The sequence below is a fragment of the Ambystoma mexicanum genome, chromosome 6q (assembly GCF_040938575.1).
Source record: "Ambystoma mexicanum isolate Mex_15411 chromosome 6q, UKY_AmexF1_1, whole genome shotgun sequence".
Lineage (NCBI taxonomy): Eukaryota > Metazoa > Chordata > Amphibia > Caudata > Ambystomatidae > Ambystoma > Ambystoma mexicanum.
In genome coordinates, this window is record NC_090937.1 from 1356097633 (window position 1) to 1356169721 (window position 72089).

The window sequence follows — 72089 nt, forward strand, 5'->3', positions numbered from 1 at the left end:
TCTCCAACCCTTCTTTAATTTTAATAAAAGTTTATACCCACCATTGCAATGTCTCTATATCTTATATATATATCTACAGTCTTACTCCCGAATCATGACAGCACGTATTGTTTAATTCATCAAGATACTGTTGTGTGTGCAAGCATTGTCAGCCCAATGGACTTTAAGACAATCCAGCTGCAAGCAAGCAGAGTATAGGACATTCATTATATAGTGTGTCAAATTTGCTGTTTTAAACAATAGTGTGGCAATACCACACAATGGAACATAGCTGTATAGGTGTTGTTGGGCCACAGCTTTGCTGAGGGCCTGGTTAACTTCAACGTTAAGTGAGAAACTTTGAGGAAAAAACTTGAAGTTACACCTGGACATTATATGTTATGAGGTTGGATGTGAGGTGTGTAAATGTACTAATATGTATGGTAATGTGTGACATGCATACAGCAAGACAGCATATATGTTGGGAAACATTTTGGAGTGAAAACTTTTCAGGAATGTAATTTGTAGTTTTTATTCTGTCTGCCATGAGTAAGTGTATATATATATATAAGTTAGAGATACTATAGGAGGGATATGTATGGGTATTTTAAGTATGGGGAAGGCATACAGTAGTGGCCTGCAATCAGCAGAGAGCACAATGTTAAGACAATTAAATAGAACATCTTCATCTCCTACATGAAAAGAAACATGCAGGGATGTCATACTGAGTACTGGTCTGCTGTGAGAAAGCCAGTTTACTCCTTGACTCTCTTAATTTCCAGTATTGTGTTGGGTTAGTCTATGAAGCTGGTGAATTCTTTAACCAGGTATGAGGGTGCCTTGCTGGTAATTGCTTTTTAAGTAATCTGAGTGGTACAGGGTGGCTTGAAGGTAATGTTGGCTTGATTGCGAAGCCTCTGTGATTTCTTGAAAATTGCGTGATGGGATCCTTTGTTCCTTTGACAACATGGTCTTCAGCCTTTCATTGTGATCAATCAGTGACAAAGCTAGAATGGGGGTTGGATGTGTCCTGCCATCTCTAGCAAATAAGGAAATCTTATTTACTGGTTTCCCTTCAATAGTCATTTGGTCCCTCTGGCACCCAAAACCTGCATCTGTCACTGGGCCAATAGGTTATTCTGTAACAAAGTACCCTATGAGAGACAACAAACCTGACATGTAAGTCAAACTTTTTTTTGTGAAGCAGATATAAGTTACGTGCTGCTTCATTATGAGCTTAAATGATTTTGTCAGTCATTCAGTGAATTTACTGCTGAATTACCACCTAAACTGGTTACTGTCACTGGGACCCGTGTGCTTGCCACGGGATTACAAGTGGTGGTAGGGTGGTATAATTCCCTGTTTCTGGAGATCGTAGCACACCATGGGGATTTTGGTGGATTTACCTTGAGCTGTAATTCAGCCTCTGTAAAGCTACAAGTGGAGGTGAATCTCCCACCTTTCCTCCAAACTTGGATTTAAGCAGTGCAGTCAAAATGATGATAATTCCATTACCACCCAAAAAATTTGCAGTAACGGAACCGTACTTCCAAACTCACAATGCTCACAATGGGGCCTCTGAGTATTTCCATTGCAGCAATGTAGCCTAGATGTATCTGTGATCATAATATCCATTTACAAGATATGTTTAGAAAAAGGAGCAAATTACATCAGTCCTGCCTATACGAAGGACAAGATCTTTCTGATCAGTCTATGGAAAAATAAGTTGCAGTTAGTAAACTGATGCAAATGGGCCTAGCTTATGTGACCACTGTCCCACCCACCCATGAATCACTGCTTGATGCCTTCTTGTTTTGCCATTTTATTTCTATTTAAGCAGCCATCCAGCATTTACTGTCTTGCAGTTGCTCAGCTGGCAACGTAGTTTTAGCAAAGTAAAAATACTCATCATGCTGGCATTACCCTACATACCAGTATAAATGCCATGCCACCGTAAAACAAAACGTATGGAGTGACAATTCAGCTTTAAAAAACATGAAAAAAGGAAAACTCGATTTAGAAAGACCAGTCAGAGACCACTCCGAGCAGTCTTTCTAAAACATACTGTCCTGCCGGGGGCACGGGCAGACAAGGGGAGTTGCAGGAGCAATGTGAGTGGCTTTTCCTTTGTTCATGTGTGTGAGAGTGTGTCACTGTATGGGAGAGGAGGGGGAATGTGTTAGGCTGGGAGGGGGGTGCTGGGTGATGAAAATGGGCAGATTCAAACATAGAACCAACAAAACACTACTAGGTTGGCTGTAGCATAGTAGGCCAGTGTCGCTACCTAATAACACTCATCATGTTTGCTTTACCCTTGATGCCTAGTAAAAAATACCATGCTGTTGATAAGAAAGGATAGCTAGACTGGATACACCAAAGTATGCAAGTTTAGCTCATGGCTCTTACCATGCTTGCTTTTTCATTGAGGTCCTGTAGCAAATGCCAGCCAAAGTAAGGAAGTTGATCTAGACTGGCTGCACCCAAGTATGCTAGTCTAGCTATGTATTAGCACCATCATGTTTGCTTTACCCTTGATGCCTAGCATAATAAACATGCAGCAATAAGAAAGTATAGCTATGCTGGCTGCACCCAAGTAGGCCAGTCTAGCTACGTGATAGCCCTCATCATGTCTGCTTTAAAATTGTTGTCTAGTGCAAAATACCATGTCACAGTGGAAAAAAGTAGCTAGACTGGCTGCACACAAGAATGCAATTCTAGCTATACAGTAGCACAATTCTCGCTATGCAGTAGCAATATCCTGAACATCCATGAAGACCTGCTCTCCAACCTCGATTCCAACACCCCCTGTGTCTCCATCTTACTTGATCTCTCTTCTGCCTTTGCGCGGTCAACCATGCCATCCTGCTCAACCGTCTCCATGATAACCTTGCTATCACCGATCAAGCCCTGGCTTGGCTGCCCTCTTTCCTCTCCGATCGACCCTCCCAGGTCCAACTTAGGTCCGTCCTCTCCTCTATCTTTATCTCTACCTTTGGTGTTCCCCAGGGGTCTAACCTCTCTCCCCGGGTGTTCAACCAATACCTGGCACTTCTTGCCCACCACATTGTCACTCTCTGGCACAACTTTCAGTGCTATGCAGATGACACTCAACTCATTTCCAGGCTCCCCTCAGCCACTTCTTCTCCTTCTCTCATCTCTGACTGTCTATCAGCTATCCAGAAGTGGTGTGCCACCAATGATCTCTGCCTTAATGCCAGTAAGACCGAGATTCTCCTCATCGGCACACCTGCTCCCTCTTTTCCTGTCACTTTCTGGCCGGCCTCTCTTGGCCCTCTTCCTGCTCCCACCTGTGAGGCTAAAAACATCGGGGTCATCTTGGACTCCACACTCTCCTTCTCTCCTCACATCTCTGATGTCTCTAAAAAGTCACACTACCAGCTGCATCTCCTCAGAGGTATTCTTCCTTTCCCCTCCTTCTCCCAGAAGCTCACTGTCTCCAGAGCTCAGGTTCGCGCTAGGCTGGACTACTGCAACAGCCTCTTTCTAAATCTGCCTGCTTTTACTCGCCGCCTTCTGCAACTCATCCAGAACAGGACTGTGAGACTTGTCCTTGGCCTCAAGCCCAGGGATCGTATCTCTCCAGGACTGAAATCTCTGCACTGGGTCTGAGTGCCTGCAAGGATTAAGTTCAAAACCCTCTGCATTGTCCACAAAGCCTTCTGGGGCCTGAGTCCTTCAACTCTCTATTCCTAAACATTTTCCTTCTCGAGCTCTTCACTCATCTGCCTCAAAATCCCTCAGGGTCAGTCGCTTCTCCAGGCACCAAGTTGGTGGAAGATCTCTTTCTTCGGCTAGGGCCTCCCTCTGGAACAGCCTCCCTGCCTTCCTGAAACTTGAGGAGAACCATCTCCAGTTCCAGAAGCACCTCAAAACCGTCCTCTTTGCTTCTGCTTTATCTCTTCCTCTCCCCTGCTGAACTCCTGGCTGAAACTGAAACTGCACTGGTCACCTGGCTACCCTCTGATCTCAGGCCCAGGTCCCCTCCCCACCAGTTGCACCCTTGCACTGCCTCCCTGGAATCCCCCACACTTGAAGAATGTCTCTGTATCGCTACAACCCCCTAACAGCACTTGACACCTGATGTCTGCACTTACCCTGGAACTTGCCACCACCTGGCCGCACTTTACTCATTGCTTTTATTTATTCTATTTGTTTTTACTGTCGGCCCCATGTACTGCACTGCCCACCCCGCCATGCCCCCTGCACTTTTTCCCATTCCCCCTGTACTTGCACGATCTCAATGTCACCTGGCCCAGTAAGAACGTTGTCTCTGTCTTCCCTCTGTTCCCCCTCCCTTGCCTCATCACACCTTGAAACACTTGTGTATAGGCACGTTATAAATGCCATATCACATAATATCATATTCATGTTTACTTAAAACTTGATGCCCAGTAAGTCCTTATAATATTTTCTTTATGTTGATCCCTAGTAAATTAGTGCCATGCCGCTGTAAGAAAGTAGCTAGTCTGGCTGCACCCAAGTATGCAAGTCTAGCTACGCAATAGCAACATTCATGTTTACTTAACACTTGATGCCTAGTATAAATAACATACATGCCACGCTCACTCCCCCACCTTACATGCAGGCAAATACCTATGCTCTCTCAACACACAACTCCTTGCATCCATCTCATTATGAGTATGTCGGTCTGGTAACAACAGTGCCAGTAAGCTACCTGCACCGTTGTTACCGGTCACAAGTTCTGTGTGCGGGTGCCGTCCCTCCCAGCAGGTCTGACCTGCCGGGCGGAATGGCACCCGCTCACACACTTTGACGGACGCACCGGCACCGCTATCAACAGCGCCAGTGCTTCTGTCCTCCCCATTCCCATTGAGTCCTATGGGACTAAGAGTCCTTACCGGGACCGCCGGGGCTGTAATGCCCTGGTAATTCCCCATTGCCAGGCGCCAGAAGAAAAACAACTCCGGCAGGAGCAGTGCCGTTTTTACCAACACAGCTACCACCAGGGTCGTAATGAGGCCAAAACATAAAAACTAAAATACACCCATTCACAGGAAAACACATGCACACCACACGCTCAGACAACACTTCTAGCAAACTCATTACACAACATACTCTGTCCCCACCCCCACACCTCACTTAACTGTTGTAGGCTCTGTCACTGATCAATTCTTCCACACCCGTGATGGGTTTCATGGAACTAGTGCAAAAACATACTCCCTTTACTATTTTTGGGATTCATCATCTTAATTTGCAGTTTTCTTTAAGGGAAATTGGACCAGCACATATGACGCAGCTGCACTTTCAATGACCCCAGAGATGGTAATAAGGATTCATTCTGCTTCCTGTGGTGGAGAGGGCAGATAATGACGTTGAGTCCATGTGAAGTCCTTGCTTTGCTCGTGCCTACCTAGCTCGGGTTGGTGGGCTGTAACCACCCCTGTCCACTCTAGAAAACCGTGTGTGTTTTTTCTATACTATCCAGCAAATATCTTAAAGGGTGTGATGTCATGCTGTCCCATAACTAGATCTTCTGAACTGGTGCATTTTTAAATATTGGGCACAGTTTGGGCCACACGTGCTTTCATTTCAGGACCTATCCTCTATGTACAGCAGCCACTGCAGACTCTCAATGAGAGAAACACAGCGCTGCTGTGCATCTCTGGCCACTATGATATGATATGATAGGCTATTTATAACGCGCTTAATAACCAGAGGTTTCTAAGCACGGACCTGGGGATCGAACCTGTGGCGCTCCATGTCGTCTTGCTTACCGCCACGTGGTGCTTGGGTTTACAGGTGGGGTAATGGCATGGGGATGTTTGCAGATTAACTTCGAGCAGTAACAATGTAGCTATGACCCAGGCCCCGGGCCGCATGAAATGCGGGAAGATAGAGGGTCTGGGAGTTTAGGCGCGGGATGGGGGGAAAACGGCGCAAAAGCGTAGGGAGGGGTGTCCGAATGGCGCCACAAGAAACAAAAGCCCAGGAAGGGCAGGAAACAGCACCTGGGAAGGTGCGAAATATAACAGCAAGGGGTCAGGGGGTAACCCGGCCGCCCCCAGGAAGGAGCAAAAGGCCGGGGGGGGTATAAGTACGCCTGGGAAAAGGAGAGGCGGCACAAACCAGGTAAGAGCTCACCTCTCTCGGGTAGGCTCTTGGTACCTGGAGAAGGGAAAGGAAAAACGTTGCCACCCAACCCACCCTACAAGAGAAACGGAAGAAGTGGGGGTGCAGGCAGGAGCCAGGATGCCGAGTACTCTGTCGGTACACGGTCCAAGAAACGTCGTAGGCGGCATGTGCCCAGGAACGAAGGCTCAGGGATAACATGGACTCAGAAGGAGCCTTGAGCTGCTTCGGATCTGGACACAATATGCCCAAAAGCATAGGGCTGTGTAATGATTTTTGTTATGTTGGATTTTCTGTAAGAAAATAAAATACCTATGGCTTACAATTTTTCCATACACATAAGTTGTCTGCAATTTATTACTTAGGTAGGGATATGGTAAGAGCAGCAAAGTGAACCCACACTACTCAGCCTATGTGCCGGTGGTAAACACTCACTTCACAACCAAACTCGGAATTCGGCAGTGCAGTAAAACTGGTCGTAATTCTGATACCAACAATAAAAGTGGTACCTGGTCATTTCCGGCCTCACAAACCTTTTTTTATTATGATGCCCTATATGGGTCGTTATCCTACAATGTAGCTAGAACAGTCAAGCTTCTGGGGTCACTTTTGCATAGTCCATAAAACCCTCTTAGCTGCATATACTTACTTTCTCTACTCATGCCCTCCTTTGGCAAATGAAGAAAGAGTGGTGGAGCACACATATGTATAATTCGCAGCGAAACTGCTCTCTCTAGAGCTGAGCACATAAGCGCGAAATGATGCAGTGTCAAAACATTGACATACAGTTTCCTTCCTGCTTAGGTTCCTCATATCCCTGAGCATATGCCGCTTAAACGGGCTGAGATTCTTCTGTTCGTATAACTAATTGCTCTTTCGACATTTTCCCATTTTACATCCACTAATGAGAGCTCCAAGGATGCTGAACATATGGGCATCCAAGACCCCAAAGATCGGGGCGTTCACTTTCAGCTAGAGTGCCCGTAACAGGATGTGCAGCGCTGCAGGTAATTCAAGTGCAATTATTCAAGCTACCATTCCATATTGTATCTGTCTTAGAAAAAGGGCAGTTGCACACATTATATGCGGCGATGTCACGGAATGTCAGTCAGGCCATGGAGATAATTGAACAGCACCATGTTAGGCCCTGAAGTAGATCAATACTGTTGTTTGAAAACAGTGCATCCGCTTACTTCATAGAACGTCTCCAATTAAAAGCTGTCTTCACTACACGCTTGGAATAAACACAAAATAAATTGCAGCTAACGCTCATTATTTCTATTTCAGTAGGACGGCTAGGGAAATGGACCTTGAAACAATTTATGATAACATATTATAATCCCATTCATCGCACAAGCTCGCACAGTTCCACATTTAAATATGTATTGAAACTTTAAGAGTTTTTCGGTGCATCACAAAATCCCATCAGCATTGCAAAGCATGATAGAGTGGCTCGGGACACCCACATGCAATTACTTTCAAGTGCATCCACCCAGCGCACTTGAGCTCGTTTCAGTAGGATGCACAGTGCATCCAAACACATCCTTCTTTATAGAAGAACGTTCATTAATGTCTATGTCCAGCAAGTCATTCCTAGATCAGGTTTTGGAACTGACACTACTCGCTCAAACAATGCAGCTAAGAGTGGGCATGCAGCCATAGGCGTGTCCGGGGAGTGGCCTGGGGTGGCATGTGCAAGCCCAGGAATCTGATTGGTCACCCTAGGTGCCACCATTATTTTTTTTGTGTGTGTGTGGCGGCGGTAATGCTTCATCATGGGAGACTGATCTCCCGTGATGAAGCATTACTGCCGCCATCTGCCGGTTACACAGGGCCTATGCAGAGCCCAGCTGCCAAGGACACTGTCCATGGCACCTCTCAGGAACCTATCTGGGGCCACATTGCTTGACAAGTAGCCTTGAGGAAGACCTACGGGTCGAAACACGTGTCGGCTGACCACCATTGGAACCAAGAGCCCATGTAATAAAACTCTCAAAACTAGTAACAGTGTGGAAAATCCATTGTATGCTATATGTGTGTATCTAATATGTGTCAGACCTAACAGTCGCTGCTCTCATATTCTGCAATAGGTTTTCCTCAACCTGAACCTCTTTGCATGGCTGTGTAAGCGATATTCAATCAACACTACAGCTAAGTCAAAGCCTAGTCTGGGATGCTGAGGAAAACCCTTATTGATGTATTTTTATATTCAGTTCAGTACTCTGGATGACAACCCTTGTATAACACCCCCCTCTTAGAATCCCCCTGATCCCACTGAGCCAAGAAGTAGGTTTGTTTTGCAAATTAAAAGGTTTATTTGGACAATTCAACAATATATATCTATCACACTTTTATAATATATTAATATCTGATAGTACACTGAGACATATGATGTGGATCCACAATGGGTAATGTTACAGTGGTACACTTGATTACTTAGGAGTAGTATAGAGGATGAGGTAGCTGAACATGCTTTATGGTTTCAAGGAAATGCAATGAGGAATAAAATGCAGTACAGAAATACTTGATATGATTTTAGCAAAAGATAAGATAATCACTTTTTCTCTGGTAATTCACCCCCGTCCCCTATGCAATGTAAGAAATGGAAGGAGATGGAAAGAGGAGCACACAGTTCTCAGGAATGCAATCAAATACAATACGAAATTCAGTTCCCCCCCAGCAAGCTTAGAGGAAACAGGTAGGAGTTTGAAACACAGGCAAATTACTTTAATGTGGTTTGCAAGGAAGTGAAAAGGTGCTAAAATTGCTTTTAATTCCCTCTAGAGGTTCAGGGTAGGTGATGGCTACTTTATATTAGTTCAGGCTCACTTTAACAATGCTCTATGAGTTATTACCAAGTTGCAAATGGATTTTAACAAAAGAAAGAATGGAGCTGCTATTTTGACAAGTGGAGAAATTGAGCCAAAATCGCAAATTGCGGTAAATTTTGCGAGTGTGTGAATCGCGATTGCGGTAAAAGTATCAGGAGTAGGAAGTCGGTTCTAGGCTTGTTGAAAAGCTTAGATTCTAAGCTTTCAGAGGAAAGTTCCTAGCCCAAACTGTTCCAGAGATACGGATGATTTAATAAAGGTAGATTTTCGGATTTAAAGTAAAACTCAAAATGACAGGTGACAGCTTGCAGCTGCAGAATTGACAGGTGACAGTTGTGCAGCTTTAAAAATGACAGATGACACGATTTCTAGGAGGCTGTTCTACTTAGGTTAAAATAGTTTGGATTAGATTATTTTAACTAAGAGATTGGTTCTGCACAGTTCTGCTAGGTACTCACAATATCAATTTGAAATAGGCCTCGTCACGGTCTGGTCAGGTTGGACGGGACTTCCGGCGGGTGGTTCTGAAGTCCCCGCTATCTGGGTCAGCTCTGCTCTCTGGGTCTGTCAAGCACCGGATCTGCTCACAACGGTCTGGTTTGTGGTTCTCTCGGGTTCCGGATATAGCACTGCTTTCTGGATACTGCTACAGGTTCTTGCAAAAATTCTTGCCAAAAATTCAAACAGCTCGCCCGGCTGCTGAATAGTTTGGTTGGTTTTGAGGCCTGCTGAAGAGGATTCAGCTGGTGGGTTCAGGCCTCTCTGCTACAAATTCTGGAGTTCATTTCTGCTACAGGTTCTGGAGATTGGTGGATTTGAAGTCTGGATCTCTGGATGTGAAGTCGTCGGTCAGCATGCTCCGCAGCAAATGGAATTGAATGTCTCTACCTGTCCCAGCAGTCTCTTTTTATGTGTTTTGAAAAGGGGTGTGTACCTGGGCCTAGCTAAGCCTGCCCCTCTCACTTATCATTGGCCAAGCTTTCCTCTCTCCCTTGATTGGGGGGAAGAAATGGAGTGTCAGAGTGATGCTGTAGGTTTTATGGTCAGAGGATCCTCCCCTGGTCAATTTGCCCACAAATCTATTTCTGATCCAAATACATATTTATCTATGTACTATTTTTCTAATATTACAGGTCCAGTTAACATATTTTCTGTAGCACCAAACCATCCGATCCCTGTCTTTGTATGATGTCGTGTCCACTGATGACAGACTTCTCCCCTTTTCATTCATTTACACAAATGTGCACCAGGGATATGGGTTACAGATGATAAAGTGTCAGATTTTTAACATGCATACATTTGGAGTAACAACCTTTTTTCCGCTACTATCCCCAGGAACATACCACAGGGTCCTAACACCTCTTAAAATGTGCACAGAAAAATCACAAGAATAATGATATTACTTATATAATTTTGACCAGTCCGCACTATGAGTTATCTATCTTTTTAAAATTATGCCCGGGTCAAAAAGGGGTGTGGCTTCCCACATCACATGGTGGAATAACTGGTTTATCCACTTCCCCCAAGCTCAGCTGGCTAGCAGAGGCACTGCCCCTCCCAGTTTCCCCTAAGAGGAAGCCACTTTACGGCCCCCCCAATATAACATTTGCCTGAGTCCAGGACAGGCCTTTGTTCAACTCCCTGTAGTCCCCTGCTGCCACTCCCCTTTCAATCAACAGGGCTATGTGACCTCCTTTTTGTGGGGCAGCGGGATGCAGCCAGGCCTGGGAACACAGCTGTTGATCCAGTTTCAACTCCTGTCGGGGGTAGTTGTCAGGCAGAATTCAGTTTCATTAAGCCAGGTTTCAGCTAAATGTCACTTTTTGTTCCCAGTTGTCTACATTGAAATCAAACTGACAATTTTTACCTATACATTAAATAATTACTTCCTTCAAGTCATTTCAGAATATAGTTTTACATTGTATCCACCTCTTAGCAGGTCTTTCCTTAGTCTGGTTTTGTTTCATTTGTTCAGTTTTACACAAAAGTCTGGTGGTTTTAAAACGCCGGCTTTCTGATAGTGGTGAGTACCGGTGATGCAACCATTTTTGGGATTAAGAAAATGAATTCCCCACAGTTCTGAGTTGCTTTTTGGCAATCAGCATTGCCATTCCCAATGGTTTCAGGCTACTGTGTGTGTAGCCCAATGGTGGTTTTAGGCAGTGCCCTCCTGTGCTTACAACATAGGCAAAAATGGGTGGCAGCCTATTCTTCATGTTTTCCCTGTGCACTCTCTGGGGAGTTCTGGCCATCATGATGTTTTCCATGCCAGTACTGCACAGTTTTATGGTAGGGCTTGGATGCATGGGTAAAAACATCCCACAGCTGGGATGATGTGCGTGCATCCCAACCATATTCACACTACCAACCTCTGTTGTCCATGCCATAAGAGGAGGAACAGCAAGATGAGAAAAAGAAAGGGCAGGAATACAAGGATGGGGGTGGCAGGTAAAGCAGGGCGATGGGGTACCACATAAAGAGGGACAGGAATAGGAGGAAGAGCTGTGGGAAGAGAAAGAGGTATGAAAATAGATAGAGGAACAGAAGATGAGGAGAAGCAGGCAGCGATGAAATAATTGAGCAGTTGATACAAGGGAGCACACACGAAGGAGAAGGAGGACGAGAAGCAGCAGGAAAAAAAGGGAAAGGGTAACAGTAGGAAAGGTAAAATATGAGTAGGAAGATTAGGAGATGGGAGGTAGCTGGTCAGCAGGGAGGTGGTGGAAAGGAAAAAGGGAAAGATAAGGAGAATAGCAATTCTGGGAGGAAAAGGAGTAACATATAGTAGAATCGAGAGGGACAGAACAAAGATTAACATCAATAGGAGGAAAAGAAGGGTGGAAAAGAAGAGGAGAAAAAGCCCTTGGGTCATGTGTTCTCTATGAAGGGTTTGGGGTTGGTAACCCCCAGGATTGCTGGGTGATTAGCAGGTTTACAGAGTTATAATTTCACGATCGAGTATATTTCTGGTCAATGCAACCTAGTAGTGGACTGTTTATCCAGAGCTCCTTTAGAGGGTGGGGAGCCAAGAAAAGATATATGCGATGAGTGGATTTCACAGATTAGGAGTACTGTTGGCAATGTGTTTTTCAAAAAAGATCTGCTGGTTAGACACAGTGTGTGAGGACCACGAGATGAGGTTGGATATGGTGTGTATGGAGCAGAGTTGGAAGTCGGATGAATCCACAAAATAGATCATTATATCTGACAACGGTGCTCAGTTAGTGTCTAATGAAATGAGGCAGTCTGTGGAACAACATGGTATCAAGAATCATCACACAGCCCTATACAACTCTAGAGCAAATGGGTTGGTTGAACGCACCAACCACATAATCAAGGAATCTATAAAGTTGTCTAGAGCAAATGGGATGGACTGGAAAACGGGTATGCATGAAATGTTGATGGTATACCGTGACACTGCACATGTTTTGACAGAAATGTCACTGTTCCGAATGATGAGAGGAAGGTATATGCTCTCCGATCTATATCCAGATTAGTTGATGGATCAATGTGGGGTGGAGAAGAGCAAGTGAAGGAGAAGGGAGCAAAGAATAAAAGTGGGTGATGTTGTAAGGATCAAAAAACATTTCAGAGTACCTAAAGGGTGCTCAAATTACTATGATCCAATATTAATCACAAAAGTGGGTCAGAAACATGTGGTAACCTGTAACGGTAAACGCTGGGGCATGAACTGAGTGGCTGTTGTGAGACACCCTTAGATGAGGGAATGTGTTATGGAAAGTACAACTTATGATGAGCTAGAGGATGAATGATACAAGGATGTATTACCCCTGAATGAGTTTGAGTGCAGCGGGAAATCAGAGGGAAAGCTGAACACCGGAGAGCTGGGAGATATATTTAATGGGGCACTGGATGATGGGTTTCAACCTACCAAAATTGAAAAGGATGGAACTAGTGTGGAGGGGCAGGCTGAAGGGAAATGTACTACAAGTCGCATGAGGAAAAGACCAGCTAAATTTGATGACTTTGAGTTCTACAAGTAGTGGATCATTAAGCATGTATAATGTATGGCATTGCATTCTTTCACTTTTTAATTTAAGACATTTGTATTGTGCAACAATGAACCCATGGGCATGATGGCGCGGATGAGACTAAACAGCAAAAAACAAATATGGGTCAGAAAGCTGATGGTGAAGGTCGGTAACTCGGCTGGACTTTATTCAAAAAGTCAAGTTTTTAACTTTCTTTTGAAGACCTCGAGGGTCGATTTCAGTCTAAGGTCCAGGGGCAGGCCATTCCAGGCGGTCGGAGCAAAGCTCCGTTTTCCGGTTTCCTGGACTTGCTTTTTGAGATTATGTGCATTTTGGTCTCCTGTGACCTGAGTGCACTCTTGGGCAGAATCAATTCGTTAAGGTAACAGGGCATAGTGCCCAGGAGGCACTGTGTTTTACATTCAATTGGTCAGTCATCCATTTGTTTAACTTTCCTTCTTATTGTGTTCTATTTAACCGCTACCCTTAAGGGGGTATGTAGTATGAAGTATTCTCTCTCGGTGCGCGAGATGTAATGTCTGCCATGTCCCATTGCGCGAGGCACACCTTGCGCACCGAGGCTCTGATGTATATGTGACAGTTGATAAGAGTCATTTCGTGCTTTCCCTATAATGGTGACAATTGGGGTCTTATACTCCCATACTTATATAATTAATTCAATATTATTATCCACTGTTCCTCACCTCATTACTACAAATTCCAGCTTGATTATTTTGGCCTTGGAGTATGAAATGGGATAATAACCACAACAAGGGCTCTTGTCCGTTGGCTGCTCTGCACAGATGTGGGTTTAATACAGAGGCAGTACATAGCATCAGACAAGTGCCACCCTTTCTTTAACCTCATAGAACGTGTAAAAGATGTGGGCTAAGCAATCCAACATTTGCTCATCTTCTACCATAGTTTGATCAATCTGCATGGTTTGGTAATGAGAGTCCAAATGTCCTATGATCTGTTTCACATTCAAAATATCCAGCGGCAAGAGACCACAACCTGAGTAGCATGTGCTGTATACATGCAATCATTTAGTTATTCATGTGTTCATTAACTGTAGCTCCTCATTCTCTAAATGGCAGAGCTCAAATAGGAGTGGTAGAAGGTGCGGGTAGTGCAAAGATTAGGTTGTGCTATACACAATCTTTCAGTAGCCCCTGCTCTGAATGTCTTTTTTAATTATTCATTTTTCTGTTGTAAAAACTGCACAGTAACGTTAGCAATTTTCCGTTGTGCTTAGCAAAATAATTACCTAACTGTAACCGTAGGCCTGGAAAAGAGCAAATAGTAACTTCACTGTTCAGCTGCTGGATAACAAACTGGCAGCCATTGTTTACAATTTGTGTGCAGGATCCTTATCGCCTCAGCCAAAACACATTGCTACACAGCATCTATAGAAGAATCCTTTGACAAAAGCAGAGAACTCAAGGCAATCAAACACTGTATCAGTCCCTTAACAGCCCATTACAAGATTTATCACCACATTGACAACACCCTCCCCACTACAGATACCCTGGCCATACCACCACACCATATACGAAGATGCTCAGAATGCAAGATCCTGACACAAGAAGAACTTGCAAACATCTTTTCTTACCTCAAGCTCACCTCCTATGAGGAAAATGTCATAACAGCGTCCATCCTGAAGAACTTTGCAGGAAAGTTTCTAATTTCTCCCCTCCACATTATCCACACCTCACTCATGTAAGGCATCTTCTCTGATGCCTTGAGTGGTTCCTACTCCTATTAAAGAAACCCACACTCAACATGGATGGCAAATCAAACTACTACCTCATTACTCATCTACACTTCATTGGCAAGATCATTGAGACCTCTGTTGTGCTTCAACTACAAAAAAAGAGCCCTACACAACCTACTGTATGAATAACAGTCAGTATTCTGACCAAGAGGTAGGGCGATACCACCACCATCCATTTCATCAGCAAGGCACTCCTCATTCTGAACAAAGGGTCCCATGCCTGTTGGTGCTACTTAACCTCTATGCCAGATTTGACATGGCTGAACACACATTTCTACTCAGCACCCTGTTCTATCGCATGGTATTTGACGTCACACTCTTTGATAGTTTGACTTCCTCACCAATAGACGCCAGCTCATCCAGATGGGCATATGCAACCCAAATAATGGTCAGTGGCCTGCAGATTCCAACAAGGTTCCATCCACTCCCTATCATCCTCAACCTCTAAATGCAGCCACTGGAGCACTCCTGGACAAATTCAACATCAAAAGGCACCAGTATGGCGATGATACACAGCTGTACCAGAAGGTCAACTGCCTCAATGGCATTCACCAATTGAAACATTGCCTTTCCACTATGTCAAATGCACCTACCTGAAACCTAACCCTACTGAAATAGAGCACATCCTCCTTAAGGTTACCACCAAATGCACCAAAGTTCAAAACTGTCTAAAAAAGATAGACCTCAATGCCTTCTCCACCAAACTAGCCCCCAGTGCAAAGTCCCTCGGCTTGATCATTGATTGTGGTTTCTCCTTCAAAGCACGAATCGACAAGAAGACACAAATAGCATGGTACCACTTTTACTCCTGCACTGAATCTAACCACTTCATGCCTGCCACAGACTTCAGTTACTTCTTTAAGGTTCCCGTTCTATCCCACCTGTGATGTGGGAATGCATCATAATGCTTGGGACATCTCCTGGCAGGTATCCCAAACATTATTCTGATATAACAAAAAAGGTGCCCTAACATATCGATTAATGTGTACTTTCATGTACATTCATCTTTTCGATATGTATGCCACTTTATGTCTATTTCTTTCAAGTAGTCTTGCAAAAGGCAGACATTTTTTGACACAAATAGATATATTAATCATCCACCAAATGTATTTTTATTTTTTAAACCTTCATTGTCAATATTCATTATGATGTCATATTTTCTGAGTACATTTTCAAGCCGGTAGCACCGGCATGAAAGTATTTTTCTTTATTACCGGCAAACTCGTAATGAGGCCCACTGTCTTTTATTTGTTTTCCTCCTTCTCAACTTCCTCTCCCTAATTCTACCCATAAACAAGAGTGGTCTTTAATTCTTCTCTTTCATTTATACTCATATTACTAACACTAATGCTCATATATGCAATATACCCAAAGAATGCACATTTCTTTCCTTTCAGGTCATTAAACTTTGTGATTTGTTAGTGATCTGGAAATTAATTGCAGTCTTGGCCATTGCTCTGCCTGATAACTTGGACTCCAGGCCTGCCAATTTATAGATGTCTTTACTTATCTGCCTTTCCCTTTATGATTCGATTTCCAATGCTGGTGTAGCTTTTTGATAGATGTTTGTCTTTGGATGTATGTCTCGTGCTCCACTTTCTTTGTATTGTTTTCAAATGAGTCCATGGGTTGGCCACACCATGGGCCTGATTTACGGAAAGCTTTGCGTGGCGCAAATGCACTTTGTGCTGAAAAGTGCACTTTACGCTGCACAAAGCCATTTTTGCTGATTCATTGACCAGACTTTGCACTGGTCCTTCGCACAAGCGTACTTACTAAAGTAGGGAAATTAAGGATAACCTGGGCGTTGTGAGGGAAGAACCGTGTGACTGTGCAAACATTCCCCATCAAGTGCAAACATACTCGTATTCACAGATTCGATTGTGTGCCCACGCTATCTAGAAAGGACCCACATTTTCCTGCCACCCATGACCAGGTGCAAAGTAGGACTGTGCCATACAATTCTAATGATAAAAAGTGCAATGCAATCCTAGAGAAAGGTCGCGACTATGCCGAATCATGCATTCCTCACATTCATACTACTTCATGGAAGGAGAAGAAGGATGAGGAGGGTCAGAATCTTCCATACAGATGAGGAAGTGTATGGTACCTACCACTTCGCCCCCCACATGTCATTCTTGATTTGGTCAGGGAGTGGCATTATGACCTGGTGTCCCCCACCATGTGCTCACAGGCAATACCACCCCCAGTGAAAGTGCTATCTGCATTGCACTTCCTGGCCACTGGCACATTCCAACGGACCAGAGCCATGGTTGGGGGTATTTCGGAGCTGACACAATCATGCTGTCTCCACCAGGTCTTGGGCTGTGTCATAGCACGCATGCACAGCCACATAGACAAGCTTCGCACCCTGCAGGCAAGGGAAACAGTGGCTCAGGAATTCTATGCAGTCGCCCGCTTCCCACAGGTTCTTGGGGCCATTGATTGCGCCCATGTTTCACTTCAACCCCCACGAACCACAGAATATATATTTGAATAGAAAGAAATTGGTATCAAGCCATGTGCAGGTCATCGGTGAAGCAAAGGGGCATATCATGCACGTGAATACAAACTACACTGGATGTACCCACGATAGATACATTTCACGTCATTCCCACATCCACCAGACGCTGGCATAGGGAGCCTTTGTCAACAAGTGGCTCATTGGTGAGTAGCAGTCATCACACGCACACAAACACACTGATTGGTTCACATCCAATACATACCACTATAACATGACATACCATTAAGAAAATGGAATATGGTCATTTACAGGGGACGGTGCCTACCCGATATCACGATTCATGATGACGCCCATGCATGTTGCATCTTGCATAATATAGCCACATGTTGTGGCATACCAATAGAGGCGCTTGAGGGGTTGCGTCCACAGCCACAAGCAGTACCCATACCCTTAGCAGGCCAAAGGGTGATGGGGACAGCACATACGCAATGAGCTTGTTCCGACATGCGTCACATGAAATACATCCTGGGCAGAAGGCACACACCAAACCCACATCCTTGATGGCCTTCATGAATGAAACAGGGCAGCCACAGTTGGGCCATATACAACACCCTGAGAATGGCTGTCTTGGGTCAACATGTGGTGTGTGTCCCATAGCAAAACAATCACACATCTCCCACATCTACATCCTTCACATAAAATTTAAAAAATCACTGACTCATTTGTATTTTATATTGCCTTTTTAATGTCACTGGCCTAATCATACTAATACAGATAACAGGGTCACTCGGCCTCACAGACTAAAAAAGAAGTAACATTGACATTACAAATTGAACATTGTCAATCACACACCATGTCACTCCATCCAACATTCATTAACTTACATTTCCCTTTACCCACTCATCAACCCTGGATAGGTAAATCATAATTGTCCAATCGTCTCACCAATCAGAAGCATGATCGTCATGCGTCATGAATGCCTCTTCCTCTATGTAGTAACCCGTACCTTGCATGTCTTTCTAAACAGCAACAACCACATTCCTCCATGGCATAGCAAACACCAACCTTCACCCAACTATTCTGAAAACTGGCAGTGGACCACTCCCAAAAAAATACTATTCCCAGAGGATGTACTCCTTGCCGCCCCTACGCCTTTCAAAGCCACTATCATCTCATGAACTAACATCTGCAGGTCCAAAACAGTGACTCCAATCACAAATATAAAAATAAACTCTGACCTGCATAAAACAATGTACCACTGCATGCGTGATATCGGGGCTGTGCACCTCATGCACAACAGATACCTCGCTGAACAGCAGAATCATATTCTTCTATGTATGTATACTCCGTGCCACTGCTCCCTCTTCCAAGGCCCTCTCCATTGCTGTCTTGATGACGCTTCAGTGGACAGTACCCTGCCCAATGGCCAATAATCATGAAACCTCAAGATGTCCCTGTCTAAGCACTCCTGTGTAAATCCTAGCATTCTCACCTGAGGGCACACATATTGGTGGATGCATATCACGCCCCTAATCCCTACAGCTAGACTGTGGAAGGAGATGTTCCCACTGCAATCACCCAGAACTGGAACACCTCTCTGACACTTCTACATATCTTATATATCTACACCCTGTCAGATTTTGAAACACTCTCCCCCTCCCTGTCTTGCTTTCCCGCACAGAATACAATTGATTGACCATACATCCATATTTCGGGAACATCACTGCATGATTCACTGTATCCAAAATGAAGAGGAAACAACAAATAATTCACCAGCACCATGCAATCCACATCCCACCCTTCTCATTGAATCTATCACCCCTGTGCTATATATGTCTGAGCTCCAGGGCCCCAACAATTAAATACTGGCTTCCCCATCCACGGTCACTTAACTTGCAATGCTGCATCTATCCTGTAAGAAAGAGACACGTAAGCAGGGCTGTCTCCCCCACACTGTGACCAATGCCCTGCACAACACCATCAGAGCATGACTGGAAGACATCTCTTCACCTTCCTGAGGCCCAAAAAATACCAATGCTGGACTGCAAATCTACCAACATACTTGCCCAATCACTACTGGATATGACTGTCTTGTCCTTAACACCAGTTGTGAACCACCACACCATTTCTCTCTCACCCCCTTGAACTTTGCAATCAAAATATGATGCACCAAGTTAGATTGCCTCACATACTCCCACAGTACATCATCTTAAACTTTCCATATAAATAGGCCTGATATTCAGAAGTCCATTAATCAATAACATGTAAGACTGCATCTAAACAGCACCTCCACCCATGAGTACAAACACATTCTTCCATTACACCTCGAAGGTCCTGACAAGCAAAACACCAGTAAAGGGCTTCCTTCTTGTCACCTTCAAGCCCACTCTACATCCCAGCCTCGCAACATCAACCTTCCCATCTCTTCCTCAATCACCTGAAAGCACCAGCATCATTTCCCAAAAAGCACATCCTTCCTGCTAATGTAGGTTCAATTGTCATGCTGTACTAACACAAATCCATCTGTCTCTGCATGTATGCAATTACAACATCTCTTCCCCTTTCATCTGCATCAACATCATGACTGGAATTACATATTGCCAAACTTCAACAAAATTACACCAATGCGGTATTGTAAGTGGGCTGCAGACTACAGGCCATGGACTTTCAAAATCACTCCTGTACCATCATTAGGCGGCAAGACATAGCTCATCCTGGATATGTTATCTGGTTTTGTACCGTGCACTGCTGTCACTTAGGTCTCTTGGCACCCTGGTGGATCTGAAAAGGGAGGAGGATTGGGGGGCGGGCATTTGTGCGTGGAAAAGCACAGGAGCATTGATGTGCTGTTGGTAGCCTCAGTCTGTAAAAAACGGTCACTGCGTGCTGGTTTGTGCAATTTGGTGGTTGTGCAGTGGTTGGCTTATTTTCTTGTTTGGTGTTGTGTGGTGTGTGTAACTCCTTGTGGTATGTGATGGTCGTATGTTTTGTTGCAGTAGAATCAGTGCTCCAGATAAGATTTGGGAATAGGAATATTGTACTCTATATTTTTTAAAGTTGGGAGTAAAATGATGTCTGAGGGAGAAAAAATGCAAATCCAATTGCTACTGGCTTGTGGCAGTGGTTTAGATCAAACTACCATGACTTTTCCCGACCGCGAACAACGGTACCTAAAACTCGGTCGGCCATGATATTCAATATGGCGCCCAAGACCTATCTGTAAAAACAGACTGCGGTTGACTTTTTTCACCATTTGTTTTAGGAAAGGTCCTTCTTGTGTTTATCTCTGCGTGCCAAACCAGGTTTGGTCCCTTTGTTCGTTGGCCTTTGGCGGGCTTCGATGCTGAAGCCCTCCTCTGGCGCCTAAGTGTCTGGGGTGGACGGGCTGTGAGGGAGGTGCCCGAAACTCTCTGTGCTTTGTCTCCTAGGAGACCTGAATGCACTCTGGCATGATTGGCAGGCTGGCTGTCCGGCAGGTCTCTGGGCCTTGGAAAGCAGAGTCGACCACTGGAAAAAAAGAACCGAAGACGAGCTGAAGGAAGAGGACTGCTGGACGATCGGTGAAACCGTGCTGCAGGTCCGAATTGCCTGAAACTCCATCGACAGAGAAGCCCTTCAAGGTTAACTTCTTCCCTTGAGTTTGGTGGGAACAACCAACTCGCAAGCCACCTGGACACCGTCCCCATCTGGTCGAATTTTCATCAGAGTGCTGTTGAAAAACAGATAGCAAGATGGAAGGAAACCAGCTTGTGGACTTTAACGCACTCACACCTTAAACCGATGTTTTGCTAAGCTTTTGGCCTCATTCCTGGGCAGTGCAGGAGCCTCCCAACATCCTCCTTCTTGTCCCCACGACTGAAGCTCAGGAACAGCGAAATCCGCTCGAACTGCCAGGAACAACTGCTTCAGCTACAGCTATTCTTCATTAACAAGGTACTGTGCAAACACAGCCCGGAGATCTTTTCGGCCATTGCGAAAGTTCGTGGAAACTTTCTCAACTTCGAAGGCTTGTCCTTCGATAAACATTTGTCAAACATTTCGCCTAGCCAAATTCTTCTAAACTCTGTGGCAAAGACTTAACCGTTATCGACCAGAACTGTGCCATCCTATACAAAGACTGTGAACCATTGACTTTGGCCCAGTCCTATGAGAAGAATTGCTGGTTGTAGTTAACTGAAACCCTTTGCCCTGCCTATGCAAGTATTTGTTCTGTCTTTTCTTATAACCTTGTCTTTTTACTCCTTTTGAAAGTATCTGAAGTGCCATTTTGCTCCCACATTTTGCTATGTACCTGTATCCCCTTGTTAACTGTATCACATGTTTACCCTATCCATCCTGTTGCTTTATATACGTATGCCGCTATGTACGCCCCCTATCCTGCTCTTGTGACTGGTCACAGGCGCTCTACTGATAACCACCATATCATACTACCACGCTTACTCTCTCCTATACACCATCATTCAACTAGAACCTAGCTATGCTATGACATATTCGGCCTAGCTGTTCTCATACTAACAAGACCCCACGAACACCTCATCATCCTAATAAAACACAGCTAGCTGAGCACATACCAGCTAGTTTATGCGTCTCCTCAGGCTTAGCACAGCCAGAACTCAGTCTGGGTGTCCACCCTCCAGACTGAACACATCCAACTGATTTCCTCTGCACCACACCTACTGCTAAAATTGGCTATCATGTAACAACCACACCAGCTGAAAACATATCCGGTGCACCGACGCACAATACAACACTCTCTCTCTACTGACTTGAACTGCGGTTCCCGAGGGCGTTGAACCTACCAGCGCTGATATCATACCAATGATACATAAGGCGCTATATAAATGCCAAATAACATAACATAACATAACTAGGAGAGGGGATGAAGTATAAACATGATAAATCTCCGTGACAACTTGTTTGTTTGTTTGTTTGTTTGTTTGTTTGTTTATTTATTTATATAGCGCTCTTGACCCGGGGGTATATATGCGCTTTGAACATCAGGTTACAGGTAAAAGACAATAGTACAGTGTTGATAGGGCATAGATAATAGTATTCAAACAATATACATAAAATTGGACATTCGGAGTGCATACATATGTGGTAGGACAGTTATTTGTTGGTTAACCAGGAAATGACCTTGGTTCTGAAAGGTTGGAAAGTAGGTGTGGATTTAATATCCAGTGGGATGGAATTCCAGAGTTGTGATGCCAAGGTTGGGAAGCTGGATCCTCCGGCTCTTTTGAGGGAGTATTTGGGAACTGTTAGTTGTAATGAGTTGGACGATCTGGTGGTTCTAGTGTTCTGTCTTAGTGTAAATTTGTTCGAGAGGTAGGGTGGGGCAAGATGATTGAGGGCTTTGTAAGTAAGGCATATGGTTTTCAAATCAATTTTCTGTTGGATGGACAACCATTTGCAGGCAGTTCTGGTGGCGGAGATGTGTTCCCTTCTAGGAATATTGAGGGCGGCACGGATTGCGTTATTTTGTAAAACTTGCAATTTATTGATTACTGTTTTGTTGGCACCTACATAGAGGCTATTACAGTAATCCAGTTTAGATTGAATGAGTGCTCTGGCTAGGATGAGACAGTTGCTAGGGGAGATCAGTGGTCTGCAGGCCCTGATAAGTTTACCGGTGTAGGCAGTGGCTGAGGCGGTCATGTTGATTTGTTTAGCTAGGTTGATGTTCGTGTCTAGGTAGAAGCCGAGGGTTTTTACGCTCTTGGCAATGGGTATGGTGTTACCGTCAATAGTGAAGCTAGTGTAGCCGGGACAGAGTTTACTGATAGTGTTCGGTGAGCCGACAAGAAGCAATTCAGTCTTGTCATCATTCAGGCATAGGCCATGTGTGGCCATCCATGCCTGAATGATGGAAAAGACTTCATTGATCCATTTGGCGTCCTTGTTGTAGTTGCCTGATAAGGTGAGGAGTATCTGGGTGTCATCTGCGTAGTTAGTATAGGTGACACCCAGATTGTCCAGCTTGTCGAATAAGGGCTTGGTGAAAATATTGTAAAGGGTAGGTGAGACACAGGATCCTTGTGGGACACCGCAGGTGATGGGGATGGGGTCAGCCGCTGCTAGGGGGGAGAAGACCCGCATTGTTCTGTTGTCCAGGAAAGATTGGATCCATGTGACTGCAGAGTGGGAGAAGTGTGCTGCCAGAGATAAATGGTTGCACAGGATTTTATGGTCGACCAGGTCAAAGGCAGCGGAGAGGTCAAGGAGTAGAAGGATGGCAGCCTTGTTTTTGTCTTTGAGTTCGTCTATCTGGCATTTGAGATCAACAAGGGCCGTTTCTGTCCCGTGTTGTGGTCTGAAGCCAGATTGGCGAGTTCCTAGTAGGTGATTGGCCTCAAGGTAGTCCTGGATTTGTAAATAAGCCACTCTATCCAAGATTTTTAGTAGGAATGGGACGGTGGTAATGGGTCTGTAATTCGTGGGGATGTCAGGGTTGAGAGTAGTTTTTTTTAGTAGCGGTAGGACCCAGGACTGTTTCAGATTGCTGGGGACCATGTTGTTGGCGAAGGACAGGTTTATTAATTAGGTGATAAATGGGGAGAGATCCCTAGCTGCATCTTTTATGATCTGTGCGGGGCAGCTGTCCCCCTTGCAATTCGATGGTTTGAGGGATGCTATAATTTTCTGAACCTCCAATATGGATACCTTTTTGAAGGTGAAGCCTGAATTAGTGGCAGTAGGTGGAGGGGGCGTGGGGAAGGAGGTGGGATCGAGAGTGAGTTGTTGTCGTTTGTTGTTGATTTTAGTTTGGAGCCCTGAGATTTTGTTAGCTAGGGCATTCTGGATCCCTGTGCACCAGGGTTTATCCTTAGTGCAAGAGTCAGTGGGGGTAATGGGGTTTTCTAATTCCTTTAGTATGTTAAAGAGCTCCTTAGTACTGGAGCTTGCCTGGGAGATCCTAGTATTGAGAGATTCTTTCTTGGCCCGTATAATCTCATTTTTGTAGAGGGTGGAGATGTTGGTGAGATTGGTTCTGTTATTTATAGAAGGCACTGATTTCCAGAGTGCTTCAAGTTTGTTTTTTTGTTGACGCAGGGTTTTGAGCTCCGGGGTGAACCATGTGTTCAGGTGCGCTTTGGGTATTCCTTTGCGCAGTTTCAGTGGGGCAATGATGTCAATGGCTTTGGCCATGGACTCATTGTAGGCGTTGACCAGTTGGTTCAAGTCCATTGTGGCGGGTAGTGCGTTTAAAGTAGGGATCACCAGAGGTATTAGGGCTTCCACTGTGATATTGCTCTTTTTCCTAGTAGGGCAGGCAGGTGCCATGATAGGCCTTTTATGTGCTGAGTTGCTGGTAAGAATGTCAAACGGTAGGAGGTGGTGGTCAGTCCAGATAAGTTGTGTGGGATCTTTCGTAGTAATGTTGCAGTTAAGGGTAGTTATCCAGTCAAGGATTCTGCCTTTCGAGTGGGTAGGTTTGGAGCAAAGTTGTTGGAGGCCATGCTCCTCTAATGCCATGGCCAGGGCAGTGGCTGGGGTGTCTAGGGGGTCGTTAAACCCAAGGTTAAAGTCTCCGAGTATAATCAATTGTGCTGATGGTTTGGAACTTTCAGCAACTAGTGAAGTGATGTCTTCCTCAAATGAGCCAGGAGGGCCCGGGGGTCGGTAAATTAAGTGCAGCGTAATAGTACTTTTAGGGGAGGTTTGAAATTTGACTGTAATGTGTTCACAGGATTTGAGTGGGGGAGCAGAGGATAGTCTGATGTCAAGCGTGGTCTTAAAGATGATAGCTACGCCGCCACCTCGAGCGTTCGGTCTATCTGCTCTAAGGATGGTGTAGTTATCAGGTATGGCTAGGGTAAGAGATGGACCTGCAGCATCGTGCAGCCATGTTTCGGTTACCCTGAACCTTCAGGCGCACCAACCCCTTTGGCTCTACCTGCAAAGCAAAGGGAAACACTTGCCGCAGAGCTTTTCCCTTTGGATGGCACAGTCACTCCCACAGCCTGTGACTAAACTTCGTCCCCCTGTACAACACTGCTCAGTGTGCACCACCACCTCCAGTATCCTTACTGTCATGCCCACCATCCCTGGGACTTGTTGCACCTGACTGCCCCAACAGCAATGCACTCCCTTACAGAGTGGAGTCTGTTGTTCTACTTATACCACTCACACGCCTTCCCACATTACCTACTCTGTTGCCCCTTCCCCCCAGCCTCCTGCCTCACTCTACTGCATGATGTGGTGACTCTGGGAACAATCCACTACATTTGCTGCTTGCCTCCACCATGGCTTCTCCTTCTCCTTCGCCTGCCCGTCTTGTTGTGGTGGGGCCTGCACTGTAGTAGGTTTCTGAGGATACTCCCAGCAAATCTGTGCACTCCAGCTCCATGGGTCATTCCACATGGCGACATATCAAGCTCCCGCCTGTAACAGTTAGCGCAACCTTTCACGCTGCCCACCCCCCTCTATTTCCAAAACCCTAAACATCCATCTGCCCCCAGTGCAGTGTCCAAACATACCCAGATGAGAAAGTGCTGGGCGTGACCTCTGGGAGCCAACATGCACAGCATGCACAAACCAGCACATATAGCACCAACTCACACATGCCTTAACACATCATTAACAAATATAGCACCCTTGTAAAACAGGCAGTTCCAATGCCTACACCACACATGGTCCAAGTAGATTCCTGTCTTGTGAAGACTATTCAAAGAACATAGTCATATAATCCACCCATGACAGCACAGCCAACATGTGCACAGGCAGCATGACCCCAACATCCCACCTGCTGTGCAGCAAGTACAACCTAATGGCTGAAGCTAAGATGTCCTGCAGCGTGCTTCGCTGTGTGTATGAACCATAGTCTAGACATGAATCAGACATCCTCACTTGGCAATGATAAACCTAAACACATAATTATTCTGACAACAGTCCCTATGCTCCAGCCACCCCAATCTACATTAATGTCAAGCCAGAGGAAGCATGCACCATGACACATGCATCCAGCTACAAGAATGCCTTAGTGCAAAGAAAACTGAATCCACCACAAACAAAATATCTGCAGGATTCAATGTGACATCACCCACAGGTGTCACAGCACGTACGACAGAAGCAGTGACTCCCACAATCAGAGGATGCCCCAGCTCCTAAAGCAGTTGCTGGATTAGAGACATGTGAGTTCAACCACATTTCTAGTGTGCATGTGTGTGTGTGTATGTTTGTTTGGTTTCATCAGGCAATACATGAATAGTAAGTAGGCGTTGCCTGGTTTACTGTGTTACTGGGTTGATATTATATGATAGGGTATTTACAATGCTCTTAATACCCAGAGGTTCCTAAGCACGGACCCGGGGATCGAACCTGTTCCTAGTCGTCTTGCTTCCAAAGCGAGCATGTTACCCCTGAGTTATCCCCCTGAGACCAAGGTTCATCCCAGGCTCACTGGCATACGCTGCATAAGACTCTGCAGTTACATGCGCCTCATTCCTCAAATTCAATGCCTAGCAGCACGTCACCATCAATGGACCCATAAATTGTGGGAAGCTGCAGGTGATACTTAGGTCAGCAGTGGACTCACCAAATGAGGGTTTGTAAACATCACCCTCATGGCCCTGCACTGTCACTGATTGAAAGCCTCTACACTATTTTAATTCCAGCAGCATCCTCTAGAAGGAGGACAGCCTGCAGTCAGACAGATGTCTCTACTACATGTACTGCATCTGAGTAGGCCCGTCACAACAGAAGGGACAATATTAGTAAACTTCTTCTCTGCTGGAACATCAATGTTAAAGCCAGCAGATAGGCCTTTCCTGCCTATTTCTTATTGTCTATTGTACCCCCAACAGCACACTGTACTGTCACAGTTTGTGCTAAAGCATTTGAGCCTCACCCGCAGGACAAGGCTAAACCATGACTTTATACACCTTCCACTCACCACCCTACCTGAGGCAATATGAGAAGCTTCCCTCCTCTAGTTGGCAGTGCATAGCTTGATGGGCATGCACGGGCCCCTTCTCCCCTGCAACCTCACTCCTCAAGTATGCCACTGGAACCCTAAACATGTACATCTCCCTATTATCTTGATGTTCTCCATAGCTGCCAGTAAGGCATGTTAACACACACTAAACACCCAAATACATCAACCTGATGCAAGTTCTCAAACCCATTGAAATGAACTAAGTTGTAACTAAAAAATAAACAACAGCTACATCGCACATTGCAACAGAGACATGCACTTTGTCCACTTACATCAGCACTGCTCCACCAAAGTACAGCATACTTCACTCATCGTCTATATGCACACAAGTGAAACACACAAATAGTGCTGCATGTCTCCAAAACCATCCCCTTACGTGGAAGCAGAGATTCAGGAGTGTTGGATGCTCATGCATGATGGAGTGGCTACTTGAAAACAATCATGGCAGGACACAGCATGCAAGGCTCACAGAACATGAGTGCAAATTAAATAACACAAAACAAATAAGTCACTGCATGTTCCTTCTCCAGAAACACGTGCACATATACACCTTTGGGTGATAGACTACTACTAGCATGCTGCAGAGGTGCAACCAATGTCCACGGTCACTGATATTGGATAACTCCCATCTTTGCTGCCATTGACAATCATCCATGTATCACCAGATTGACACTTTCACGCACAACCCTACTTATGCCACATCAGGACACCATTTGAATGCACAGGTCAACAGCCATCCCTCACCACCTCCACCTATCGCTGTGCCTCAATATTTGTATTAGGAGAGCCACTGTCCAGCAGCGGGAATGGAGTCTTGCATCAAAGGAGAGGGATCTGGGTGCATTCCTGTTGTAGGTGGGAGCTGGCTATACAAGGTGATATGAAATGATAGTACAGATGTTCAAAGAAGAGCTCAAGGAGTCAGGCTAGTGTAGAGAAGGAGCTAAGTACCCCCACATCAACCACCTCGCCCATATTGCCTATATGTTGTGAACCAGAGTGTGACACACGTGCAATACCAGTGAAAATACTGATACGAAGGAGAACCCTGGAGGCAAGGTTCCCATTGAGAAAACCATACCTGCATACGAGACAGTACGATGGCCATTTGAATGAAATCCCGGAAGAAGCAGGACCAATGAATGGCAAAGAAGAATGGTGATGTCACGCAGAGCCGAGCTGACGTACATAGAAGAGATGCAGGCACACAAGAATGCAGATATTCTATAAGGCATCAAGAAAATATCAAAGATAAGTGGCATTTTGGGATCAAGATGAAGAAACGTATGCTACAGAACTGATTAAGAGATCAAGTCATTTTACACGTGTACAGATGCAAAGAAATGCAAGCAGACAAAGTATTCTTGAGGATATATATATATATATATATATATATATATATATATATATATATATATATATATATATATATTAAAAAATGTATCAAACTACAAATTCCAGCCAGATAGGTGTTTAAGGCTGCGAATATCATAGCACAATAATGCCCAAGCACTCTAGACCGCTTTGGTGAAAACATATATATTTTATTTCTTCATTGCAATAATGAGCATCAGTGTTAAAAAAATCTTATTCAATTCTATGCAGACCAGGTAAAAAGCATGATGAGTACCTCAACGGGTGGAGTTCGCCACGCGTTCCGCTCTATTCAAAGAGCTTCTTCAGGCTATTTGTAATCCATTTGGTTGCACTCCTGCTATTGTTTTTAAAAGGTAACCAAGTGGGCGTTAACGCGTTACGCGAGCGCTCCGTCTCACTCTTTACATTAGATCATGTGATCACTACTGCTAATATATATAGAAGTGAGTAAAGAATGGATGTTTCCACTATGTATTATAGCAGAGCTGGGCTAAAAAAGGAAGGCCGATTCTCCAGTGTGTCGCAGTTGAAAAACAAGTGAATTAACCGGAGTGAAACTCAGAAAGGTGAGACTGGATGAACCAAGAAGCAAAGGCCATATCAGGCTGGGGTAAGCAGACAATGGATATAAATCATGTGAAAGAACAAAGATCTTGTTCAGAAAACATTGAAAAAAACAAGGAAAACGTCAGAGGTCTATTAGAAAATAGTATTTTAAATAAACTAGGGCTCTATTTTATGGTCTTCAGTCATGTGGAAGGATGCAGTTGGACGAACACGATGGTCATGCCTACGCATGAGGGCAGAGCTTTCCTTTGTTCCCTTGAATTCCCCAGAGCAAAAGAACACTCCCAAGGACAAGTTCAAAGCCTTAATTGACAGCAGACCACTGAGGTGATGATGGATGATATGCTAATTGGTGGGAAGCTTTGATTGAAGACTAGGTCACCAGCACCTAGAAACCCAGTCTGCGTCCTACTAGCGTAGGTGGAAAAGTACTGACAGAGGTTAGATTGCCAACCAATGGTAGGGGGCTGCAGGGGAGTTGCTAGGTCTGGAAAGGACTTGGGGCTAAGCTGTTGTCATAACTGTTGGGACTGGGGGCTAGCTAGTCTTTTGGCTGTAGCTCCTGAGATTCTATCCGGGGCTACAACCAAAAGATCAGGGGCTATAGCCCCCTTAGCCCCCCCTAGCAACGCCCCTGGGGGGCTGTGTGATTAAGGGTCCTATAGTTTGTGTAACCAATGGGACGTTGTATATTTTGTGACGTTCCCCCAGGACACTATTCTTGTATAGTTTCCTGTTTAAGGGGAGGGCTTAGTTGCCCTACCTGATGTTAAGAAACCTATCACTTTTCTTCACTCTTTTGGACGAGTATGGATCGTATACTTAGATGTTCCCTCCAGTCTTGTCACTTTCTTCAATAGGTTTTTGTAGTTTGTCACATAGGATGACGTTAGTAATACATAGGTTGACATCATAAATGATGATTTTTGCTATAAAGGAATGTTTGTTTTCAAGGTGCATTGAGAGATCTTACGCTGAGAGGTCCGTTGATGTCCGTTGTACTCCCTGTTTTAGATAATTGATCTTAAAACAGTTATCCTTTTGCCAACTACCTGAGTCGTTTGGATCATTGATGTTTGGATACATTCTCCATCCCCATCCATCTCAAGGGTATTGCTACCACATCTTAAAAGGGCTGGAAGCCTCCAGTTTTCTACACATATTATGCACATCATGGTTCAACATAACGTTTACCTGAAAGTGGGATTGTGTTCTTAGTTAAATGACCACATCAATTATCTTCATTGAACATGTCAGTATGTACAGTCCTCAACAACCTCAGAGAGACTTGAGGTAATTTTTATATGGACCACTTTTGAACAGCCCTCTTAAAATAGCAATAATACAATTTGATTTGTTCAAAGGATCAATTTATTTCTTATTTTATAAAACACAATATATCATATTTCTCTATCCTTTAGTTCAACAAGATTCTAAAAACACTTTTTGATCCCAACAAAGTGGTACGGTAAAAACAAAAAAATTGTTTTTCTTTTTTTTTTCTGGTACATCAAATCATTGACTCATATTTTCCATCTACAATCATGGTATCAAACACAAGTCTCTACACCTTCTAAAACTTTGTGCATCTGTCATTCATTCACTCATTCATACAACATTCGCAATACATCCAACATGTTTCTTTGCTTATGTTTTTAAACAATTAGATAGGAAATTCTTCAGAGGTGAGTACCACACCGATTTGTAATGTACACACTATTCTTGTATTTTCGACTTCGTCAGGGGATGATCAGCTGATCCAAACCCTTTCTTCCTTCATCTAGGCAAGAACACTGAGTAGGTATCTGCACACAGACCATGAAAGGATACAGAGGACTCGATCACAGTTTGATTCCATGAGATGCAAGATCATCCATGCTGCATCCCAAACTGGAAATAGGTCTTTACAAAGTCTTTATTTTATGAATTGTGATAGGTGTGACTTGCGCGTCAATTGGATTTATTTTCAACAAGTATCGTTCAATCGTCCTGATCAATCGGTCCATATGTTTTAAAACAATACAATGTACCAGGGTCAAATCCCATTTCCACTGTTCTCTGCCACCGATGGCGTGCGCCTGTACAGTCCACCAGATTTATCACTTGCAAAGTAGCATAGGTGGTCAACCAACTGCCCGTAGAGCACTATGGCAATGTCCGTAGAACCAAAAGAAATGAGTCCACCCTGGAGTGCAAAAAAGAAAACATATACTGCACTCCATCACTATGCTCATCATCAGCAGGGGGCATGAAGAAGTTGTTACGCTCACCTGGTATGCGAGGTAGGCATCAGGATTCATTCTCCGTTGGATTTCTGTTCGTAGTTCTGCTTGTGTTAAGGCTGTCGTGATACCCAAGAGTTTGTCTTCAGGTATAATAGGTACTGGGTCTGGAGTTTTATATACTATTTCATCTATGCCCATGCGAGATAAGGCATCCGCCTTTCTGTTTCTGACTCCTGGTCGAAATGTGATTACATAATCATATTCGGCGAAGAAAAGGGCCCACCCTAATTGGTGCGAGGACTGGGCCTTGGCTGGTTTGAGATATTGCAGGTTTCGGTGGTCTGTGATGACTTTAATGGTGTGTCTGGCCCCCAGAAGGTAGTGCCTCCAGGCTGTAAAGGCGGATTTTATAGCCAGGAGTTCCTTGTTCGTGATGGAATAAAGAATCTGTGGAGGTGAGAACTTTTTCGACCAGAAGGCCATAGTATGTAGCTGGCCGGTTTCCGGGTCTCTCTGTGAAAGGACAGCCCCCATTGTGAGACTGGACGCATCAGTTTCAACGACATAAGGGAGGTCTGGACGAGGACATCGCAGGATTGGAGCAGAGATAAACCTTTGTTTAAGTTCCTGAAAGGCTTCTTCTGCTTCTTCGGTCCAAGCAAACTTTTTATTGTTTTTTCGTAATAGTACTGTGATTGGGTGCACAACCAGAGAGAAGTCTGGGATGAGCCGGCGGTAGAAGTTCGCAAAGCCCAGCATGCTTTGTACCCCTTTCAGAGACGTCGGTGAAGGCCATTTCAGAATGGCATCTACCTTGTGCACGTTCATTCTGATGCCTCCTGGAGTAAGGATAAAACCAAGAAATTCTACTTCGGTGACGTGAAAAAAGCATTTTTCAAGTTTTGCAAACAAGCGATGTTGACAGAGCTTGGTGGGGACCGAACGAACGTGCCTGACATGATCTTGTTCCGAGGCTGAGTATACTAAGATGTCGTCTATGTACACTAAGGCGCACACATCAATTAACTCCCTTAAGACGTCATTCATGAAATACTGGAATGCCGCAGGAGCGTTGCATAACCCGAAGGGCATGACTTGATATTCAAACAAGCCATACTTAGTACGGAAGCCGGTTTTCCATTCATCTCCTTTTCTGACTTGGACCAGGTGGTACGCTCCTCGAAGGTCCAATTTGGTATAAATCTGGGCATCTTTAACTTGGTCTAGCATCTCAGGGATAAGTAGCAAGGGGTAGCGGTTCTTCACAGTGATCTTGTTCAATGCGTGGTAGTCAATACAGGTTCTCAAGTCTCCTTCCTTTTTCGGTACGAAGAACAAAGGACTGGCTGCGGGGGACTTCGAAGGACAGATAAATCCGTTTGCAAGGTACTGGTCTAAATAGGATTTCAAATGAAGGTTTTCTGGTTCTGTGAGAGCGTAGATCCTGCCGCAAGGGATTTGTGCACCAGGAACAAGGTCGATCTGACAGTCATAGGGCCTGTGCGGCGGCAATGTATTGGCTTGGTCCTTTCCGAAAACATCCTGGAAATCATGGTATTCACTTGCCAAGGTATTAGTTGCTCCCAGGGTTGATACTGTCGCTCCGGGAGTCATAGGGATACAGACGTCGGGTTTCTCCTCTTGGTAATAGCAGGCAGGGAAGCAGTCACCGGGGAAGGTTAATTTTCGTGCCCGCCAGTCTATCAAAGGGTTGTGAGGAACCAACCATGGCACCCCTAGTATTAGCCTGAGCTGAGGTGCCTTGATGAGATCGAATGAAATAGACTCCCGATGTCCGTCCTGGCACAGCAAGGTTACCCTGGCTGTGCACTGAGTTACTGCTCCGGAAGCAATTTCTGTCCCATCCACAGTGGTTACCTTGTCCATAGTTGGCTTAGAACACAAAGGAAGCCCCATCTCTGCTGCCAGTTCTTGATCAATATAATTTCCAACTGCTCTGCTATCGATGTATGCTTCAACGGCATGCATTCTTGACGACTGTTGGTGGTTAATTAGGATCACTGGTATTGCAAAGTGCGAGGTCAGCAACTCTTTCTTCTCACTCGACAAACTGACCTCTACGTTTGTCGAGCTTGGTAGTTTTCCGATTCCTAACTTCATCCTTCTCTGTGGCCCCGACTTTTCTTCTTGTGGGGTTTTACTGGACAGTCCTTCAGGAAATGTCCTGGTTTCCCACAATACAAACAAAGCTGTTGTTGTCTTCTTTTGTCCCGCTCTTGTTTTGTTAATGGAGGCCGTATCCCTCCAATCTGCATGGGTTCTACAGCATTGTCAGGTACACAGGGTGTATTTTCCCTTGGTCGAACATACACGGTCCGAGGCTCCATCTTAGACCGGTCTGCCTTTCGGTCCTGCAACCGGTGGTCTAGTTGCACAACCAGATTTATGAATTCTGCACAGTCTCTGGGTGGATCAACCACCTGGGCTAAGATGTCCTTTAATTTGCCTCGTAAGCATCGATGGAATAACGTGGTTCTTTTGTTTTCCGGCCACCTAGCTTCTGCAACCAGTCTGTTGAAGGTAGCAATGTACGTTAACAAGTCCTGATTCCCCTGTCGGAGGGACAAGAGTTCATTGTCTACTGCTTGTTCCTGGGTATGGCGAGCAAAACATTTTTCCATTTCTCTCTGGAACCCCCCCCAAAGTCATGTAATAGAGGATCGTCATGGGTTACCAACAGCACCGACCAATCTGCTGCACCACCACTCAGGTATGATAAGACAAAAGCTACCCGAGCTTGGTCGTTTGGGAATGCTCCAGGCCTACAAAGAAAATGAAGGCAGCACTGATTGATGAATGCCGCATACTTCCGTGGGTTGCCTGAGAACCTTTCTGGTGGTGCCAGGGGCACTGTTCCAGGTAACGTGATCTGTACCGGAGGGGGTGGTATGGCGGGAATTTGCATCATTGGATTGCTTCCAGGTAGAGGCGTCTGTCCTGCCTGTGATTGCAAGTATTGCCTGCTAATCTCTTCAATGCGTTCTTTGGTCACTATTAGGTCTCTCCGGAGGGCATTAGTCTCTTGGTCCATGTCTGATGTCTCCATGGCACCCAGGTGGATTTGTTATGGTAGGCTTTGCATTCTGTTACGCTCACCTGGCATCCACAGGGACAGCACCCAGCGGGTTACTCGCTGGTATGCTTCTCAGCTTTGCCCTGATGTGGTCTGCGGGGAAGGTTCTGTCTTGCGGTAGAATTAGGCGTGCTCTCTGCCCTGCCTTCTTTGCAGGGGCACGTCTTTCATGGGCGAGTGCGGTCCAGTTACTTCACTGACGCCGGCCGTTTGATATTGTTCAGGTAGGTCTTATTGCTGTTCTTTAGTTTTGTTGCTATCCTGCATGCCTTTCTTTGTTTAAAATGTCTCTTTTTTCTCCCTTAGGTATGCGGAGCTTCAGCGCGGCGAACTGGCTTGTTTGAGCCCCCGCTGGTAAATGATGACGCATTAAGAGCGCTATGATGCGGTAAGTAAGCGCTATGCGCAGCGCTGCAAAGTCTTGCCTTTGCTAACCTGTGTTTTCATTCCTTGTAGATCGCAGTGTTCTTCAGCACAAGTGGAATGTCCGGAGTGGTGCCAGCCGAGAGGCGACCAGCCAGGTAAGCCTTTTGAGCAGTTTGTAATTTGTAAATGTCTCTACTGCTTTCTTTAATGTTGCCTCTATCTTCCGCTTTCAGGTCGTTCTGTCCGGGAGGCGTGCAGATTCGAGGAAGCTGTTCTCAGTAGCTGCGAGTGTTTAAAGATGAAGACTGCAGGTAAGATGCTGCTGCTAATGATGTTCCCCAACAAAGTAGTCCAGGTAAAGTAGTCCCTAGGCTACCACACCCAAAACACTAGACCGCATAGCTTGGGTACCAAGCTATGTGGATGCCTCCATGTTGGCTGACAATACAATAAAGTAGTTCCCAAGCACATTGTTTTTCATGGTGTATGAGCCTGGCGCCATAGGCGCCAGGACTGGCGCCATGAGGGCTTTTGAAGAGGATGCCAGGCTCTACAGGGCCGAGTCCTGACTCCACCTGGCCAATTGGTTTGCCAGAGGGGGTTTTGGGCGAGGGTCGTGACAGAAGGGCTGTGGCTACAGGATATGGGTGTGCAAGGAAATGGGCAGTATATCTCTTGCAGATTCATTGTTAAGACTCACCCTATGGAGGGTCATGTGATGTGTGACCCTGTCCATGCATAGGCCAATTTCTGGTCCTCCTTTGCCACAGCAACCTGTGATATTGATAGATGCAACAGTGTGCCAATGGCAAGTAGGTCCTGATGATTCTCTTTACGAGTGGCTGGCATGTCAGCTTGAATGGGTACCCTTGAGGCATCCATTTGCATGTTGAGAGTGTCCCTCAGGAGGATATCTCCAGTCAGTGATGCTCCCTTGAGGACTCCATCTGTAGATTCAGCAGTACCCCCAAATCAGACATCTCCTGCCTGCGGAGGTCCCTTGAGGCCTTTATATCTTCATGCAGGCATTGCTTCAAGGCAGAGACCGCCTTGTGCAATAGCCAGACTTCAGAACACATCGTGCCATTAGAAGAAATGATATGGAGGCCACCAGGGGGCGCACAGGCAATGGCAGCCTGAACGTTCTGCTCCACTGGACCGGGCCGTTAAGGGACTGATCACCCCCATATGCACCCCCCCAAGACAGAAACTGCAGGAGTCACAGGCTGAACCCCCCAGGTGCCCCCGAGAGCAAACCCGACGCTCGGGTGCCACAGAATCGCTGAGAACAAGCCCCTGTAAGCAGAGAGTGGGAACCCACATGAACTGCCTCGAGCAGAGGCACGGAGCGAAAGGAAGCGGCCACACAGCAGGGGGACGCCGTGCCCCGCTGAGTAAACTAACACCAGAATGGAAGCTCTTGTTTGTTCCCCAGCGGCCGCCCGCAACGTGAAGTGTGGAGACCATAAATATCATGCACAGCGACTACTAGGGCCGCAAAGCGCCACCGACAAGGCAGAGACATGGGCTGACCCACGCCTCGAGAACTCTCTCCCTGATCCATGCTATCCGCCGTCGGAGGAGACGGTGGGATTGAGCGAGGGTGGACGCAGAGAAGCATAGCACCCCCCAGCATGAGTCCAGAGGTGAGTGGGGAGAGCAGTGTGCAGGAGAAGGAGGTGAGGAAAGACAGGGAGCAAGATCCGCCACCATATGCAGCGAGACAAGGCAGTGGAGGAGGGGGAAGCGGGCATGGCTGCAGTGGACAGCCTCCTCCTAGGCAAATGGAGTGAGCACCTCACGAGGAGGAAGCGGATACACGGCTCAAAAAGGGGCCCTCACCACAAACCCATCAACCCAGGATTTAACAACCATTGAGTGCAGGGTTTGCACTCCCTTCCCGAAGAAGCACCCCACAGGGACGACATACCCAAGGGGAAAAGGGGCACGTGAAAAACCCCCACTGGTTCAAAGACGCACTGCTCCCATCTGGTCCCGAGACCATAGAATCCTAAAAACTCCATCCCACACAACAGGGTGGCGGAGACCCACAAACAGCAGCGAACAAACAGCAACCTCCACCACTAGGTGGGGAAAGAGCCCAGGAGACTCCAGGTAACAGGACACTGGGAGGAGGTGAGCGAGTGGGACCCAGTATCGACTGAAAAAACATCCCCAGACGTGGGCATCAGCTAAGGGGAAGGTGCCAGAGGAGGCCTGAGGCCCCACACGTCTGGGGGAAGCGAACAAGGGGGAGACAGCCTCTTGAAGCCCAACCCTTCCCGGGTGGTCACCTCTGGACCCTGGTGTGGGGTGTGTGCCTGCCCAGGGAGGCTTGCAAGACACAACTCATCTGCCCACACAAGAGAGGAGAGCCACGAGGGAAGGAGGTGGCACAGCAACGAACTGTCGGAGCTCGCAACAACTAAGGGTGGTGACCCCCAGACCTCAGTCTGGGGCATATGCCTAACCGGAAGCTCCCCATCAGAGCCACGTTGGACCTCAGGAGTGGGAGCACTGACCCCTGCTCCCCCTCCCGGGCACCTAGGATTGGGAGCGGAAACAGAGGAGAGACACTCAGATCCCACCAACAAACAGTGCTCTATAATCAGCTGTCATTCTCTGCAGAACCCAGTACTAACCCTGGGAGGATTACGGCAGAACCACTCGGACACCCATCGCCTCGCCACCACAGTACAGTGTGGAACTATATGAGCTGGAAGGCATCCCTACAAGTGTATGGATTCCGGGAGGTAACAGGAGCCTGAGGCAACTCGAACCTGAAGAGTATTATGGAACAACCGGGACGGTCGATGGAAACTACCTCAAAAACAGAAAGGGGCTTTGTTTCAGTCCTGCAGGAGACTGCGGTCGGACATAGCCCAAAAGTTTGAGAAAATGGACCAGAGGGTGGATAAAGTGTAGGATAGACTGCTTCAGCTCGAAACCAACCAGTCGACCTCCGCTATCCAGGAGGCACAGATTGAACTGACACTAGTAACATTAGACAAATGAAACGAGGAGAGGGCACGGCAAATGGATGATTTTGAACATATAGGGAGGAGGAATAACCTCTGCTTCTTTGGTGTCCCTGAAGCGGAAGGGGAGATGGAAAGAGACATACACAGAATGGTTAGAGTCAAGATATGCCTCCTCTTTGGGAACAAATCAACCACGAAACCCACCATAGACAGAGCGAAGGGCAGGGCATGAGGTCCCCGCTCCATCTTGGTCCGGTTCAATTACTACACAGAAAAAGCAAAGGTGCTATAAGAGGCCAGGAAAGCATGGGACATCACGTACAGCAACCCAAAGCCTGAGGGAAAAAGGGGGTGAGGTACAGGTGGGGGTACCCATTCTCCCTGTTGTTTGAATATATGAGGCAGAGAACAACCCTGATCACAGATGAAGACCTTAGAGGAGCGATCCAGGACTACGTAGACCCCCAACGGGTCCAACGGGGGACGCAGTACCAGGAATATCTGGGACAGGGAGGCCAAGAGACAGGAGGAAGATACTGGGTTCCAGAAAAATTAAGAAACTGAACACCCCCTACCCGGAGAGAGACAGAGGCCGAGGGAGCCTGGAGGGATGAGAAAAGCCAGACAGGCCCAGGAAGACGATTCCGGGCAGTGGGCAGAGGTAAAACAACAATTTTAGAGAACAACAAGTAAGAAGGATCATTGAGGTGGGAAAAATGTACAGCCATGGGTGGGGAGGGGACAGAGGGGGCTCAATGGGAACAGTTGATTATCTAGCAGCCGGGCAAGGTGTGAATAAGTTGGTGGTCTGGCCGAGTACCGGGAATGGTTGCTCTGTTTGGCCGGGTTACTGGGAAGGGGGGATGGGGGACAGACGAAGGTTACGGCATGGGAGTTGTGGGCGAGAAGGGGAGGCAGCTGGGGACGTACCTCACCAGGTGGGGGGTGAAGGGTTCAAATGTATTCAGGAGGGAGGTGGAGAAAGGGAGTACAAGGGGGGGAACCAATATTTTGCAAAGGATCACGGCTGATTGAAGTTCCTCTAAAGAGGACCAAGGGTGACGGGAATGGGGACAACTGGTGCTTCGGGGAAAAAGTCCATGGTGGTAATAATGGTTGATCAACTCCCGGTGTTGACGATAGGCTCCCTTAATGTCAGAGGGCTGAATACCCCCACTAAGAGATCCCTGATCTGTAGGGAGTTCCGCAGGGCAAGCTTGGACATCCTATTCTTACAAGAGACACACTGGACAAGAGGTAAAGAACCCTCCATGAGGGGCGGGGATAGGGGAGTGCCAGCACGCCTCTCACAAATCTAAAAAGAGAGTGGTGGCAATACTAATAGCAAAAGGGACAACTTTTACAACAGAAACCACACTTAAAGACCCAGAAGGCTGATACCTCCTTGTAAAGGGCACACACCACGGGGAACCCTAGTAGTCTATGGCCCAAGACAATTCTGGGAAAAGGTGAGAGACAGTCTCTGACTTTTCACACACAGTACACTAATAGTGGGAGGGAATTTCAATATGGTTTTAAGACCCCACGAGGGGCTTGTACATGTCATTTGAACCTGTTGTGATGAAGCTCGATGACCTCACGTCACAATGCTTTTGCAAGGTTAATCGGGAGCTGGGTCTAGATGATACACTCCCGAGGAATACCACAGTGGACCCTCCATTCACATACCATTCAAAGACACATGAGTCCTTTTCCAGGATCAATTACATACTGATTGACAACGCACTACTTCCCTATGCTACAGACCATAGAGTAGACCAAGTCCCCTGGTCAGACCACGACCTGGTGAGGATCACACTGCATCGGGGGTGGGGTGAGACAGGGGAGATGGAAGTGCAATGATGCCCTTCTCAAAGATGAGGTGACAGCGGGAATGATCCTAGACAACATAGTGGAATACTTTGCCCTGAATGATACTGACGAGGTCAGCCCACACAGCGTATGGGATGCCTTTAAGGCAACTATTAGGATAGTCCTAATCAAAACGGGGGCGCAGAAGAAAAGAGAAAGGGAGAAACAAGAAAAATACATCCGAGAGAAAATAGCAGAGATCCAGCCGGGCCGCACTTCAGGCAGCGGTGTCTCCCCAGAACAGGCAATAGCCCTTGAGCAGTATAAGACCCAGTTGAAAGAACTCCTGTGGTGCCAAACTGGGAGAAGTCTCCAGTTGCTCAAACAAAAACATTATGAAAAAGGGGATCAAGCGGATAGGATACTGCTGTGGATGCTCAGGGACACACAGAAAAGCAAAATGGTGAGAGCCGCGAAGGCAGAGAACGGGGAGTTGAGGTATGATACCCAGAGTATAGGGACGGCCTTCCAAAAATACTATGAGAAATTGAACAAGTCGGAATTTGAGGGGGAAGACCCACAAATTGAGGATTTCCTCAAAACAATGCCACTCCCGGGCTTAGCGAGGGAGGCATCGGAAAACCTGGAGGCCCCTGTAGATGAGGAGAAGGTAGTAAGGGCAATCAAGGGAATGAAAGGGAGCACCTCTCTAGGGGAAGATGGATTTTGTGAAATTCTATAAAATGTATCACTCAACAATTGCCCCCCACCTAGCCAAGGTATTCAATGCAGTCCTGGAGGGCGGCATCCAAATAGAAACCATGATGAAGGCAATAATAGTGGTCATACCCAAAGAATGAAAAGACCCCTCTGAATGCTCCTCCTACAGACCAATTTCGCTATCGAACACTGATGTCAAAATCCTAGCAAAAATACTTGCTAAAAGGATGGAGGGACTCATGCCAACACTAATCCACGGGGATCAGGTGGGGTTTATAAGGGGGCGACAAGGTTTGGACAACATCCGAAAGACGATAAACTTAATCCACTTTGCGCAGGGGTTGGACCTTTATGCCTGCCTGCTGTCTATAGATTCAGAAAAGGCATTCGACTGAGTCAAATGGCACTACATGATGCTACTCCTCCAAAAGATGGGCTATGGGGAACACAAGCGAAAGTGGATAGCAGCCCTGTACAGGGCCCCCATGGCTGGGATGAAGATGAATGGAGAGCTCTCGTCCCCGTTTAACCTGTCTAGAGGTACAAGGCAGGGGTGCCCCCTGGCTCCATTAATATACGCCCTAACGATGGAGCCCTTCGCTATAGCCGTTAAAACACAACCGGACATCAGGGGAATACAGAGGGGAGAGGTAGAATTCAAGCTATCCTTATTCGTGGACGACAACCTAGGATACCTGGTGAATCTGCGCAAGTCCCATCCTCCACTACTTTCGTTGATTGAAACATTTGGGAAATTCTCTGGGCTGACCCCATAGGCAAGTTTCTGGGGCTAAACGTAGAGAAGACCTTGATCCATTACCTCTTTATACCTCACAAGAGACCTCGTGAAAATGGCATCGACCAATTATGACCCTATAATGGCAGAGGTCAAGACAGATTTGATCAGATGGGACAAATTGATCTTGTCGTGGTACGGCGCATGATGGCGGTTAAGATGAACATCTTACCAAGACTCCTTCCTCTACCTCTTCACATCCCTCCCATTACAGCTATCTGACAGGACCTTTAGCGATCTTCAGAAAGCAACCCATGCATTCATATGGTAGGGGAAAACCCAGAGGACTAAGAGAGCAATCCTCATTCTCCCACAGGAGGAAGGGGGTTTCGGGCTTCCTGACCTCCGCCTATATTTCCTAATTATGAGTTCTCTTTCAACACATGCAAGACAACACAAAAACATACTGGACCTACTTAGAAGACATGGACGCACACCCCCTTAAAGTTTGCTACCTCCTCTGGGCACCACAAAGATCAATCCCAGGTAAATTTCTACACCACCCAACCCTAGGGGGTTCCATGTGTTAATATCCCCGCAAAAATATCACGATACAAAAATATTGGCATATTTTTGCAGCAATATTAAGGCATGGAACCTGCGGGGGACACCCCCACAACCGCTGCATTATTTTTAAAGAGCTGCGGACACCCCGCAACCCCCGCTCCCAAAACCCCAAAAATTATCCCCACCAAAAATATTGCCTATGGCCATTCCAGGCGACCATATATACGGTGATATTTTTGGTGAGGATAATATCTAGTGATACCCCCTAGGGGTACTTTGGTCAATTTGGAGGGAATGGAAACAAACGGAGCATCTCACAACATGGCCTTCCCGATGGTCTCCTTGTGGGGCCCAGTAATTAGGCTGGGAAACAAGGGATTCAGAAAAGCATAGCTCTGGTCGGACAGAGGCATGGAAAGGGTGGACCAAATGTTCAAGGCAGGTGAGTTCATGTCATACAAGAACATGGCTGAGGTATTGGGCCTCGGTCGAAAGGGGCCCCTAGGAGACCCTGACATCTATGGAAACAAGGCGGGTCACCACACACGATAGAGACGCCAGACACAAGGTTGTATTCCCAAAGCTAGGGTTTTATTGCAAAGCAAAAGTCTCAGTTGGCCAACTCAGTCTCACGCCCCACGACTTGTATCTCTAGACCTCAAGGGACGCAAGGGAGTGAATTACGTACATCAGTTACATATTTACAAAATGCATATCAAACAATCAGCTATGACATGTTTAACACCCCTCTTTATTGGGTTTCTTTGAACTTGGTGTGATGATGGAGATCTCCGACCACTATGACACCTTCAAACATCTATTCTAGTAACAATTAGCAATTTGTGAGTGCGTAGGCATCTTTCGGTTATTGAATAGAATACGGCGCTTCTGTTCTTGGAAGCGAACTACATACGGGGGGGAGTTGCATTCTGGACCTTGCTATCTATCAGGTGCTATTCGCGTCCTGGGAGCCGACATGCTCTTAGCGGGCTCAGCAAAGGGGGCCCGTTAGAAAAGCATAATTCAAGCCTTTAGCGGTATTATTCTAACATATTCTACCATATAACGAGACTGGCTGGCAGCTGTGAAATGATTAAATGCCCTGCAGCTCTGCTTCAAGGCTACATTAAGGAGGGAGCCGGGCATTCTTCCTGGCGCTGCCTACGTTTGTGTTTCAGCGAACTCTTGTTATCTTCACGGCCCTGTGGCCTTGTCCTTTTCACATACAGACAACAATGTTTCACAGTCGAGCAGTGTAAGCGGAAAATATTCTGCGAAGCAATAGGAACAGAAAGCAATGAGCAATGGTTAAAAAACAAAATGGCGATTCTTGCTACATCAAAATGGCCGTTCATTGGCAAACTCGAAAACCTATATTCTGTCATATCGTGCATGAGATGGTTGGTCCACGGCCACCAAAATGCGTTTGCGGTCTCAAAGTATAGGTATCCGCATTTCGAGACTGACAGGGTATGATCTCTATATCCAAATACCTCCGGTTAAAGGGCACTTTATGCAACCAAAAGTGGGAACAAAAGTTTACAAGAGATCTAACTCCCTTCAAGAAGGCATCAGACACGACCGGCTCTAGGACGGTTATGGTATCCAAATTGTACAAAATACTGAACACTAACAAACTCACAGAAAGGAGAGGCTTTCGGCACTATTGGGATGAACTGGCGATGGAGGCCCTCACTCGGGAGGCGTGTGTCATGAGCACTACTCCCGAGGAGCCAGGACTGGCCCAGCGCCTCCGGAAGCAGACCCTTCTTCCACATCTCCGGACCCAGCAGACCCCTACAGGGGCCCTTTGGACTGTGTCCTGGCGCCTTTGGCGCCAGGCTCATAAAGGACTTCAGTCCCGGCGCCATAGGCGCCGGGCTCATATTGATAAACTGTGTAATAATGCTTGGGTGGACTTACCTGAGGCAGACCATGCTGCATACTTACCCAGAACAATCCAGTCTGGCTGAAGTCCCCAGCCATCAGGGCTGGGAGGAACTATTTCCTCTATTCAGGAACTCTTTTCTTACCTGGGTGGGGCCGGTGGAAGAACACACACCTGAAGCACTTCTCTGCTATTTAAACCACGCCCGATGGAATACACGTGCTTCGCGTTATTCTGCATCAGCAGCAGCACGCTCACCGAGTCGGCTCCTGCATCCTGGCTCCTGACACGCCCGCCAGCACCCGGAACACCTGCAAACAGACAAGAAAAGCGAAGGCGAGCATTAGAAATTATACTTACCGGAATCTGGCATTAGCAATCCTACCTCCGATGATCCTGCAAAGGAAAGGTACAAGATTAGCAGCGCTCTCAAATGCTCGCAGCCGCGCCGCCTTGCCTTACCCATCCGTGGCCTCGCCGAACTCCACCGCGGCCACGACGCCGGCAACATCTCGGCACCTGAAAGACAGAAAAAGACAGTCATTAGAGGTGCCCGCTCTAAAGCGGCCACATTTCTTCCACTTATTTACGTGCTTCATCACGGCTGTGTCGCCGGCAGCATCTCGGCACCTGTAAGCAGAAAAAGACAATCATTAGAAGTAAGCAGTCGCTTTTCTTTCACTTACCTTCCTCCACCGTGGCCACGACGCCAGCTACATCCCACCACCTGCATAAGAGGAATACATGGTGAGCACTAACTAAGCACGGAGAACAAATACTCACCAAGAGACTTACCTGCTTTAGGTTTCTGGGCCCCGGCTCCTGTGGAGAAAAGACACTCATACTTACGGCTACCGCAGGAGAGACGAAAGGACACAGTGTCCGCAACTATTTTCCATCCAGTGACGTAACTGGATCCTACGCACCCCTGCACCTGAAGCAGGATGGAGAGCTCATCTTTACAATACCTAAGGTGAGAGCTCGCAGAAACCAAGTTGGGGGTCAAGAAGAGTGAGAAACGGGAGATTGGTGGGAACACATATCCACCCCAGCTGGTAATCAATCCCTTTTCTTCCACCTGCAGAAAACTTACTCTACAAGCCAGGCAATCCAAATTCGGAGGCCCCATCCAGAGCATCTTCCGGGCCCTGCGCCTCACGATAGAAGAAACGGTAGTAGTCCAGTTCGGGTCCGCATCTCTGTGGGAATCAGGTGAGCGTTACAGCGTGGAAGAAGGTATTCCGGATAGCCTTCCATGGAAATCTGTTCACGGCGGACATGGAGCACAATTTCAAAGTCCTATAGGGATGGCACCGAGACCCACTAAAGCTATCAAAGATGTTTGCAGAGGCCTCTCCGAAGTGCCCAAGATTTGAGGGGGTGGATGGAAGAGGTTATTGGGGAACAGCTACCACAAGATCCACTAACCATGTTACTCGGCTTCCCGCCAAAGGACTTGCATGTGCATAGATATCCAAGTATGTGGGAAACAATGCTACAAGCAGGGATGGTGGCCCTAGCACAAAAATGGGGTGAGGCAGTCGGGGGGGGGGGGGGGGGTTGTGAGGTTCACTGAAACGAGACACCATTACAGAAACAGGTTTGAAATGGGGGTGGTAGCAATGAAGACCCAGACAAAGGGGTCAGGAATGAGAAGGATAAACCCAGAGGGAGGAGAGCCTCAACCAAGCATGAATCTACTATCTAAAATTAATTGCAGAAATAAACCACTCAGGAAAACACCCAAGCACCAGAGGGTAACACAGCGAATGCAAAGCATCTTCTCGTCAACAGACCAAAAGTAGCAATGGTCAAGGCCAGGTCACGATATATTGTGAAATTAGAGGGAGGGTGGGGGTTGTACGGGGGGTGGGATAAACAGTTGCAGTTATGTGGCTATTCCAGTTGTTAAAGTTATAATTCATACAAAATGCTAATAAAAATTGAAGTTAAAATAAAAAAGAAAAGATGATATTCTCAGCCAGACAATGAATGTCCCTGTCCATCTCCTGCTTTACCCCGCTTAATTTCACACAGCAATTCCTCCTCCCACTCCAAGTGGGCAGCAGGAACACGTCCCCCATGTGTGCGTGGCCTGCCAAGCCAGGATGAGTGCACTGGCATGGGGTGCTGGTCTACATTTATCTCACTCCCATTATCCACCTCTGCTGCCTCCAGGATGGGAGAGGGCAATGTTACAAACACTGGGCTGACAAATGATGCATGGCTCTCCACTGGCAGTGGCACTGTCTCCTGTCTCTCCTCAGGCTTAGCAGCCTCCGAACACTCTAGATAGCCATTAGATCAGGTAATGAGTGCTGAGTGCTGGTCCTTCCCACCATCTGCCTCACTATGACTGCAAAATCAGATTTGGCATCCTCATCGGCTGATGAGTCTGCAGGCATTCTGAGGATGGTCTGTAAGAGCGAGGGGGTTTCAAAAGGGACAACACCCCAGTCTGTGCTTGAGGATGGTTGTGTGTTCTCTTCCTCCTCCTCTGCCTCCTGCACCTCGTCTGCTGCGTCATTACCTACACAAAGCCAGAAAACAATAGTCAGAGGCCTATCCAGTCAAATACGTAAGCATCATATAAAATGCATATAGACAAAATGGCCCAGCTACACTTGCATCTGACTTCTAGAGTGGCCATTCAGTCATGTTCAACATCCATGTCACCCTTAGCAGAAGCACTATGGCACCTATGACACCACATATATGACATACACGATGGTTGTGTAATCCTGATGTGTAGGTATTCATAGAACTTTGACATGTCTGGAAAGTTATCAGATCATTTTGGGAGGCCACTGACAGTGCTCTGGAGACATCTATGTAACATTTGTTGGGATGCAAGTGCAATGCCCCATTCAAGCTAAGGGGTTGAGGCTGTGAAAAATGTGTTAGCAGGCATCTCAATGCGAGCAGAATTTGATGCGCTGTGAGAAACCTTATGGTGTCTCCCTGTCTAGTCGCCGGGGATCTGTCATCCAGTTGGCCAGGACACAGCTATCGCTATTGGATCCAGTACATGTGGGTGGACCAGTGAGGGGGGATCACCTGGATGGGGGGTCCTTGGGGAGTGGGAGTGGGACAGTGACAGGCGAGATCCGGTATCACCCTTCTTTTTACACCTTTTCCACATCCTTCTACATAGGATATTCCAAAACACTACCCACCCATTTCTCCACACACACACTTCTGCACAACATCAAAGACAACAGATTAACACCAGAGCCATTTACCTGACGTGTGCCAATACCAGTATCAAACAAAGTCAGGTAATTGACCAGCATCACACACACCTGACAGCCCTTTCCCTTGCCCACAGGGATAAAAGGTAGAGCACAGGAGGAGCAAGTCAGCACCCTGGAAAGGGGGACCCAAGGGTGAAGCCATCACCCAAAGTGTTCGTATTACAGGACTTTGTGTTTGTTTGTTGGGAGTATCAGGCCTCGAAGGCAAGAGACTTTTCATTATAAAGAGACTTAACCATTGAAGTACCTGATAGCTAATACGGTACAGATAGCTCGTGCTGGGAAGGGGAAGGGAGACTGTGAGGCAATCCCATCCTGACCTATTATTTCTGAACACTTTCTTCTTTATTTTGAATACCCTATCTCACACTCTTTCTGTAATTAGTTGTAAGGAATTGGCAATAGGTTTTTTAGTATAGGCTTTTTTACTTTGACAACACACCACAAGGACTGCCTTATTTTTCATTTGATGGTCGACGCTTGCTCCAATCTTAGATTTAGGTTAGGCATTTTCCACCCTGCACTTACAGTTTAATAAACACCCTTGAACTGTGATCACTTGTGTCTGTCTTTACTGTTCTCACTATGAGTTCCTTACAGCGCATGGCAGAATGTGCATGAATCACTTGCAGTCAGTTTTGAAATATTGAAAACCTCACATAGCTACACAGAAAGAGCAAAAATGTATTAACTTTGCAGTTGCAGAGCTGAAAGATAGGGCAATATATTGTAGGTTTATAAGGTATTGGTAATGCACAATGTCATGTTTAAAAAATGTGCAAGTAGGTAGCTGATGTAGGTTCGAGCAGGAAATGGAGTCAGCAAGGTGCTGCAGTAAAAGCGAGGTCTGTGTGCCAAGGTGGCATGATTTTGGACATGTTGGATTTCAACCCTGTTACAGGTTGAAACAAAAAAACAGCCTTTATGTAAAGCTGCGGCTCTGTTCAGTCAGTCCCTAGAAAAAACCCTGCCATGAAAAAAGTGATACCAAGGTTACAGGCAGTAGGGATGTGTCTTTGAAGGTTGCAATTCATGAGAACAGGGCATGGGGTTTTGTGATGCCAAGAGGCCTGTTGGAGCATTAGAGCACTACTGCCCTCACCCAAAGAATGGTCATCCCATTTGAACTGCAGGCGGCTGGACTATAAAGACAATAAAATTGATGAAATCCAAACTCCAGAGTTTCCCAGACTGAGATCGTTTGCATTGGGACTCCTGCTTTCCCACTCTCACTCTGGCCTGCCTGTTTAGGCCCTGCACCCGCTCCCACCTGCAAGCCAAAAACCCTTGGGGTCATCTTAGAATTCATTCTATCCTCCACTCACATTTCAGACATCTCTAAAAAGTCCAACTACTATCTGCACCTCCGTATTATTTTTCTCCCATTCTCCCAGCGGCTCACTCTCTCCAGAGCCCTGGTTCTCTCTAGGCTGGACTACTGCAGCAGCCTGTTTCTCAGTCTGCTTCACGCCCTCTGCAACTCATCCAGAACTCAACCGCAAGACTTATCCTTGCCCTCAAGCCCAGGGACTGATGTCTCTGGTGCTGAAATCCATCCACTGGCTCCCTGCGGCTGCAAGGATCAAGTTCAAGACCTTCTGCATTTTCACAAGGCTTTCTGTAGCCTGCAACCTACCTATCTGCAATGATGCCTACCTAAATACTGCCCCTCCAGAATCACCCGCTCATCTGCCTCCAACCTTCTGTGAGTTAGCCGGTTCTCCAAGCAGGGATTTGAAGGTAAATCTTTATCCTCAGCAGGGGCCTCACTCTGGAATAGCTTCCCTGATGCCGGAAACTCCTTAAGATATTCCTCTTCGCCTCTTCCTTCTCTCTCCCTCTACCCTGCCAACCTCTCTCTCTGTTCTATTCATCCTTTTCCACACAGCTTGCCGACTGGCCAAAGTGTCAAAGATCTCTGGCACCCCCCTGCAGTCCTCTTCCACTTGCCTCGGGCCTCTATGTGCCTCATTGCTATTGCACTTGGTGAATGACCTTTAGAAGCGCATTTCTCAGCACTTACCGAATTTCTGACTAACTGGGCGCACTTGGATTTCCCCATCTGCACTTGTCTTCAACCTCCCCTCCCCTGTACCGTCTGTGCACTTGCACGATCTGAACATACCATGCCTTGAAGATCGTCTATATATCTTCCCTGACTCCCCTCCTTGCATGGAGGTGCCTCAATGCATTTGGAAAAACTGCAGGATCTTTGTCAGACCTATTTGCTGTTATCTACACTGTGAATTGGATTATATGCACTTACTCTGCCTGTGCAGACTTGTATCGTTCAGAAAGTCAAAGGCTCTTAATAACTGTTGTTTTTTCCCCTTCCCTGCCTCCACAAGCGCTTTTAAACACTTGCCTTGTGTATAGGCACATTACAAATAAACATTACCATACCAGAGAGATAAGGGAGGAGACATGTCTGGAACTTACTGTGATTTGATTTTGAAATCTCACTACAAACAGGTCCTGTCATAGGGGTGAACATTACATGACAGTCAAAAATAATTATTGAAACAATATACCTAGTAACCAAATCATTTCTAAGTTTCTATGCTCTATCTCTCTCTCTACCTGTGGTATTTCCTAGGGATCTAACCTCTCACCCTGGCTTTTAAACCAATACCTGGCAACTCTTGCCTATGGCATTTCCATTTTTTGCTCAAATTTCCAATACTATGAAACCCAACTAATTATCAGGCTTCCTTCAGCCACCTCCTCTCCTTCCCTCATCTCCGATTGCCTAACTGCCACTCAAAATTGGTGTGCTGCCAATGATCTTTGTCTAAATGCCAATAAGGCTGAGATCCTCCTCATTGGTACACCTTCACCATCCTTTCTCCTCACTCTCTGGCTGGCCTCCCTTTGCCATCCTCCTACCCCTACCTGCGAGGCTAAGAACCTTGCTGTCATCTTTGACTCCACACTTTCCTTCTCTGCACATACCTCTGACGTCTCTAAAAAGTAAAATTTCTTACTGCACCTCCTTAGAGGTACTCGGCCCTTCCTCTCCTTCCCTCAGAACCTCACTGTCTCCCAAGCTCTGGTTCTACTGTAACAGCCTCTTTCTAAATCTACCTTCCTCCACTCTCCGCCCTTTCCAACTAATCCAGAACAGGACTGCGAGAATTGTCCTTGGCCTCAAGCCCTGGGATCGTATCTCTCCAGCTCTGAAATCCCTTCATTGGCTCCCAGTGGATGCAAGGATTACATTTAAAACCCTCTGCATTGTCTGCAAGGCTTTCTGGCACATGGGTCCAAAATACCTTCAACGATCCCTCCTTAAATACCTCCCCTCTTGAGCCCTTCCCTCCTCTACTTTTAACTCCCTCAGGATCAGTCATTTTTCAAAGAAACAAGCTGGGGTAGATCTCTGTCTTTGGCTGGGGCCTCCCTTTGGAACAGCCTCCCGGCCACCATTCAACTTGAGGAGAACCATCTCTGGTTCCAGAAGCACCTCAAGACCTTCCTCTTCGCAATAGACAAACTCTGTTTCTGTTCGGTTCTACAGGACCAACTGACACTTTTTCATGTAATATAACTTTATTTTCCTTGCAAAACGATGCATTGATTAGTAGGCCTTTTTGTGATTGTTTTTTATCATACAGCTTTTGGGTCATTCACCCTACACATTTCCTATCAGTCCCTTTGTCTCTCCTAAGAAGGTGTGTGGTATAGTGAGCATTAGCCACTCACACACCCTAAAGGCAGCTCATGCTTGTGTAGCAACAACACTAATAACTCAGGACACCGCCTTTATGCCGGTATGTCAAATCAATATGGGAAGGTTTGTCCACTGAACCCTTTGATAGGGCAGCAGAGACTGGGGCACATAACAGAGCACACTGTTCCTTACAAAGAATGCAAACACTGTACACACTGAAAGGATTGTACATATTTTAATTTGAACAATGCACCATTGCACATTGTGGTTGTGTGAGCGTGAGACCTGCACTTCTCAAGAAAATCACACCAAGGTCATCTGCAGATGTTGAAGGCACACATTCCTAACATGCAATACTAAATTTCAGCATCAAGGCTGTGATTGGAGGAGTATGTGACCATGCATGCACATTGCAGAAAGGGACATGTAATATGGTACTTCGGGAGTGCAGTATGATATTTCTGAGTCATTCATGAAATACACTCATGCATTTCAGAATGATAGAATTCCCTATTCCAGCGGGCGGTTCCCTTCCCCTTAATTTCTCTTCCCTCTGTGGTATGTTGAAAGGTATCAGTTCCTTTAATTTTTCTTCATTCACAATGCAACTGCTCCACAAAAACAACTTGATTATTTATCCTTATACTGGTGTACTCTCCTGCCAGGTTTTCACTTCTTGTTTCCTTGGTTTCACACAGCATTTGGCTGGTCCTGATAAATCCGCCTCAGGACCCCTTTTGCTGATATTCTTCTTGTATACTGTTCAATTTGTCTTTGTCTGGTGTAGTTCTCCCTAACAGGACTTTCCCATATACTCTTGCATATAAACACTCTCCTGCCAGGGCTTTTCTTTCTTGTGTGCTCTGCACACAGCTTCAAATACATTATTCTCTTGAATATACTTTATCTAACACAGTACCTGCCTGGTACATGTTCCTGCCAGGGCTTATCTTCCATGTGTATTACATACACTTGCAAAACTTAAAGTCTCTTACTTCTCGTTCATTTTTCCTTTTCAATAAAGGGTTCAGTATTCCCTTCTCGCATAAGTCTGTCATACACATGTTTTATATTTATTTGTCTTTGCCATTTTGCCCGTACAAGCCAGTGTCCCTTCTTCCATTTAGGGAACTCACCAGCTCTTGCTGGCATTCTTTTGTCTTCCCGTACTTAACCGGAGGCGGTCGTTAAGTTTCTCTCTCTGCTTAACCGCCATGGTTCCTCAGCCGGAACACTCCCTGCATTTCCTGCTTGGCACTGCTGATTTCCGTTTGGCTACAGCAAGGACAAGGCAGCCACTCCACACATGAAAACGCCCAGGAGCCCTGTGCTGACTTGTGGAATTATCGATGCATGTCTGGCCTCGCGGTCAGCTTCCCACTTCTGTCTTCCTGAGCCAGATGGCTCCAGGACAGCCTCTGCAGCTCCACAACCTCTCGGTGCATCCTGATAGAGCAACAGGTTTCTCACTCCAGCAGCACACTCTAATCAGCTGTGCCTGCAATTTAAATCTCCTAGTTACAGGACTGTAATCTAAACAACTAAAGCACAGCCTGTACTCTTGGTCTTTTCCGCTCTGATTTGTCTCATTCCAGTACTCTTGCAGTTATGGGAATGGAAGTCCATTCTTAATGTTGAATCTGTTTAAGTGTTTGGAGGCAAGTTGCAATAGCCATAAGAGATTACAATGGTACTGTTAGCATATTGTGAGGGAAGGGTGGCACCAATAACCACGCTGATTCCAATATTTTATCATAGGCTGTTTAGTGGGACTTTATGGATACTTTGTCCTAAGGGATGTAGTTATTGAATTGTAAGATCTACCAGGATCTTAAGGAAATGTGCTGCTAGGGCTCACTCTCTCTATCTGATTCCTGACTGTTTCAACCCTCGCTAGCCCTGCCTTCCTTCATGTGGATGTCAGCAGTTCACTACCCTTAACATGTTCTCCTCCCTTCTTTCTAGTGTCACTCATGTCTCCCACTTTGTCATTACTCCTCGACAGTTTGATCTTACTTCTCCTCTACATACTACTACTCATCCACTGACACTACACCTTCTCACTACTACTGCATCTCTGCTATTGACACTATTTCTCACTCCTGTTGCTCTCTCTGTCTACTGCAAGTTCAGCTCAGTGACACTTACTACCAACCGCTAATACAGACTGCCTCCAACTCCACTTCCATAAACAACTACCACTGCCACCACTGCCATTCCATCCCTCCTACTCATCTCTGCTCTTTAGGCTCCCACCTCTTGCACACATACACGCCACAGACCACATCCTTCCAATTGCCCCTGCACTCATTTTGCCTACTGTGGTCTCTCAGATGTCCTACACAAACTGTTGTCCTCACACAACTGACCCACACTGAACCAATCAAACACAGTCACTGGAATGTCCCACACCCTCACAGTATTGGCCACTTACCTCGTCTGATTTCTTCCCATCATTGATGTGTTGTGATGGCTGTGGTCAATGCTTGCAAAATGAGTGGGTAAATGGATGGAGAATTTGAAGAATTAAGGGATTCTTAGGTGCAGACAGTGAGTCAATGAGAAAGTACATTGTGAATGGAGGGTGTGCTAGGTGTTGACAGAGGAAATGTATGTGTCTGTCAATTAGTAAAGTGTACTTTTTACAATGTGTTGGTGGAAGTGGGGGTGTAGCCATTGTTTAATGAGCTAGAGGCATGCTGAGACATAACTGTGTGCTATTGAGTAGGAGGATCACGCAAATAATCCTCTGCTGACATTCACACATGTATGAGGTGATTGTTTGCTAGAGGATGAGGTTACAGTCTCATATGTACATTTATTTAATACGTGCACCAGTACGCACAGGGAGGGCGTGTTCCCATGCCATGTATTCACGTGCAGTACCCCCATGCCTTTATGCCCATACACCACCACAGCACCATTATGTTGTCTTTTGCAAGTGGCTACATCACATCCAACGTACTAGAGTACTCATGTCTGCCCCTGCTATGAGCACAGTTGACCATACTAACTATTGTGACAATTAAGTGGTGTTTGCTCATTCTATGCCATACTATGTAGACAATTGATAGTGATGTTTTCATGTATTACCGACTTTCATGCCTGTGTGTTAGGGATGATTTATTCAAGTTGTGATTTGTTGAAGCTATAACTTGTTGGACTGTGCAATTTATGTCACTTGGCCTACACAATTAATTTATGCTATGGCATCTTTGCAAAATGTATGTGTAAGAAGTGCTTGTCATGGTCATGTGGTCACAGGTGAGGGTGTCATGTGCATATGTTTAGGCCTCATCATTGGAAGTTGACATTTGCAGAGGACTCCTTGCACAGCCTTGATACAGATGTAGCATTCATGTGTGTGTGTGTGTGTGTGTGCATGCATGCGTGTGTTTGAGTGTGTGTGTGTGTATGTGTGTGTGTGTGTGTTGTGTGTGTGAGGCTGTGGCATTGTAAAATGTGATGGCGGCATATTACACACATATGTCTCACTTCCTCTCCTCTATTATTTTTTATCCAGTGTCCGGTGCAACTGCAGAGGGAAGTACTCGCAAAGATGAGCTGCATTCCATGGCAAGAGCCACCAGACGTCTATGCAGACCCTGGTCATGCCTACCATCATACACCTACTCCGAGGGACATGTGGCTGGGGCAGGCAGTTCATCTGAAGGCGCTTCTGTTGAAGTGTAGAACGTTGGTAAGGGCGTAGAGACCTAATCAGGAAAGGGACAGGGTAGTTCCCCCATCCCCACAGAGGAGCCATTCAGCGTGGTGGTCCCATATGAGGTGTCACGATTGGGTATGGTCAAGGAGGAGGAGCCCCTTGTGGGCCTGTCCATGGTGGCAGGTGGGGCATCAGAGTTGGATAGGCTCGGAACAGAAGGATGAGCAGGACATGGTGGAGGAGTCAGCTCTTCCTATGGTCCCAGACCCATCTGCTGAAGGACAGCCCACATTCACTGATACCTCCACAGAGACAAAACCTGCTGTGATGGCCAATGAGGCTATCCATGGTGCTGTCTTGTCACTGCTGTTGTCAGAACGTAGGTGGCAAGATGCTGCCCGTGAGACAATTTAAAAGATTTGTGGGCAGCTTGTGAGCCATCACAAGCAGATGTGCCACTTATTTTTACAGTTGGCGTTGCACTCTACCCTGGCAAGGCTGTGAGCACTATTGTGTGTTTCTGGAAAGCAAGCGACTATTAGAGATGACTGGAAGCATGGCCTACATTTTAAAACAACAGGCCTACTAGCTCGAGTTAAGCGTGAAACAAGCACAGATGGCACTGCAGTGGAAGGTACAGGAAGTGTGGGAAAGAACACTGCAGACATTTTGGGTAAGTGTTAAACCCCTGGCAAACTAGCAGCTTTGTACAATCTCAGGAGTTTGGGAGGACCGGGTGGAGGGCCCACCCCTCCAATCATGTTCTCCCTTTATCAGAGGTGAATAAAATAGTCAAACCATTTGACCAAATTGTCCCCCGAATGAATCATGTGGCAACCCATGATGCGGAGTTGGGCCCCCACCCTTGAGTCAGGAGAGACACTTGGCAGCCCCTTCCCTGCTCCATATCGACAAGGCTCCGCTGGAAATCACTTATACACTCACCATCACGGACATTAAATGGAAGGAAGGACTGCGATTGAGGGTGATCTCCCTCACATATCTATGCAGGGGTCTTCATCCCCTTTCATACTCAATCATAATGGGGCTATGGCGTTAGTAGAATTACCATTAAACCAAGAAGCACCTGTGACCAGGGTGGCCCCAGCTACACTAGTAAATGGGGAGCTCATAAGACCAGACGGAATAATGCCCACCCATGTGACTTTCTAACAACAAACCCCAATTCGTTCCATTCACAGCATATGGAGTAGGAAAATTACAGAGCCGATTCCTCCATGACATCCTGTTCCTCAGAAAACTCACACACCCCCCTGATGGATCTCCCGAATCATTCATCTTTAGTGGTCTTGACTTTCGTATTAAACTCTCTCATCAATTTTGTCACGATGTGCAGGTACAAGTTCAGCAACTGACGGATATGTAACACAACATATTAAATTTGGTAGACCGAAGCAAAGTTATGGAAAATATTATGACTAAAGTTATAGAAATGCAAGACTTCCTTTCCATCAGTTTGTCAGAACGTGAAGACTTAAAAACCTGCTGTAATCAATTAATCCCTATTTAATGTGCCAAGCCTGTGGTCCGGCCACTCGGGACCCCTCTCCTATTGTCTGTAGTACTCAACCAAAGCATGGCCCTTGATTATTTCTACCATTATCTGAGGAATATTTCCTGGACGATACACCGCCTTTTGAATCCTTTTCGAAGAATGTGCAAGACTGGGTTCAATAAATTATGTTGACCCAGACAGAAGACACACTCACCTATAGCGTGGCAGACTCAGTAGAAATAACCGTTACTAGCAAGCGACCCGAGATAGGGTACCCTCCAAATCATATAAGGGACGAGAACTCTTGTGTCCTGGTCGAACAAATTTCAGAGGTAATTTGCAAAACTGAAAGGAAAGAGGAACATACTAACAATAGCAAACAAAAAAAGGGCACCATAAAAGATCCCCCAAAGAAACCCAAACATCTCAAATCTTGTAGGAAGAAACAGGGTTCTGTAAGGAAGGCATGGTATAAAGAAGAGACAAACACAAGCGATCATAGTTAAAGGGAGTTCATTAAACTGTATAGGCAGGGTGGAAAAACCATCTAGTCTAAACCTAAACCTAAGATGGGAGCAAGCTACGATCATCAAATCAAAAATTAAGGCCGTCCTAGTGGCGTCTTGTCAAATAAAAAGGCCTATACTAAGAAAAACCTATGGCCAATCCTTACACTAAATACATGTTATGCTCACCTGAAATCTCTGGGGGCGTCTGGAAGGTTCTGAGATCTGGAACCATGGATGAGTAGTTGCCCGGTGCTGAATAATGAATCTGCAATTACAGAAGGGAGGATTTGTGATAGCTGTCTCTAATGGGTGAATCGCCCACCTCCCTCTGACCGATCCCCTTCCCACAGGGTCTTTCTCACCTTAGTTATTTGTAGGGTGAGCTATCCATCCTGCGTTTCTTGTGCAGGGGCGCTTGATGTTCGTTGGCGAGCTGCCCGAGTTGCTTCACTGGTGCAGTACGCCTTCCTTGGGCACAGGCCTGCTGTGAACCTGAATCTGCTGATAGGCAAGTAGGTCTGTTAATTGTAAGTCTTTGTTCTGTTCATGGTGGGAATTTGTTAAAGTCTTTAGCTCCTTCTTTTCAGGTGTGTAGGTCTTGATGCTGGTGTGCCGGATGTAGAGGCACGTTTTTAGTAAGAGAAAGGGCGAAGCGCAGCGCCTTTATTGTCTTTTAAAGCTAACCTGTGTTTTCTTCTTCCTCTTCTCACAGGCCGCTGTGGTGCTGCGAGCGGATGACAGTGCGGTGAAAAGAAAACTGACGCCCGGAATCCAGTAAGGTAAATAAAACGCTGTGTGGTTGTTTATTATAGAAAGCAAACCTGAATTTGTCTCCTTTTCCTTTGCACGATGTTGCTGTGGTGCTCCGGATGGAAGCGCGCGGGATAGCATGATGGAATTCCGGTGAGACTATTGTTTTCCTGTTCTCTTTATTGGAGGTCGCGATGTTCGAGCAGCAGCTGTGGTAGCAGTTCGCCGGAAGTCCTAAGCTAGTACTCACAGGTGAGGGATGTTTCTTCTTCTGTCGGTTTTCACAGATTGCAGCCCGGTGAGATGCTGAGTGCTGGATGGTGAATTCTCAGGTAAGACGGAATAACCTTGGTCTTGTTCTTGCAGGAGGATGCTGGCGACCAGGACCTGGACACGGTGAGCGTCACGCTGCTAGTTGCAGAATAACATGAAGCGTGTTCTGCAGCCTGGGCGTGGTTTATATAGCCCATGTAAAATAGTACCAGGTAAAGTAGTCCCAAGCCCCAGCCACAACCAAGACACTATACCGCAAGGTTTGGTTCACAGGAACTGAGCCATGCGGTTGCATCCATGTTGGATTTAAAGGCCCATGTACATAAATGAGACCTAGTTTGAACAGTCCCTCCTTATCACATATGAGCTTGGTGCCAAAGGCGCCAGGACTGGCTCCAGGAGCCCTTAGCAGTGGTTTTAAGGCTCCCGGGGTTCTAGTGAAGCCTGTTTGTGGCACAGCGTGTGCCCCCTAGCAGTGGTCATGACAGCACAAAAGAGTGTGGGATAAGGCTCACAAGAAATGAAGAAGTGTTTACAAATAATAAATCAGGATGTGGTAGTCGTGGTCTCCCTTCCAAACATTTTGAGCACAGGACAATGCGGGACTCTGGAGCATAGCACATGCTCAAGCTTTCCCAGCACGAGATGACAGTTCCGTTTTCAGCTATCAGTATATTCGATGGCCAAGTCTCTTGCTCTGAAAAAAGTCTCTTGCCTTCGAGGTCCTGATGCATTAAAAATAACAACAAAAGTTCCTTTCTAGTTGTACTTTGGTTGATGCTTTTTCACCCTTGGATCCCACTTTGTGGTATTCACGAATCTTAATGTCTTTTTAAACAGTTGAAGGTGTACAACCCCCTGCCAGGTTCACTCTTGTCAACACACTGTTCTTTGGGACTTTAGACTTTGCCCCTTTCCAACGGTCCGTCCTTCAGGTTCACTCTTGCCAATCTCACAGTTGGTTGTACTTTCTCATGATGTGGGATTTAATCCCCTTTTTCACGATCATCTGCCGGTCAAAGACTTTTGACTGTACAGAGTATTTTACTAGATCCCTGTATGGCCACTTTGACCCTCTTCTCGCCTTTCCCAAGGCTTTCTAGTAATAGTAGTTTCAACAATCAGTTAAATGCCCAGAGTTTCTGAAGTGAGCACCCACGTGGTGCCTAGCTCATCTGCAGTTGGCTTTCCAATTTTACATCATCAGTTCTTTGTACATTCTGCACTCGGCCGTTTGCTACTTTTGTTCAACACAGTTCGGTTTCTTTATCGGTTCTCCCCTCAACTCACTGGCTGTGATGAACCGCTTGGCTTTCTTCATATCGGGAGTCAAGGCCAGTTCCACAGTAGCAGACATCTCCCTCTGTCCTGCTTATCAGCGTAGGCACTCTCTGTGTACCGTTGACATCTGCTGCAACACACTTGGGCTATTGTTCGTGGTCTTACAATTCCTTCCACAGATGTCTCACAGGCCTTGGTCGGAAACTGCAAGGTTGCTTCTCTCCTTGTCACCCTCTCGGTTTGGGCCGTCTTTATCCTCCTCTTGAACTGCCGTGCCTGGATAGCTGTCTCGTTGTGCCGTCTGTCTTGCTCATATAGTGAGTGCTCTCTGGTGTTTGTCAGATGTCTTTCGTGATGTGCAAAAGTGTTTGATGTTTTGATTATGGCAGAGCCCCTTATAGCTGAAACCCACACAGTGGAAAGCAGCACTTTGGAATTACAGATACCTCAATTATTGATGCCAATGAACATGGGAAGTGAAATGAATATTTGCTCACGATAGCATTACCTCGGTAGGTACTAGTAGAAGGGAAACCACACTGGTGCCAGACACTGAATCAAATGAAGCGCGAAGCATGAAGGAAAATCAGATTTTTCAGGGCACTGAGATGGGTTGTCAAAAACTAAATGGGGATGTCCATATGAATCGGAGGCAAATAAAAAATGACTTTCAAGCAGTACCTCAACTTAGAGCATTGCGATCCGATCACATTCTCAGAGTGGCCTTTCCTAAAAAGGGAGCACAGAGGTTGGTGTGTTTCTTTGCCTACAATCTAATTGCCAAAATGGTTTGGAACCATTGTGCTGCTTTAAAGACCTTGGGCTACCAGCTAAAGGAACTCTCCACACAGGAGGAAATTGAAATCTACCTGAATCCAGTCAAAGAAACTGAAAATAACTTACATGGCCAATAGGAAAGGCTTAGTGCTCTAGAAGAGACGAAAAGTGCTCGGGATGACTGGGCCTGGCTGAATGGGGCAATAGAAATGTTTAAGAAAGTATGATATCATATGATATCATATTTGATTTGTATCACGCTCATACACAAGTGTTTCAGAGCGTGACAAGGCAAGGGATGGGAACAGGATAGAACACAACAACGATCTTACTAGGCCCAGTGACATTGAGAACGCGCAAGTGCATGGGAAAGGGAAAGGGGAAAAGTGCATAGAACGGGGGGAGTGCGGAGCAGAGGAGACACAGATAAATAACAATAAATAAAAATAAATAGATAATAGAGGCAATAAACAGTGGCAGTGCAGCCAGCAAGTGGCAAGTGCTGTGTTTACGTCAGCAGACTGGGTAAGTCTGATAAGTTCAGAAAAAGAAGAAAATGGGTGGGTGGAGGACTGTATGGGTACATATACAGTCCCCAGTGCCAGGGGTGGCCAGGTGGCAGTGCCGGAGGGTGGCAGGGTGAGCAGGTACCTGGGTCCAGGGGGCAGAGGGTGGCCATGTGCACAGTGCCAAGAAGAGAGCCGATCAGCAGGGAAGAGGGGAAAGGAAGGCAGAAGCAAAGAGGAAGGTCTTGAGGTGCTTCCAGAACTGGAGATGGTTCTCCTCAAGTTTTAGAGTGGTAGGGACGCTATTCCAGAGGGAGACCCCAGCCAAAGACAGAGATCTACCCACAACTCGTTTCTTTGAAAAACGACTGACCCTGAGGGAGTTAGAGGAGCAAAGAGCTCGGGAGGGGAGTTATTTGCGGAGGGATGGCTGAAGGTATTTTGGACCCAGCCCTCAGAAAGCCTTGTGGACAATGCCAAGGGTTTGGAATTTAATCCTTCCATCCACTGGGAGCCAATGGAGAGATTTCAGAGCTGGAGAGATACGATCCCAGGGCTTGAGGCCAAGGACAAATCTTGCAGTCCAGTTATGGATTAGTTGCAGAGGGTGGAGAGTAGAGGCGGGGGGAGGAGAGGAAAGACAGTACATCTGAGGAGGTGCAGTAGGAAGTTTGACTTTTTAGAGACCTCAGAGATGTGGGCGGAGAAGGAAAGTGTGGAGTCAAAGATGACCCCGAGGTTCTTAACCTCGCAGGTGGGGGAAGGAGGATGGCCAAGGGAGGCTGGCCATAGAGTGAGGTTAAGGATGGTGAAGGTGTGCTGATGAGGAGGATCTCAGTAAAGGATCTCAGTAAAGTCCCAACAGCAGCATCTTTGAGCAACCTTACATCACCATAAAGACCGGGAATGTCTGTGAAAACCATAAACTGACAGTGACAAACTTGCCCACTAAAACAACAATTATTCTACTTCTATAGGAAACCATGGCCATAGACAGTTTCGAAATTATAGGATATCAAACCTATTGTAAGCCAGTCACCAGGGGCAACATGGGTTGACCCAAAGGAGGCCTAGCAATAGCCGTAGAATTAAGTTGGGGCTGCATACATCAGAAAATCGAAATTAATTTTAACAATTTAATGGCAATCAACGTATATATTCCATCGAACCAAATGAACTTGCTCTTCATTAATGTTTACGGGCAACAAGACATTCCTTCTACTAGGGCCATGTTTGAACTTTTGAATAGTCTACTGATTGACTGGTTAGGGTGTCATGTTAACCAACATTTAATAGTGGCAGGAGATTTCAATGCTGTATGTGTAAGCACAACAAAGGGCCTGAACGCCTTAACCAAATCCAGGATGGAACAGTTGAGCAAGCTTTGAAATGATTTCCTGGGGACCTGGGACTTGAACCCCCTAACTCCAGGAGATGATAAAATCAAGGGGTATTATACCTGTAAGATGGGTGGTAAAAAATCATGGATAGATCATGTGTTTCTCACCCCAAGTATGATTCAAATAGCTGACCCCTTGATTAAGGGTGGTTGCCTTGGGAGTGACCACTTTTCCTATTCACCTCGCGTTACATCTCCCATGAGCTGGTACCTGCTTTAGCATTCACCACAGCGGCTAGGTGAGGCCTTACAATAAGGTGGAATACAAACGCATGTAGAATTTCTATGATAACGTGGGAAAGGGAACTGAAAGTCATTAAAGAAGAAGGAGAAACTTCAACTGTGCAACATTTCAGAATTAAGTTGAAAAACTGTCTCAATACACTCCTCTCAAAGGGCCAAATAGTGGGGACCTCTATACATTCAAACAACTATGACAGCAGGATTCAGAAGGCAAGGGTAGTCAAGAGACAGGTAATTAAAGCCTGCTATAAAGAGTCATCCACACTATCGTCTTACTTAGAGCAAAGAGGAAAATCATACTTGACCACAAAAGGTCCCTTAAATTGATCAGGTGTGAGATGCACATCAATAGAAATCCGGTCCCGGTCAGGAACTTGATTGGAAATGATGCGCCTAACTTCTTGTCAATGATGGGAGGTGGCATCAACAAGAAATATTGCATAGTGGGGAAGTGTCATGTTGAGGCTCAGGTGTGGAAAAATATTCTCGCCCAGAAAAAGAAGTAAAATTTGTATCTGAGGATTTGGAGATAGAAAAGATATGCAAGTGGGACGATGATGACGTTTGCTGGGCAATTAAAAAAGCAATAGCCTTGAGAGCCCCAGGCCCTGATAATATTCCACCTATACCCATTAAACAAAACAGCGAGCTTTGGGCCCAACCACTTGGGGAACTCTTCAAACATATTCGTCACACATACAGGGTCCCAGCCACATGGAAGCAATCTTCAATTCCAAGCTACAAGAAAGGGGTTACAAATAATGCATTGAACTTCAGACCAATTGCTTTGTTGGACTCCTCTAGTAAAATATTTGCCACACTACTACTGAAGGAATTAAAAAACAGATACAGAAATTAAAGTTGCTATTAGCCTCCTAGGTAGGTTTCCATGCTCGGATGGGCACCCTCCTAAACGCTTTTGCATTGGCACACATGCAGGAAGCCGTTAAAAAAAAGCTTTGGGTACTGTCTACATGGCCTATATTGATCTGACAAACGCATTTGACACAATCAGTAGAGGACGTCTATGGGGGAAGCGCAGGGCGGCAGATGTCTCATCAAACCTGATTCAGTTTCTTGTCTTGTTGCATACTGATAGCACAGATAGAGTAAAACTTGATAGGGAGGGCTCAATGTCGGCCCGATACCTACATATGTTGGTTCGAGGCAGGGTTGTGTGGGTGCTGCGGCCCTGTATAATCTTTGTACAGCAGATATGGCCAAAATCTGGGCGAAGGGCATCACAAACCCAGTCAGGTTTGTTTAAGGTGACATTGGACTGGATAGCATCTGCGGCTGACATTTTTCTCTTTGATCTTACCCCTATTGGACTGCAAACAAAATTGACACTACTCCACACTTATGCTGTTGAAGAGTACTAGTCTTCTGCACAAAAGGCAACCCAAATACCCTTGCCTGGGTGATGACCTTCTTGTGAGAGTCAATTCCCTCACCTACCTAGGGTATGTAGTCTCCAACACAGTGGCCCTCATTACGAGTCAGGCGGTAGCCATGCCAGTAAAATTGGCAGGCTGCTGCCGGACCCGTAATGAATTACCGGCGCCGGACTTGCCGGATTTACTGGGACATTACAACCCCGTTGGTCCAGTAAATCCGACATCGGCAATTCTGCTACTCCCCATTCCTGTGGAGTCCCATAGGACTTAACGGGAATGGGGACCGCAGAAACACTGGCACCATGTCATAATGGTGCCGGTGTTTCCGTGCATCTCTGCGGCCGGGAGCCGTTCCACCCGCCAGGTCTGACCTGGAAGGCAGTTTGGCCTCCACCCGCAGAATTTGTAGTTTACCGTCCGCAAAACGGTGCCGTGCCGTTTTACCGGCACCGTTAATTACGAACCGGCAAACATGTAATGAGGGCAAATATCTAAGCAATCTGGGATGCAACTAATAAATGCAAAATACAAGTTGCTACTAGCGAAAATGAACAGGATATATGCCCAGCTTTGTCTATTTTCCATGAAACCCCTAATCCAGTTCTAACTAACGCAAGTATTCTTTATGAATTGGACATCATTCTAACAGATCTGAGTGAAAACTTGAACAACACACATGGTATGTTATGTAATAATATGTTTGACTTGGCCAATTCCGTTCCTAATTCTGTAGTGAGGCACAAGTTTGGGCTGGTTTCACTGGCCACAAGAGCACAATGGAGGAAATTGTCAGACTATGCCAAGCTTCTAAATCCACCCATTCAATCTCTCTATGAAAGGTGGGTGGCAGAGCAGTCATGCACCTCAGGCAACACGATCACCTAATTTAAGGAGAAAATTACCATTCTTTTGGATTTAATATGGTCTTTGAAAGAAGAACTGGTTATTGTTAAGTTCCGACAATGTTAGGAACTAGGAACCACAAGCAATATATCAGAAGCAATGAAATCAATCAATGAGACGCCGGAGCCGAGTCAGTGCTTCTGAACTCCTTTATTCACAACATAGAACTGGCGCCAGAGGCGGTAACCCTGCCTCTTCCCCCCAGCGTGGGGCACAGCCCACTACCAATATGCAACGATAGAAATGGGACTTGATTCCCAACAAACAATGTCATTGACATAGAAAAGAGGGGACGCAACATCTCCCCGCCACTTAATGAAGAAGTGGACTCTAGTTCATTTCTTCAATCCATCGAGTGGGCCGGCGTATGGTCCGTTTTCGACGGGCTACGCCTTGATGTCACTGTCCGGTTTGCTGACGTATCACTGTCACTGTCGTCAGTGTTTCTTTCTTCCACTTGGTATTCTGATTCCACATCTGACGATTCATAGGTGTTCTGGGCCGACTCTCTCCATGAGGTTTGGTGCTCCCTTCAAAGTTCTTAAAGAATGATGAATTTCTTGTGATTGTTCCACGCTGGTTGGCTGAAGTTATCATGGACCCGTTGGTGTGGGTCACGGTCAGGGGTTCAGGTCTGAACGCGGGTGTGTCCTTGGTGTTTTGGTCTTGTCGAACTAACACCACATCACCTACTTGAATGCTGCAAGGTTTGGCTTGTCTCCTTTGATCCGTGTATGTTTTTGTCTTCTCCTTGCTCACCCTGTCTTTTGTTCTGGCATCATCAATGATGGTTGAGGGTGGACGGATACGGGGGTTGTGGGGAAGTCGTGTCCGTATGATGCGGCCAAACATTAGAGTGGAAGGACACTCACCCGTGGTACTGTGTGGGGTGTTATGATACTCTCTTAGTAATGTGCAGATGGCCTGCATGAATGACCCATTGGTGATGGAACACACTTGCAGTGTCCTCTTGAGGCTGCTCATGAATTTTCCAGCCATTCCATTGGCTTGCGGCCACAATGGTGTTATTGTCCTGTGTTGGAACTCGAGATGTTCTGCAAACATTGCGAAGTCATGGCCACTGAATGGCGGCCCATTGTCTGATTTTACTCCATAGTCGGCAAATGTCTTGTCCAGTGCAGGTATTACGGCCTGTGCGCTGGTTGAATGTATGAGATGTATCTCCGGGAAGCGTGACATCTCGTCCACGATTACTAAGGCATACTTTCCATTAGCTAAAGGTCCGAACATGTCGACTGCTACCTCGTCCCACACTTGCAGGGGCATTTCTGATGGCTGGAGTGGTGCTGGGAATGTACTCGGGGCTACTGCTTGACATGTGAGGCATTTGCCTAGGAGTCTTTCCATCTGCTCATCCATTTTCGGAAACCAAACCTTGGTCCTCAGTTGTCTTTTTGTGGATACTATTCCACGAAGCCCTGAGTGGCCTATGTCCAGTATTTGTTTTTGGAGACTGGAAGGTATTACGAGCCGGTTTTCTTTGAGAAGCAACCCTTCCGGGGACACTGACAGTGTGTGTTGCACTAACTTGAATGTTCGAAATAGTGCTTCCTCTTGAGTAGATAGACCCGGGTGTGTCGATCCTTCACATGACACTGGCCCGATTGTACACACTCTTTAATGGTTAGCAATAATTTGGCGGTGTCGGTGGCTTCTATGAGTTGAGCTGTGGAGACGTGCTTCGGGAGCGCGTTGTTGACCAGGAAGTTAACATATTGATTTGCTTTTGTGGACTGTCTTTCCTCTTGTGCTGGCAGAGGATACCTCGATAAGAAGTCTGCAATTTGATGTCTTTCCCTGGTCGATGAATGATGGTAAATGAGTATTCTTGTAGCCTAAGACCCCATCGGGCAATGCGGGGTGGCATTTTGGCAGTGGGTTTTCCATAGATCGTGGTTAGGGCCTGGTGATCCGTGACAACAGTGAACGGGCACCCGTATAGAAAAAGGTGTTAATGTTGCACGCCCATACAACTGCAAGACTTTCCTTTTCAGGTTGGGAGTAGGCACACTCTGCAGAGGACAGGCTTCGGCTTGCATAGGCTACTATGCGTTTTGGTGAGTTCGGTGGTGCTCTAGGTCTGTATTGAGCTAGTATGGCACCCAGACCTACTGGACTGGCGTCTACTGTGAGTTCAGTGTCATATACGGGTCGTAGTACGCCATGCACGAGGCTGATGATATTCGCCGTTTGATTGCTTGAAAGGCCTCCTCGCATTCTGTCGTCCACTCGAAGTCTCAGTCTTTCCCTGTGAGGAGTCTTAACGGTGTGCTTACTGATGCAAAGTCTTGAATGTATCTGGTACAGTAGCTAGCCATGCCTAGGAACGAGCGTATGGCTGAAAGGGAGATGGGAGTGGGTGCATCCACAAGTGCTTGCACCTTCTCCGGATCTGGGCGCATGCTTTTGTTCGAAAATATGTGTCCAAAGAATTTTAGCATGGTTTTGCTGATTTCGCACTTCTCCGGATTGAGTGTAAGATGGGCATTTTCTAATGCCATGCAGACTCTTTGTAGGGTGTCATCATGACTTTCTTGTGAGGTACCGAAGATGAGAATATCGTCGCTATAGTTCAGGCAGTGAGGGATGTGTTTGATTATTTGATGTATTTCGTTCTGGAAAATTTCGGCAGCTGACGACACTCCAAAACTTAACCTCTTGTATCTGAACAGCCCCAGATGAGTTGAAAATGTGGTGATGTATCTTGATGAAGGATGGAGTTCAAGTTGATGATAGCCTTTGTTTAGGTCAAGTTCTGAGAAAATTGTGGCTCCGTGTAGAAGGTGCATCATGTCTGTCATGCGTGGTGCTAAGTGTCGTTCCCTTTCAATGGCCACATTAGGGGCACGCATGTCTACACAGATACGTATACTTGACGTGCTGTCTTTCTTTGGTACAGGTACTATTGGCGAGACCCATGGCGTTGGGCCAGGCGCTGGCTCGATGATATCCTGTTGTAGCAGCGAATGTATTTCATCTTCCACTTGTCGTTGTATATTGAGGGGAATGCCCCGATAGTGTTGAGCTATGGGGAGTGTGTGTGGGTTGATGTGTAGCTTCATTTGTCTGTCTTTTAGACAGCCTAACCCTTTGAATAAAGATGGGAACATCTTTTGGATCATGTCTTTCGTGCTGGAGGTGTAGGCAGACATGATTTGGTACATGATGCTGATTAATCCCATTTGTATGGCCGTAGGGAAACTTAGAATGCTTCCTCCGGGTACCTCTCCTTTGATTACATATATTTGCACTTTCTGGCTTTGTTCTTTGTATTGGCACTTAGCGGTGAACATCCCTTTGCAGTTTAGCGTTTTATTGGACCCGTATGGGTATATCAATGTGTCAGCCTTCCGTAATTCTTTCTTTGTTTCGAGGGCTTTGTATACTATGTCACTTATAACGTTGACTGTGGAACCTTTATCGATCAGGAATTCCAAACTATGCCCATTAAGTTGAAGCAACAGCGTCGGACTGTATTATGCCGCTGTGTCGTTTCAGATGGCATGCACATATGCTTGTTTTCTCTCCCGGCTGGACGATGATGATCTGGCCATTCTTCTTTCTTGCGGTGAATCATCCAGGTATCTGATTCTTTGTCTTGAATTGCGGTGTGGGGAGCTGTGTCGGCTCTTTGGATGACTGGAGGTGTCCCTCCTTTCTTCCCGCCGCCGGGCGGATGGCCGGTGTTCCCTGGATGAGCTGGGTGAGCGCCTCCTGCTGGGCGCGGTGAAATGACTCGAGTGTTCGCGCGGGCTTTCCCGCCTTGAGTTTCGGCCATCTTGTTTCCAGGACTCTCTGTTGGTTTCTGCACCTTGGAAGAATTTTATGTTTTTGCACACGGACTGGAAGTGGTTTTCTCCCCTGCATCTGTCGCAATGATGGCCTATCGCAGGGCATGGTCCTACGTGAGGAAATCGGAATCCACACCGGTAACATTTTTTTTTATCGGAAGAGTCAGCAGGAGTGCGGATGGGGCATACTGTTGCCATTTTGGCGTTCTGTGTAATGGTGATATTTCCGAGCGACTCCGTTTGCGGCGTTAGTGCTGCATCAGCGCTTGCTATTTGAAGGATTTCTTCCAGTGTCCTGCTTTTTTGTAACAGCTTTTGGCTCTTTTTCTTAGTCTCATGACAAAATTGTCCATACTTTCTTCTTGCTGCGTAGTTGTGTGAAAGACATGCTGCTCATAATCGACATTCCGCAATGGTGCAAAATATGTGTTCAATGAGTCAATTATACCTTGAAATGAGTCAACGTTGGAATCAGGCATTTCAAAAACGTTATCACGTACCGTGGGGCCTAGAGAATGAAGTAGGATGCCTTTCAGGCGGCGTTCCTCTCTGACTCCAGAGGCGTCAATGTAGATATGTAATTCTTTTAGCCATCGAGCCACCTGGGTGCCAAACTGTTCGTGTCTGTCATGTCAAAATGAGGCACTGCTTGCAGTTGTAGTGACTCTGAGTAGCCTTCCTCTCTGCAGCTTGCGATCTGGGGGTGGAACTCGGTGGGGGGCTTTGTAGGCCGCTGTCCTTGTTGTCTGCTGACATGATGGCAGGCACGAGTGAAGTGCATTGCTGTGACGTGTTCTAGCCAATTTTAGCCTTGTAATTACACGTGGCCAGGGCAGTTTAATGAGACTTTTGAGTTTGAGGGCCCATGTGACTTGCGTGCACGTTCGTGTCCTAGGCTGTAGTTAACTCTGTGCCGTCGTCTTGAAATGAAGGTGCGCAGGTGAACGGGAGCCGTCGTCTTTTGACCGCCGCCTGAGCGTAGAAGGACCCAGTAAGCGGGAAGTGGCAATGACGTCTTGGGCCAGCGACCGCGGTTTGCGCGCCGTGCTGCAGCTTCAGTCGGGTGGGTTCAGCCGGGCTGGGTGACCCAGTTAGAATGTCCTCGTCGCCATTGTTAAGTTCCGACAACGTTCGGAACTAGGAACCACTAGCAATATATCAGAAGCAATGAAATCAATCAATGAGACGCCGGAGCTGAGTCAGTGCTTCTGAACTCCTTTATTCACAACATAGAACTGGCGCCAGAGGCGGTAACCCCGCCTCTTCCCCCCAGCGTGGGGCACAGCCCACTACCAATATGCAACGATAGAAATGGGACTTGATTCCCAACAAACAATGTCATTGACATAGAAAAGAGGGGACGCAACAGTTATTAACGCAGCCAGTACGAAAAAGAAATTATTCGAGCAAGACTGTGCTAAAACCAGCGAGGAGCTGACCACCTACAACCTGTACAAGAAATATGCAAAGCTGAACTACAAAATAGATTACTTGTCTAAATATTTGCTTATTTTTCCCTGTTCAAGAAAAATAGATATGTATTTGCGTTTCCGTTTAAACCAGTTCCCGACCCTGGAGAGAGTCAGTGGCTGGAAAACGGACTCAGGGAACAAAGATTGTAGGTTTTGTGGCAAATATACCCTACGAGAAACTACTAAACATTTGGTGATGGGGTGCACTGCTCTAAAGGAAGACAGAGTTAAACACCTGGTCATAACCATAGGTAACAAAGCTCTCTGGGCTAGTCTGATGGGAGGTGAGCTACAAAGTCTCGTGCTGGCTCTATGTGAGTTTCTTGGTATCATCACACAAATGCTTCAGTTATTAAACTTAGGAGATGTAACTCAAGAAAGTTAACTGAAGCTTAATCCTTCCCTTCCCTTAGTGTTCCCCCCTTGTTTTTTTTTTTCTACGAACATGAAGAATTAGCTTGTGGCTGGAGTTGATTAGTATGTGCCTCATTCCGAGGTTGGTGCTAGTCATTGAAAATGTCAATACCCATTCCCATTTGAGCCCACATAGGGCTCAATGGGAATGGGGAGGGTGCTAATAACGGTACTGTAAATTACGGTACCGTTATTAGCTCTGAAGTCCCTTTGAGGGTCCCGTCCTTAACGCCTGCTAAAACCAGGCGTTAAGGAAGGACCCGCAAAGGGACCTCGGAATAGGGCGCAAAGGGATTACCGGCACCGGTGTCATTACCTGTGCCCGGTATTCCTTTGCGCCCGGGTCGTAATGAGGCCCTATGTCTCAAATATCTATTCTATGTGCAGTATCATGCAGTAAGTGTTACATCCTTTGGTGATTAGATTTCCTTATACTTGGGGTATTTCTACCTCTTTTTTATATTCTGTGAAGAAATGTATTTTATTTCTTTTCTTTTTTTGCCTTTTCTTTTTACTTACGAAGAAACGTATTATGTGAATAATGTATTGTTGTTTTAAATGTTGTTGTGTGGAGACCAAAACACAATACAAAATGTTTTAAAAGTGTTAGAGTTGGAAAAGGGGCGGGGGATAGAGTGTTTGTATATCCTAGGGGGCAGGAGGGGGAAAAGGTGTTTTAAGAAGGGGGATACCGCGTCTCACCCGTCGGTGTCCCACTTCCACTCCCCGAGGAAGCCCCATCCAGGTGATCCTCCCTCACTGGTAGATAAGGGGCCAGCAAATAGAGGTGATGCAGATTGCTGCCAAATGTGTGAGGGCGTCTTAAAATATATGGTGCAGAAGAGGGTAGAAACGTGCACCACTTACCTCGTCCAATGTCCGTCTAGGAAATTTTGTAACACACTTTTTGCGATTTATGCTTAATATGCTCCTGACAAAAGAGAATGGATTGCTATGGAAAAAGGAGGGGTTTGCTGATAGCATCTGTTCGCTCTTTGAGAGGTTGAAACGCTTAAACATTTAGTTCTCAAATGCTCTTATTTATTACAAAAACGTAGGACCCATTTAGCACCTACTATGGGAAAATGTAATTTTGCATCAGCAGAAAGACTATCCTTGCAGAATCTTTCCCCCTGGAATATTGGAAATAGCTTGTATCAGTTTTTATTGAGTATTGAATTGACTGTGTTTATATAAACGTCTGATGGCAGCTAATAAAGTGATGCTGTCCAGTTAGAATGGATTGGGTGGGATTGAAGGGTGTTTACTCTGTATTTCTTAGAGAATCAAATGAATTGATATTTTAAATATTTATGTGTAGCAATCTGCAAAGAGTAGATTCTTTTTCTGCTTTTTTCTTTTTCTTTCGTCTTTTCTCACTTTTTGCTGTCAGATGAAATGATTGCTGTTTTAATGTATTGTGAATAACTTGATGGGTATATGTATATTTTATTGTTGTTGGATTGTGTGCAAGGTTGTAAATTTGTAACAATAGACAATTAAAAATGCATATATTTACAATGGACAACAGCACTGCTCAGCAGAGGCCTCATTTTACAGGCAACGACAACGGTCCCCTCCTTCTCCTCTACATCTGTGCCCCAGGAAACCACAAGTGTGGCCTCTGTGTTGCCTAACCCCTGAGACTGCTCGGCCCCTCTCCCACCATCAGCATGTCTGAGATGCCTCTGCCCTTGGTGGAGGCGAAAGAGCAAACAGGCAGTTGAGGTGGTCCCAAAGTCTGCCATGATACTTTAAGAGAAACAGGCTGTGTTGGACAACATTGCAAAAGTGGCTAGTGGTGGTGCGGTACTCCCCTTTAGAAGTCGATCATCCTACCGGAGGGCATACCAGCACCAGGATAGGGCTACCAGGCAGAGGGAGTTGTTGCACCAGTGTTAGGGAGAATTCTCATTTATGGCTAATTTCCCTTACCTAGTGAGTCCCTCAGCAGCTTTTCTGGATTTCTGGGGGTTATTTTTTTCCACCTGGTAAGAGTATGAGCCTTTTTCCCACTCTTACAGTGTATTTTTTTGTGTGTGTTGTAGTACTTTTTGTGCTCATGGGCTATGGAGTGTCACCAACTCCCTAGGCATCATCTAGTTACTTGTGTGTCACACAGCACCTTTAGTGCAGTGACACAGGGATGTCTTTTAGACTTCCCTTGGGAACTCCATCTCTGGGGATGACTACTGTCCCCCAGAAACATGTAAAGTCGCCATTGGCTTTACTAGTCCTTTTAAAATACAGATCCAGTAAAAAATTTCTTACAATGGAGTATTGGAGGGGAATATCGTTCCCCTGTCCTTCTGTAACTCAAGGGGCACCCCTTCCCGACTCGACATGGCTGGTGGCAGTGGTAACTATCACTTTTACACAGATTCCTGTGTTAATGTTCTGGCTGTGACTCGAACAAAAAACCTGCTACCCCATATTGTTTTTATCTTGGGCCATTTCGTGTTGGAAAGGTCTTTCTTGTTGTTTGCTTTTCACTCCAAACCAGGTTTGGTTTCTTTGTTCGCCGTCCTTTGGCGGCCTTCTGCAAAGAAGCCCTCCTTTGGCGTCTGGATGTCTAGGTGGGCTGAATGTGACGGAGGGGTTTAGTAATCCCCTGCACAGGGTCTCCTTGGAGACCCAAGTCGCACTCTGTGTCGATTGGCTGAGGTGGCTGTCCGGGCCGGACAACCCCCCTGCTGTGTGATTGACAGCCAGGCAGTGTGAATGGGGGATTTTGCCATAAAAGGCAGGACTCTTGGGCTGGAAGTCAGAGTCGCCACTGGAACTACAAGAACAGAAGAGAAGCGGAGAAGAAGACGGCTGCTGCA